The 72,089-nt window shown below is 46.7% G+C and overlaps 1 protein-coding gene and 1 long non-coding RNA gene across 2 annotated transcripts in view; both read right to left on the reverse strand.

The window, feature by feature from the left end:
- Window positions 1-7,275: 7,275 nt before the first annotated feature.
- On the reverse strand, window positions 7,276-34,731 carry LOC146202818 (kelch-like protein 10). Its single transcript, XM_084602154.1, has 5 exons — window positions 34,487-34,731; window positions 27,183-27,399; window positions 18,422-18,571; window positions 17,118-17,320; window positions 7,276-7,420 (listed from the first exon to the last, which is right to left on the reverse strand). The coding sequence occupies exons 1-5, from the start codon at window positions 34,729-34,731 to the stop codon at window positions 7,276-7,278; spliced, it is 960 nt and encodes a 319-aa protein (XP_084458280.1).
- Window positions 34,732-69,972: 35,241 nt separating this feature from the next.
- The window catches only part of LOC146202819 (uncharacterized), an 8,526-nt gene continuing 6,409 nt past the window's right edge, over window positions 69,973-72,089 (reverse strand). The window contains exon 4 of the long non-coding RNA XR_014702317.1: window positions 69,973-70,050. This is a non-coding gene — a long non-coding RNA (uncharacterized LOC146202819). The remainder of the gene's footprint in view (window positions 70,051-72,089) is intronic.

Genomic DNA, 72,089 nt, shown 5'->3' on the forward strand with positions numbered 1-72,089 from the left:
CCGCGCCATGCCGGCGTCGAGTGGGCTAACTCTACGCATGGCCATATTTGGTATCGTGGCACGAAAACATGACCTTATCTGGACAGCCACCGACTACTTCCTGGGGACGGGATCTGCGAAAGGGCGAAAGCCGCGGGGGAGTTAACAAAGGCAGCCGGCAGCCGCGGAGATCGGTCAACCCGCATGGCGGGGAAAAGGAGGCTTAGCAATGGACCGGATGGCTTAAAGGAGAAAGCGAACGGGAGAGCAGGAGAAAGCAATCGCAGGCAGCGGACGAGACGCTCAAACAGAAGACGAGCAGGGCAGGAGACTGGGGCTGCGCCACGACCTGGGAGCCCGGGGTCTAGCCGCCGTTCATGTTCGGCCCCTGTCATCCATCCTGCCTCCACGCCTAGCAGCTCATCCCACCGCCAGCTGGAAATGAAGACAGCAGCGGCAGCACTCGGCGTTCCACCACCCGGCCATGACGATTACCCAGCCCTTCGGAGCCAGTGCCGTACCAGCCGACCCAGCAACGCAGCCCAGTGACGGCGAGCCGTAAGCGACATTGAGCCAGGTGTTTTAAATAAATATGTTCAAAATTATAACCCGAGTCAGTGCCCCAATCTCTTCATGCCCAGTGTGAACCGAGGACCACTTCAGGTAACTCGAGTCATCACAAAACTAACCAATACTACTAGAAGAAGTTCTGTTCTCTTCATAGAAGCGAGCGGCAATACGACGTCAATGTATAGAAGTATTGATTTGACTAAGGACTAAGTTCACGTCTTTTTAGCATGTATACTGACTGCTGGACGGACGGAGCTCCATTTAGCCGCCGTTCTACCTCCGTTCTTTCTAGCATCATGGTTCCCGATAATATCAACATAGCTGGCTTCAGTGGGGGCTAAGCACACCCACTGATTACACTGATAACTTTTAACACTCTGCCTTTTATGTACCCTCGTGCGCATATGCAGGCGCGTCGATTATGAATGCGTATACACCGTCGTATCCACCTATAGCATGGCAGGTTGTTCAGTGAATCGAACCATCCTGAAGTCCAGCTGCTCCACTGGTAAAAAAAAAATATACCTGAAGAGACAAGATATTTATTTGCATTTGCTAACTGCCTTGGCATGATGGTGGCGACCAGTACAGAGTTCTGCAACATTATCAGAGCCCTTCTGTTAACTAGTAAGTTTGACCATAGTGAACATCTGGTTTAAGCGCGCATGGTGAAAAACGAGAGCCCTCTGCGACAAGGTTGAGGAGCAAATGACGTAAACGCCGAATTTCCGGCTAAATGACGTTGTGGCGCCATCTGGCGTCGCTATAAGAAAGCGCCGCGGTTATAAAATCTACACGGAAGCGTGACGCGTTTTAGTATGATGCGAGATGACGCCACCGCTGCCGTTCGCCGGAAAATTGGCGTTTGCGTTTTTCGTTTCTTCAATCTCGCCACTAATGATTCTGGTTTCTCATTCTGCGGGGCCGAACCAAGTCATCACCACTGTAAGACGTACTACTACTAAAACGGTCAACAATGCCCAAGCTTTCTGCATAATTTCACCGCAAACATGCCTCTGGTTAAGACGGCATAGTTTTTCAAAACGGTTCCGATAACGTTACAGGTTGGTATAGAAGGTAAGGGGCAGTTTACGGGCCCCACGAAGCCTTGCGGAAGGAAGAAGTAGAGAAATGTTAAATGCAAGTGTATACGACACCATTCAGATGTCTGTCGATCTCGCAGTCACTGATATGTCTAAACCCAGTTACATCACTCGTGACATGCTAGGTTTCTCTTTCTCGCTGTTCTTCTATCACGCGGTATGCCAGGTTTATGTACATAGATTGTACTGATGGATATTGACGGATAAACTACCATGCATGAAGCGCACAATAAAGAGCAAGTCATTAAGTGTTAAAGAGAATAACAAAAATAAAAAAAATGGTTCTGCATTTCGAAGTACGTTCCTTAGCGCTGTTGACGTGGATTGTGCGTTTAATTTTCATATATCTTAGTGAGGTACCTGTATCGTCATTCTCTCATTTACACAATTGCTTAAACGATTTATTGAGTTGCATCATCGCATAGTGCTTAACACAGTATTTCAGTTTCCGTTACGTCGTTACAGTATTGCAGCCGTGATGAACACGTATTTTTCTTTCATCCCATCTGACTTTGCGATCTTAAGAAATCAGGTCAGATTCATTCCAACGGGGAATATATGTGCCGTAAAAGAGATGCGACCTTACTTGCTTTTAGACGCATAACGCCGTTGTTACCACCAATCAGGTAGATGCTGTCCTTCTGCGCGATGACCCGGAGGCCGCAACGCGGTGTGGATATCCTCAATAGTCTGGTCCATACATCCGTAGAGGGGTCGTAAAACTCGATTGTATCGAGTATTTCCCATCTTGTAAATCCACCGAGTCTGAGCCGGGAATAAAGGGATGAAGAAGAAATCTTTTATTGCAAGTGCGCATTTTAAGCAGCACACGCAATTGCCATGAACGTGAGAATCCGCTCTCGAGAAATAATTCCGGAACCGAAAACCGGACGTGTACTTAGCTCCATCTCGGCTGTGGGCTGCACTCACACGGATATAGCCGGCCGACCCAGCAACGCAGCCCAGTGACGGCCAGCCGTAAGCGACATTGAGACATTGTTCAAAATTATATCCCGAGTCAGTGCCCCCATCTCTTCATCTCACTTTTATAGCTAATTAGTCATGTTCTAAACCAACTCTGGTTGGTTTAGAACATGACAGGACATGACAGGTTTAGACTTTGACAGGAGTCCCTGCATTCTGCTCCTTCGTGTATACCATTTTCCACGCTAGAAATACTTTTGCATCCCAGCTGACCATTATATGTTCATATTAGATTGCATTGGTTGGACACTGCACACTTAACGCTTAGATGTCCTGAATCGCGTACTCCGGGTATTTTCTGTAACGCTTAACCCTATTAACTCTTACTCGCATCCAGCCCCACAGTGATGTCCAGAAAGGCGGAACTATTACGCACCGTCTCCTCGAGTGATATCCGGGAGCGATTACTCTTGCACTAGGAATACCAGTCCAAATCACCCTGTCCATTCTGATCACACCGTAACTGTCTTCCTGTCGTGCTACGGAGCTACGGTTACTACATGGCCTAGAGAGATGTACTTCCATCACATTCAGAACACCTAAATCCCATTCGTAAGTTGTGGCTCCTTACAGGACCATCACTACTGCTTTATTCGTAGTAGTAGTAGTAAGCTTTGTTGCTTTGCTGGTTCTGAGAAAGGTTCAAGTGCCCGTTAACTCCCGGAGGGGCACTTAGTCCAAGGCTAATGTGGCTTTGGCTGTAGAACTGGTTCGACGATGTACGTCGTATAGGTTTTCAGTTCTGCCGTTGCGTTTTGTGTCTACGGCACCATGCATAAGTTGCAGTTTCTACGCTAAAATGCTTCGCAAGGTAATTAAATCAGCAAATCGGAAGGAGCAAAGCGGTTGCTTCGTTCTATTTTACGGCACACAAGCGACTAAGGATTTAAAGCTCCAGGCATGAAAAGGGAATTCTGTAATCTGTAATCTGTATTTATGTATGCCTTCAACTATTCCCAACACATTTCGCTGAATATTGCCTGCCAGCATGGATTGGATAGCAGCGGATATATGTGTCATTTTTCCTCGACTGAAATTGTTACCGCTGTTCGATCAGAAAGGCCTGGCCTTGGACTAGGTCTAGTATAACATCGTATAGCCTTGCGTTGACATTTGGAAAGAAGCAGAAAGCCAGCCATGCAGGAAGGTGTAGAAAAAGCATTCAGATAATATTATGTCCGACGTATTTAAAATTGCATTTCGCATGCCATGGCTGCTGGAACGCCTTTTTCAGACCTAATTCCTTTGAACGCCCATATAATAACGCGGGTCACTATGATTGTGAACTATCAGTTTCTTTGCGAAGGACTCTTGCAGTGAAAATATGCACAGTACTATTCGCAGATTTCTACAAAAGGCTAAATGTTCAAACCACTAGCTCTCAAAATGTCTTAAATTCTACACGCCCACACCAGCTTCAAAATCATGTGTACACACAGCTAGCCTCGACTAATTATCATATTGACATTTTCGGCACTCCCTTCTAAAATTGTAACTATGACCGGGTCGGAATGCCGAATTCACAACACGCTGTCGTTTGAGTACAAAACTGAATTATGAAACCGATGTACACTGGTATCGACGCTTACGTCCAAAACATGGGAGCTAACCAACCGCTTGAAATTAGATCGTGGGCAGTGTGGCAATATATAATAGCAAGTGACGACAAGAAAACGGAGTGAACTAGAGCAGCAACGCATATTGATGATGTGCGTGTGCGGGTAAACGAATGGGTTTAAAGGAACACTAAAAAAAATGTGTATTTGGCCTGTATCAATAAAATACCAGCCCCTAATCACACGCCGCTCTCATTGAAAACAATGCTGTTCATGATAAAAAGAGCGGGAAAGGAAATGTAGTTACTGCCGCCCCGGCCTAGCCTCGCCTGTGGAAGTTACACGACGTGCAGGGGATCCCGGAGTCTGTCTAATGCGCATCTAATTACATGTCTGAATTGTTTGTTTCCAAAAGTGTGTACTTTTATCACGCAAATTAGACGGCCAAAAAGAGGCCCCAAATGCTGGGAGCCAAAGAAAACCTGAGCTGACGGCAACACAGGCGGCCAGTTTCCGTGTATAGGTTCCGACTCTTCGCAATCACAGCGGTGCACTTTGCATACCTAGGTCATTTCGTTTTTGAGGGGCCTTGGCTTGAAAGCACGAAGCAGCATCGGAAATACAAGTTCGAGGACGAATCCCCTCCCAGACTGGAGGTGGTTGTAATCAGGTGTGGGTAGTGAGATAGCGAAGTTTAATCAACCGCGGGACTGCGACGCTTCACCGGCCGCCATCATACCCTTCTCCCCCTCACTTGGGTTTCTTCCTCGGAATGATTGCCTATACTTAACTCCTGCAAACGTTGAACGCTTTCCCCAGATATAAGCAAGTTCCCTTGACGCAAGGCTGTCAGCATGAGTGGCCTGGGTGCATGGACACACAAGGAGAGCAAAACGTATGGGAGCCTATGGCTACTTGTCTGATGCATTAGTCGGAACTGCAGCCTCAAGAATATTTTTTTTCATGACGCATTGTTCTGCTTGAACTCGGCCAGAAATCTGTCACATTGGAGTGCAGTTTTTGCAGCGGATATTTGCATTAAAAAAAAAAAAAGCAGAAGAAGAAGCAGTGCGCATACCGGCGTGGTGTGAACTGGTTGACGATAAGGCGCCATGTACAAGTGCGGGAATTGAAGGTGTGCAACTTGTTGGTCACACCCGCCGTACAACCTCCAAACAAGAACAAGATGTGATTGGGGGTGCGTAGTTTAAGCCACAACTTGGCCGACAGGTCCACTCCAGCACACTCGCCAAGCGTTGTCGACTGGTGAGGCAGTGACTGCGTGGAGAATATGAAAAATGCCGGGAACAACATTCATTTTCATCAACTCTACTCCGCCAGTGAGATAATATAAGGCCTTACATATTGCGCATACTAGTGCACACATATACTTACCGTAAATAGTGTATTATCCTCAACATCACAGCCAGCAATAATCACTTCAATTGCATCTTTAATGGAGCAAAAGGGAAGAACTCCGAGCAGTGTGTTCCTGCAGCTGCTGCCGCCATATCATGAAAAATCTCTTACTTTCATATCTTCAGATATGCCTGACTTAAATCCGCTCTTTCACCAATAAAAGAAAATTTATCATATGAGAGGGAAACGTAGCCCTTTCATTTGTCGGTTTTCAAGCGTCGGGGTTTTCAAGCTATATTTAAAGTGTTGTCATATGGAGAGGACCTAGTGATTTTAATGCCCAAGACCTAGAGGAATATGAGCCTCGGTGCAAACCGGTGGGTGGACGAATGATAAGAGCCTGCCTTTTGATGCGTTGTGGGGAAAGAGGGGTGGTAACTGGCACCAGCAGGGTCACTACTTTGATTGCGTGCATTTTCCCAAATGTTATAGTCTTAAAACTTCAAATTTACTTGGATTTTGTTTTCCTCTGTACCGCGTTTCAGTCCTAAATTTCTACGTTTAGGTCATTGTCCTGCTTTTAATCGCTAGTCCTCCATCCAACACCTACCGCAGATACATTCTGCAGGTATAGCTTGCCAGAGACGTACTCAAGTAGGCGTATACCGGTTTGCCGGACCCCTCCTGCGCATGCGCATATACAAGAGTGAGTGAATCGCGGCCACTGCGCCTGAGTGGAAGGGGTACGGTAAACCGGTATACGTCTACGTCAGTACGTCTCCGGAAATCTAAATGTAAACTGTCGAGGCTCCAGTATACTAACTGTGCCCGATTCGGCAACAGGGTTATTACTACTACATTCTAGCAAAATGTGCTCAATTGTTTCTGTCTATCCACAAGACACAAGATTCTGCACACAAGTCGCCATCTGTGACTTTTTTTTTTTTTTGTCTAGCCGTCTCTCTCTTCTGAGGCCAGTTGTCATGCGAATTATGCGTGCTCGGGAGGGCACATGCTGAGAAAGCGTACATGCTGAATGCACTGCTTAGACTTATATTCTATGCCAATGAGGACGATAACGGAAAATAATGTTTCAAAAGTAGCTGATATAGAATGGAGCCAATAGCCACCAAGACAAAAGAAAGAAATGGAGATTTTTGTTTGTGCGTGTATTGGCCATTGTGAAGTAATAATTAATCGTCGCGGTCAGTGAGAAAAAGTTTCAAAGGTAGAATACTTACCCACCACCTACGAAATCTGCCTCCGGTGCTCTACCACTGAGTTAGGACGACGGCTGTTCTTTTACTTATGTATTTATGTATTATTTACGAGTTATGTATTGTATTTGTGTTGCATGTAATCTAGCCTTGGGAATGCTCACTAATATCATCCTGCTCTATAGTTTGGGGACATGTGTAATCTGAAGGGAAGAATACAGGATCCCTGTGATAAATTCCTCACGCTATGACTTGTGAGATTTCAGGCCCTCATTAGGTTAATCAGCAAATAAATGCAGGGAATTTATGGATTTCGTCATAAGATCCATAAGGAAGAAGCCAACAGCTTCTGACACAAAGGAAAGCATTACGGACGCGCAACCTTCACTATTAAACATTACTTCCTTTGCTCAACAAGCAAAAAAATCCTTTTGCTTTCCTTTGTGTCTGAGGCTGTTATCTCATAAGGAAGTCCCTGATTTCCCCTGCATGTTTTGTTTTTGCTGATTACATTAAAGAGGCCTTCCACAGGTAGCGTACAAAGGTCATCACGCAGCTCCCACCTTTCCCGTCAGTCCGCGTTCTACGTGACACTCGCGGTACAGGACGCTCCAGGTCAGCGCCATAGATGAGGTCGGCGTTTGCGAACACTCTGAAGAACAGGTTACACGCAACACAAATACCCAAGAGTTAGTACTATGTTAAACAGCCGTCGCCGTAACTCAATGGCGAAGCACCGACCTCGAAATCCTGAGGTCGTAGGTATTTCACCGGGGACACGTGGTTGGTTTTTCTTTAGTTTGTAGCCAGTTTGTGGTCTCCGCGATTAATTATTATTTCACATTCATCAACGCACCTGAAAAATTTTCCTCGCTTTCTTTTTGTGAGTGGTTGTTGAGTCCCTTCTTATGTATGCCACAACGAAGTCCCTTATTTCCACAGCATTTGTTTGCGGGCGGCAGACACGAAAAACCCCTACGTGGTCAGACCGCGGTTATGTCATCTCAATGCACAAAACCAACCAACCTGGTAAATAGCCTTGAGGACCATGATGCTGTTTCCGTCTGTGTGCACTTGAGGATGGCTGACAATCCGGTCGAAGTAACTGTTTTGGAGAAAAAATATTCCTCCCTGTATTGACCAATATATGTCAGGCGCATTTGCAATGCTTCTTGCGCAAACACGCTGCCACTTATTTTCCTGATTACCAGATGGTGCACACGTTGCAGGGCTAACCAAAAACAATTTTTTCATGCACCTGAAACACCGGGCGTCACCAGTGCCAATTAAAGTGCATTCCCTACCGAATGCAAATTGAAGCGCTAGTAATCTGCCGAGGTAATCTTCGTCGGTTGGACCTAGAGCCGATCATCGAGACCCCCTAGCCTAAAAAAGAAACCCAGAAAATATGTACAGGCTCTTCTCGTTTGCACGGCTGCCATCACGCGTTGCAAGGCACTGAACGTCAGTATTACATCGGGAGATTTGTACACTTTTCACACTAAACTAGTTCCAACGCTAAAAACGGCTTGGTACAAACGCAGCTAGGAAGTACGTTATGAGCAATAATCGGCAGCTCGTCGTAAAAGTAGACAACCAGTGTCACCATCTTCGCATGCCCACTGACTCAACTATTTTTGTTTCTCGTAATTACAAATTAAAGTTTTGTAACAGATGATGCTAGCGACGGCCAAGGTGAGCGAAATGTCTCAACCACGCGGATTTTGTGCCTCTGAGCTTTGTTTCTCGTGCGCCGTACGGGTTCTCTGTGTCTGGGTGACCGTAGTTAGTTCGTCTTCCGCACGTCGGGCTATGTAACAATATTAATACTCAGCTACACGGTGGTCGCTGCTGACGGCCGACCAGTCAGCGATAGTTGGGACTATTCCAGAGAGCTGGGGGTGCGAAGAAAACACCTTTAACAAATTTTCAGTTATGGAGAATAACAAGAATAGAATAGCTTTTATAGGTAAAAATTAGAAAGTGTGATCTCCAGCCGCCAACCGTTTTCATTTAGTGCTGGCAACCATTTCCATCACTTCCGCCTTCAATTCTAGGCTGTATTTCGGACAGTGCGCTGCCATTTATTTTGGGTATTTGAAAGTCCGGAATATATTAGGTCGTGTGCTTGTTCTCTTCCTGGACTAAAACAAGAAAGCGGAAGAATATTCTTGGGGGCATTCTTTTACGAGCACTTGTTAAAGTCTCAGCAGATATCACAGCACAGTTTTAACTTACTATGCGTAGCTGGAACTTCTATAGCAACACTCAGCTAACCTCTATTCGACTCATCGTGACCCGTCGCAATGCCCCGAAATGCCTTAACGAAAGTCATTTGCGACAAAATAAGTGGTCAGGAGCGAACGCATCTTCCTTGATATTTTTCTTTCTAGCCCTGCGTAAGAAACACCTCGCCTCGGAAGCGATGCAAAGAATTAATAAATTGTCGTTAATTTGCGTCAAGCCATTTACATCACAGCCGCGGATAGCTTGTTACTGTTGAAGTCAAGTATAGACCAACACCGATCTGTTATGTAATCAAGATATTGGAACTCGTTCAGGTTAACCGTAGACGTCTTAGAAGAGATTGTGGAAGTACGAAATCTCCTTACAGAGACTGAGCATTTTTAAAACGCCAGGAAAAGTCAGGAAACAGCCGGGAGCGCAAGTCATGAAAACACATGCAATAAAAACTTAACCAAGCAATTTGCTTCTTCTGCAGAGCACCAACAAATGCGAACGGTGGTTAATGATAAAACATGCGTCATTTTGAAGTGAATTTATATTTAAAATGTACCGGCAAATGATAATTATAGCTCTATATCCCCCAGGTGCTTCTTGCGACGGCGAGTCCTCGTGTAATTCGACATGTTGCCGCTCAGGTTACTTTCCCTCTTAAATACAGCAACTCAAACGACGTAAACAGCTAAGCGAAAGACCGATATCTCTCAGCCCGAACCGCATGCAGCAGCGGACGATAAAAAACGCCGGCTGAAGAGTCTTTTCTAGCACGCACCAAGCGCAGACGTGTTTGTTGGCAGCTCCGGCGCTTCTCGCTGCGAACCTCGATCCGTCGCCCCGCACGAGGCTCCAGATCCCCGAAAAAGATCTGGCTAACCTACCGTCACCGCGGCTGTTTCCTCTACCCGGCAGGTTACGCAGGCTCAGAGCCCGCATCCCGTGGATTCCTCTGCATGGAACTGAAGTGGTGCCACACCGACCCCCTGGATTCGCTGCCCGGAGGCCGAAGTAGGGATAGACCTTTGAGTCCACGCGTGACCATGGATTTAAGGAAGCAACAGCAACACCACCCCAAACGTCAACTACGTTGCTTAACCAACCTATGGGTGACCAGGATCAGCACGTCGTCATGGACACGGAGGATAGCGACAGAGTATCCGACTCAGACGACGAAAGCGACGAACGTGTCGACAGTGATTAGTTCGCTGCCAAAACCGAGCGCCAACGGCGCGCATATATATGGGTCTGCTGGGGCGACAGCAGTAATCCCAAGCAACCAGCGAAGTGGAAAAACTTCATAAGCTACAGCAACGCTGAGTTGGGCAACAAAAGCCACCACCTCTCTCAATCGACGATCTCAAAATTGTAATCAGGCCCCATACGGACTAAGTAATGTGAACAACGTATCAAATTGCCCTAGCCATCAGTGCTGCAGCACAGCTTCCAGCAGAAATCCGGCGTGAACTAATAATCAGAGTACGACCAGAACAAAACCTGGAGATCTTCAGCACCCTGCGTGAAGAGCTACTCACCGATTACGCGGCATAACCTCGCTAGACCTTGGCAGCAAGTGGTATGAAGTCGTCTCATGCGTGGCAACCCCTGAAGCCTCTTGCAAAGGGGTACTTACGGTTTTAGAAGAAGGAAATTGCACAGACGCCCTCATGGTGGAACTGAGAGCCAGAATGATGGGCAAATTGGCCACCGCTCTGATCCCATTCGAAGGCTTTCACGTCCCCTACTATGTTAAATACGGCACCTCCGAGTACCGATGTCGGCCACACAAGCCCGGACACCAAGTGTACAGCGTATACCTCGGCGTGGGACACAGGGCAGACGCGCGTCCCAACCCAGACAAAACAAGATGTGGCAAATGTGGTGCAGATGACCGCAATGATGGGAACCAGTGCCAAACTTGCTCCATCAACAATTGCGGCGGAGAACACCCAGCCACGAACCCTCGCTGCCCAAGCCGACAACGCAGACCCTTCAACAAGATGTTTGTGATCGAACACCAATAACAGAAATAATCCCAATTACAAAAGAGCCCCGGATGGACTGCCGGCACAACACTCAAACCATGCAAACCTCCACCAGTCGCGCAGCAACTCCCATAATGTGGGGACTGCGGTGATGAAGACGACGACGGCAGGCTCACACCTGGAGGAAAGCAACCGAACTAGTTCTAGGAACTGCAAACAACACCACGGAATACTTTAGGAAAAGATAGGCCCGGAGACGGATTCTACTCTGCCACCACCACAACAGTCTAAAGCCGGTCAAGGTACCTGCTGAGAAAGCCAGACACGGCAGCCCCCATCCAAAACCAGGGCCATGACAACCGAAGCCATCCGAAGGTAAGCTTGACAAAGCAATTCCCTCCACTCCCCAAACCCATCTCTCCCATTTCGCCCGCCACAGACAAATAGCGCAAGCCGCCCAAAAACACCACTAAAGGTTTTACACCACCTCATCACAACCTAACACCAAACCCCCTACTCGATTAATTAGTGAACAGCCAACGCCATTTACTCCTCCCTCCCCAGATACCTCTATTGAAAAGATCCAAGCAGTGACAGACCAGTCTATGTAGGCCGTGACCGCTACTTTTCGAACTGACGCAAAAAAAAAAACGATGGTAGATAGCTGCCATGAGAAGGTCAGGAAGGAAAAGAAAGAGATATTCGACCGGCTGCTCCAACATATTGACCAGCGAATGTAGCAACAAAAGCAACAGCAGACGGAGCTGTTGCGCCAGCTAGTCACGACAAATGGAAGACAGCTCTCTACACCCTCCCCTCCGGCCACGCCTCCTGCACAGTGCTCGTCCGAGATAACTACCCGGTAGACACACAAGACGAGCGCGACCACCGGAAAGCGCGTCGCCTGCCACCATATGCGCGACCGCTTTCCACCACATCGGCCCGACCGATGGCAGCCGACGCTGGTGCCGCTGACACTGCGATAACTTCAGCGCAGGCACCATTCACGCCATATCTGTCACCCCAACCCCACCATCAACAACAACGTGGACAGCAGGCCTGAACGAAAAACTAAAGCAAAAATACGAGAAGACCGTCCACCCATCCGGCTATAGGGAGTATCCATGTGACGTAGTAGCGACGTCTCTGCCCACCCGCCGCCATTTTGATGTTCGTCGGGATCGGTCGCATAGCACAGTTGACCGCACGTACGTACGTATCTCGCGTATTTTTGTTGTCCGCGAACGCTCACTGTTCCGCTGCAGATGGAAGCTAGAAAACCTGCCTCCATCCCCTCATCCGCCTATTCGGCAAGTTTGTGCGATGCAGACACGGAGAGGTATGCTGCCAAAATTGAGGCTTGCGGCGTGGATGCGTTTTCGCTCGACATTCGGGACTGAACTGTGGACGTCGATCTGTGGCCGCGGATCAGCATGTGTGACATTCACAACTACCTTGTTTGATTACAAGTTTTGTTTCTCGTAAACAATCGAAAGTCTACAAGTCGCTGTAAGCCCATAAGTACGTGACCACTGTCTGGGTGAAGCAACCATGGCTGAAGAAAGTTGACCAGGGCACTGTCGTCGTTTTAACGCAGGTAAGCGTTCAGCTTTTTAGTTACGATTCTGTTAATCATTGCATTTGCTCGCTTTACTACCTGCACAGGTCAATCATTCTCAAAGCCTATCAACCCCTTTCGTGAAAGCACGGATTTTCGCGGACAATGACGGAGAATTCCTGGCGGCAAGTTGTGTGTGCATGGCAGGCAACGGGGAAAAATGTTAGCATGTTGCAGCTCTGCTCTTCTACATCGAACACGGCCAGCGGGTACGGGACCGTCTATATCTTAAAGAAACCTAGGCCCTTCTTGTTGCTTTTCAGCTTCTGCTCCTTGGTCTGACTCCGGTTATTGCAGCCGACAATAATGCAGTGTACCATAGATGGTGACGAAACGCAGAATGGCAGCGCAACAACTGACAGCTTCACCCGCTCGGCTCGAACTGAAAATGGCGCATTGCCCCACAATGCACCGCGCTCGACGCGTCAGTGATTATTTCCTCTAGTGGAACTGTCGAGCAAACCAAAGAACCCCTCTGGCGCTCCACGAGTGATCTTATGCCTCCGTGTGCGGTATCCCTCCCCCGCGGTTTCACCGGTGCAGAGGAGGTTGCGTTTAGTAGGATCCGGGTCGGGGTTGTCTTCACACAAGCTGTACCTCGGACGTGGTCTAACTTCCGATACTTATATCCCCGCCCAGGGTGCCCAATATGTAAAGACCGAAATGATGAAGCCGACATTCACCACTTGCTGTGGGTCTACCCGCTCTGAAACCGACACGAATCCGGCACTTGACGATAGCTGGCCTTTCAGCAAGCAATCCTGCCTCGTATCTCGCTTGGATGCGGGTACCACATCATCGCTCGCTCTCTCTTGGACTTCATAAAAATAAGCCAGCCTTTTTCCATTCATTCAATAATTTCCTCATTCTTTATCTCATACCCTACTGATGCCTTGAGGCAATAAATATCGTTAAAAACATACCAAAGAAAGAAGGAACTCCTTACACAGTATCTTGCAAATCTACCCCCCCCCCCCCCCCCCCCTATGTAATAGCAATGCAAGAAGTAAGCTGCTAACCCACCCTCACAGTCTTCACGGCACACACCAATAAGCCGACGACAGGGCGCGGCGACGAAGGAACAGATAGGACGCTACAAAAAAACAAAAGCTCCGTTGTATCCAAACACCTCACCGTCATGGAACACACTATCGAGAACATACAAATCGCGCACGTTCTGCTCGAGGTGGTTCCCGTCAGACGCGTGTGTCCTTGTTCGTACTCAACTTGTACGGTTTGCGTAAAGGAGGGAAACGGGACCCATCCGACGAAATATTGAAGCGACCCTAAAATTAACCACGAAGAGAAATCAAGATCTGTGGAGCTACGAGTCGGAGACCCCGAAAGGTCGCATGCTTTCCCTAGAAATCAATTCACCTTTTGAACGGAACCGGACAAACTCATCCGCATGGGAAACAGCGTTAACTGGGGCACGTGTCCTGTCCTTACATTGGCCGGAAAAAACACCACAAGCACGTGGTCGAACTTAGGACAGGAGCTGGGTAGCGATCATTATATATAATAACCGCCGTGTGCCACAGTGGGCCGTTCTCTTCCGTCGCCTTGCTATGACGTTTGATGCTTTCGAATAAATTTTTTCCTAGGCTGCATTGCTTTAACGACTGTATTTATCTGCAAATTTAGTGGACGAAGTAGCATATCAAGCTAAAGGAGAAGCTTTTGAGACTTGGAAGAAGCACCCAGCGTACAGTGAGTCGGTTGCTTTAAAAACAGATTGTCTTCAGACTGGTATAATAAGGTCACATATTTCTTCAAAGAGCTCGACAACATTTTACCACCGGCAGCCTATATTGGTCCACTCCGAAACTAGAAAAATATTACGGTAAGTTTTGCTCACATGCATTTTGAGGATTCGAACTCTGGACTCGTACAATCATGCGTTTCGCGGTGCTTTAATAATACTCCTGCACAAAAACTTGTTTTACACATGTTTCAGGCTTCATACAGTATGTTGACTGCTGCTACGCCTCAAATGACGACGTCAATTGTGCCAGGTGAAATTAGGAAACTGATTTGAAAACATTCGCTTCCATGTATTCTAATGAACGCTAAGCCAACTTTTCACCCCCCATCAGGTTCGACGTCCGCGAATGCCCCCTTTGTTTATAGACCAACACCGTGTTTACAAACAAAGAGGGCGCTCGCGGCGTTGCAGCCGACTGGGCGTGAAAAATAGGGTTAGCGCCCATAGGAATACATGGAACCGAAATATTTCTAAGCAGTTTTTTTGTTTTTTTTTCAATTTCACGAGACACCTATGATGGCCTTATCGGTGCAGAGTAACCGTGAACATTCTAGAACAGATCGTAAAAGTATGAAATTTCATGACCGAAAATAAGTATTTTTAAAACACCGCGAATCGTATGGGGGTGCGAGTTGGAAGGGCGACCCATAAAAACACAAGTTACCGCAACTTACCGCAACATTTTTCTCGTTTCGCAGAGCACCAGAAGTGGTGGCCGGTCGTTAAACATTGGCCAGCGCTTTGAAGAAGTATGCTGCGTCATTGCGGAGGTGGTCTACTTTTAAAACTCCCCGAATAATCTATGTTATGAATCTAGATATCGCCGAAATGTTCATGCAGCGAATCACGTAGTTTTGTTTACAGTCTGATATGCTGCCGTATGGAGTAAATTAGCTTGATAACACTGTCTCTCAAGTGATAAATCCTAGACAGAATTACACTTAAAAGGCAGTTGTCAAACACCGTACGACAATACGGACCGAAAGAGATTCGTGCATTCCAGCAGACGACAGTGCAGCTGGCGATACCCACCACGGCCGCCTCCAGCTCCGGAGCGTCTGCTAGCGGCAGCGCCGGTGGTGCATTGCCGTCTGCAACTGTGCGCGGTCAGTTTATCATGCTATGAACGGTCCCGCAAGTCGTCAGACTTGCAGTACTTGCAAGGGAATGTAGTGTGCCATACAGCAGGATATCGGGACGTGATAAAAGACGTTCACCAAAAAATGAGAAGGGTTCAACGCTGCTGAACCGAGTAAAATGTTGCGGTAAATTGTGTTTACACGTGTTTCTATGGGTCGTCCTCCCGACTCGCACCCGCATACGTTTCACGGTATTTTAAAAATACTTTGCCTCGTTAATGAGATTTCATACTTTCGTGATCTGTTCTAGGATGTTCATGGTTGTTCTGTACAGAATAACGAGATCATAGGTGCGCCGTGAAATTAGAAAATTGCTTTGAAATTTTGTGGTCCATGTATTCCTATGGGCGCTAAGCCTAGTTTTCACCCCCAACCATAGAGTTCCTTACACTAACTAGAGGGAAAGCTGAGGGCGCTGCACTTCAGCCACCATGGGCGCGCTAAGAATCATGGGCCGGTGTGCTACTTGTTGCGGGACAGTCGGTTTTTCTCAGGTACGTGGAGTGGCGTTACTTCGATGTTTCTTTTTCGTCATCATCATCTTTTGAAGATGCGTACGTAGACCGCGAAAGCCATAGTAGCGAAAGCTCAAAAGCAGACGTCGCCAATAAATGGTTTTTGTTGCCCAAAATGCCACTAAAAACTTTCTTAAGTGATTGCACAACCATAAATATTTTCATAACGTTTTTTATTCCAAAGTTTGCCTATTAAGTGCGAAATATTGGTATTTGTGCTGCTCAAAACTAAGCCAATAGGAGAAAGAGCCATCGCTTATATTGGTTAAATATCACACTGACATGCTGTTTCTCTCTCTCTTTACAATTTATAGTCACAATATTCAATCTTAGGACATTATTTACGGTAGAACAACGTTTATCTTTGCATTAGTTTTGGCCAAAAGTTGTAGTTCTGCACTCGGTAGCTCACCGGCCCATGATGCTTTGAGCGCCCATGGTGGCTGAACTGGCCGTTTGGAAACTCCATGTAAACGCCCATAGACGGCAGCACAGCTTTCCCTCTAGGTAAGAGTAAGAAACTCTATGCCCCCAACCGGCCCAGCCTGGCGACAGAAGCTCCGCCGCATCGTGCTTACGTCACAAATCGGTGTTGGTCTATAAACAAGGTGTCGGTCTATACCCATACCCATTAAGGTGACAGGGCCAAGACACAATCGGTGATTGCAGGAGAGACTGTTGGCTTGCTGAAACGAAAATGTTCGCGACGGAAGAAAAAGACGATTTAATGATAATTTGTCTGGCGTAGGCAAATTTAACGTCACGAGACATATTTTCTACTCGCGATTTATTGCAAATAAATATCAGAAATTGAAACTCTGTATGTCTACTCCTTCAACCAAAATAAAAACTCATCCATGCGCTATAAATGTACATATGGCATGATATAGGCTTGCAAAACTCGGGGAAAACCCTCCGTTACCTTTATTTGTGAAAATTATATCTGCGTATATTGCTCGTTAATATTTGAGGTTTCGTTCTCACTAATAGGCCAGCCCGACTAAGATCGCCAAAACCCAGTAGTGTCCGGCATGTTCTTTACACGTAACTGCGCAGTAATGTTTTCGGCTTCGACAGCGCTCAACTCACCTCGCTGTGCAGTGCAAGAATCGCACCAGAGGCAGGAATGCGGCGAGATATTTCTCTCGTTGAGTGGGGCTCGAAGAGATCCATTTTAGGATGGCACGGAAGGTGTGCTTCACCTCGTTCGGCGCTTGAAGCCGATTCTCGATCAGGATGGCTCGGAGTTCCTCAGGGGAAAGAGACTGCAACTCTTCATTGGCGTTCCAAATCTGGAAACAGCGATAACGCATTCGAGTGAACGGCACAGTTCGCCGAATGTTAATGCCCCATTCTGCACATAGGGCGCCTAACGTTGCTCGGAGCCAACGCTTGACTCCATTACGGGTCTACGTTGGGCCCTTGCAAGCAGACTAGAGAGATTTCCTTTGATTTTCTGCTCAACCTTCGCGAAGAATTTGCATATGCGTATTCATTTTACAGTGCCGAAGAGGAGACCAGCTCTGACAGAGAAGCCAAAGCAGCAGGTAAGCTCTATACGCACATGCTGAAATTCAGCTATATTTGTTTGTCATTCGCACCAAAATTCTTCTCTTTAAGCAAATTCACCAATTTATTTCAGGAAAAGGGGTTAGTACGCCATACTGCCATTTTTGATTTCCTGCCTCTACAGCCACGCAATTCAAAACAGGCACTCAATGAACAGAACCGGAAAAACAGGAAGGCGAAATTCATGTGGAATCCTCCTTGTTTTTATTATAATGAGAAAAGGACATCAAATATATTATGACAGTGCCATTTCGTGCAGATGTGAAATGAAAGCATTAGATGTGAGGTTAACCAATTGATAACAATCGTGGCCGTCCGCTTTGCAGTCGATGATATAGCTGTTGGGCTAGCTGTTACGAAGAAAGAAGAAAGTGATGGGTAATCTAAGCCTCCCTTGATGCAAGACTGGTTATAAACAATGGCTTGGGTGGAAAGAGAACAGCGTCAGAAAGGGAAAAAAAGATATTTGGGCATGTTCCCAAAATTCTAACGCATTGATCAAATTAAACTTGCAGAAATTCATTTAGCCATGTTCATAGCAAAATATTCCAGTTGTGCCAATTTTCATCTTTCTTGCGAAGTCACAGAAAGCAGTGTGACTCATTTCTAGAACTATGAATGGCAGCGTTCTTGGCAAAAGACCCTCGTTCGCTGAAGGTTCTATCAAAGGATGCAATCTCGGGAGCAATCAACAAACCTTCTATACGCAAGGCTTACAGAGAATGCTGCTTCTAGCATGAAATCTGCCTTACTGCACCCTAAAAGAACAATCCGGGTCTGTATAGCTTGCCTCTCCCTGTCGCATTCCGCCCTGAACTTCTCACCAAGCCAAGATGTCGGGCCAGGTAGCGAAAGGCCTCTGCAGCGAGATTGCTGTATCGTCGTGTGGTGGCCAGACGGTAGACTTTGACGCAACTGTCTTGGTCAAGGTTCTGCTTGAGCATGTTGATGCAGTGGTCGCAAATCTTGCTTACCTGCGCCGTTAGAATGAAACGAATAAAATTAAAATTTCATGAGTTTAAATGCCCATTCCATAAAATAAACAGCTAGAAAAAATCACAGAAACAGCACCAAGGGTTGCCCATGGAGAGCTAAGGATTTTTGTTTACTCTGGCAAGCAGTGTTTATCGATAAAGGCCTTATGTCTTATGTAATTTGTATGATGTGGATACTAGCGATCAGTATTGCGAGCTACGTTCTTCTGCATCCCAACTCTATACTACTCCTTTCGTCGGACGCGAAAACTGCAGGCTTTTACTCCCCGTACGGAATCATTTAATTCAGGTTACGTGTTTTCAATTTTCGTGTCGGCTACCCATTTCCAGGCATGATTCGCAGCATAAGCGCTCAAAAGACACCGTGAGAACTGCAGGTTTGTACTCCCCGTACTGATGCGTTATTTCAGGTTACGTGTTTTCAATTTCCGCATAAACACGATGTCCGTGGATTTGTCTCCCTGCCTATAAACTGCTTGGGGCAGCAAAGGGCTGTTCGGGCTCAGCCTGTGTGGCGCAGTGGTTAAGGCTTTCGACAACTGTTCCCAAGGATGCCAGATCGAATCCCGGCCGCGGCGGCTGCTTTTCGATGCAGGCGAAAAGCAAGCCACCCGTGTGCTGTGAGATGTCAGTGCCCGTTAAAGAACCCCGGGTTGCGAAATTTGTGGAGTCCTCAACTACGGCGTCTCTCATAGCCGGAGTCGCTTTGGGACATTAAAACCCATAAACCAAACCAAACCAAAAAGCCGGTCGGACACGGTTACTAGAGTAAAAAGTCTGCTTCCAGAAACCTCCTTGTGTATGGTGTGCATCGGAGCCTGTAAATGGTATGTGATGTGTGCGTTCTCCTTTGTGCTTGGGAACCTCAGCACTTAGTTCCTTCATCAGACTCCACGAGTTGAAAGGCAGTTCCACCACTAAACTGAGAAGGAATGTGTTCTACGCAGAGTCGAGAAATAAGATAGCTACTACCTATCTCCCGCTGCCTTGATGTCACGGGAATTTTGCTATTTTATGGCTAACAAGCCTTTCCACCAAACCTTTTCACTTGCAAGCATTTCCATCGAAATAAAAAAAAAAAATAAAAGAAATGTTTATTCAGCACATATTTCCAGCCTGGAACCAGGGATCATGTGGCCTGCAAAAGAAATAAAAGCGGCAGTACTAGGGAAATCTACAATAATGGGTGGATGATTAGTCACCACTTGAGCAAGTTTGGTGCAGATACACCTTCTTACAAAGGGACAGGCTTTTCAAAGGGCCCTGATAAGAAATATATCTAAGGGCAACAATTCTTGCAACTTCCTGCAAAGGGGGAGGGGGGGGGGGTATATACAAAGAAAAAGAATAATAACCACACAGTGAACCCCAACTGACATGCAAAAAAAAAAAAAGTTCGACGGAGAAATCAAATAACAAGTGATAGGGAGGAAATGTGTTTGGAGAAGCATGTGTAGGTTATGCTATTGGAGAGGATAATGGAATGTACAAGTGCTGTGAATAAACTGTACAATTGACGCTATGTGGGATTATTTTCCCGAATAGTTATGGTGCAGGGGGAATATACTTAAGGGATTCTAACGTTCCTCTAGAGATATTTATTCCTGCTGGTTACAATGTTCTAAATTTACGAAACAGATATGCCTCTCTGTATTTTCTGTCCCTTGCAGATGGTCTTTCGTATTGAAATGCTGGGAAACTGCTTTCGGGATGTTTTTGTCTGTGTCTGCACCGATGGTCATTAAGCCTTATGTTCATTGGTTCTCCTGTCTCTCCGATGTACTGTTTATTGCAGAAGGAGCATTCTAGAAGGTAGACAACGTTTGAAGATGTGCGGTTAAAATGCGAAAAGTTAAATCGCATGGATTACTTTTAGCTGTAGTGTCTTTTTGTATATGATTGTACGTCTGAAATCCAGGTCGAGAGCAAGGATGTGGCGGTGTTGGATGCTTGTTGTCGAGTTTAGAATGTGCTAGAATATATCTGATGTTTTCGTTACGTTTCTATGTTACCCTTGCTGCCCACGGAAATATTTTCTTCAGGCGTTCGTAACACGTTGGCATGGAGTGGTATTTCTGCAGAATATTGTTTATGTTTGGATGGGCATTGGAGTATTTAGTTACAAACGAAGGGTCGCATTCAGTATTGGCGTTTGGTCGTTTCGTGAGCACATCGTTGCGGTTTAAAGTGCTTGCTTTTTGGAGGGCCATATTAAGGGAGTTACCGGGATAGTTCGTCTGGAGTAGTGTTGCGTTCAATGAATGTAGTTCGTTTAGGCAGTCATTATCATCGCTACATATTCTTCTAAGCCGTGTTGCCTGTCGTAAAAATATTTCTTGCTTACAATGTCTCGGATTATGACTTAAAATCTGAGTCATAATTCGAGACATTGTAAGCAAGAAATACTTTTAGGACAGGCGACACGGCTTAGAAGAATATGTAGCGATGATAATTACTGCGTTATCCGTTATCCATTAGCTTTCTGTCCAAGGAAGTTATAAGTTTTCCATTTTTCACTGACACCGTGGTGCCGAGAAATTAGACATTATTATTAAGCTGCGAGACGAATGACTGGAGTTATTCAGGTGCATGCTGCTATATCATGAATACAGCGAAGGTATATAAGTGGCTTTTCCGAAAATGAATTTAGTATATTGGATTCTAGAACTCCAATGAATATATTCGCGTAAGTTGGCGCGAATCGAGTATCCATGCTGGTTCCAAATATCAGCAAATGTTAGGATGAATCAAACTCGAAATAATTTAAAGTTAGGACTAGTTGAAGGAGCGAGAGATAAACTTCAGAGGCATGCGGATAGCAGTTGATTAATACTTGAGAGAGGGCGCCGATCGCTTCATCGATAGAAATGTTTGAGGGCCGCAACGTCAAGTGTAACAAGTGTACAATCATCTGCAAAATTGGTGGTTTTATTAATACGCTCAATAATTCCAAGAAAGTGAAGTGTGTCCTGCATTAACGAAGGAAGCTGGGTCGGGAGGTCTGCTAGGTGGGGATTTGATAATATCGAGATGGGACTGGGCTATTTGGAACATCTCACAAATGCTGCGCAGCTTAGTTGGACACGAAAAAGGAATTTGACAAACGCTGAGAAACAATTTGTCTTCTTGGCACGGCTGCGGTAAACAATGCTTCTGAGGAAATCTTGTGAATCTCGGGCAGTAGGAAAAATCGACCAGCTTTGTTTATAATCAATTTATAGTCAATATAGTCAATATCGGTAATTAGTTCCCTGGCGAATAGATATTCGGGATGGCTTCATTGAACTGTTCGGATCGGCATTTAATCTTTCAACAGTGGCAATAATTGTTAAGCAGTCTATATGCCCCTTTTTTGTAATTTTCAACTTGGAGAATCACTATGCTACCACCATTGTCTGCAGGCTTGATAACTAAGTCAGTTCCAGAAGCTAGGTCGCCAAGAGTTGCTCTTTCAGTTATAGAGAGGCTTTTGGGCTTTCGAGCAAGCTTCGTCTTTTCAATGATTTCTTTTGAGACGGATTTAATATATAGGTCCTGTTCAGGGATGCACTCTGCATCAGGAAACCATGTGCTGGGGGCTCCAAGTAGGCTAGAGGATTCCGGTACATTATTTAGATTTTCGGCGAAGACTTCCTTAATACGCATTCTTCTCGCGAATTCAGTTATATCTCAGTGACGTTCATATTCATTAAAGCTGTTATTCGCTTGGCAGAAGGTAAGGCCGCGCCATAGAATTTGTTTATCCCTATTGCTTACAGATTTATAAATGTCAATGACGTTGCTGTCATCTGTGTCCTGTGTCGTAGGTGATACTCATCGTTGTTGTGAAACTGCAGGAAGTATTCATCGCTGCCAAGGTGCGTCATTATCTACCGACAGCTTATCTCTTATGAATTTACGCGGATTATTAGCCTGAAGTTTTTCTTTCTTTTTCACGAATTCTTTTTGTACTTGATGCTCGTCCGCGGTTAGTTTTACTTTGTCCATTTGGTCGTTAAGATCATCTACTTTTTCCTAAGAGTGTTGTTTTAAAATGGCTATCAAAACTAATGGTGCGTCATCTAAAATTGTTTTCCAGCGAATGAATAGATAACGGCGAAGCATGCCGAGAGCGCACTTAACATTCATCCTAAGTCTTTTCGGTATCATTGCTTTCGTTAAATAATGTTTGTCAGTATCCACATGCGATGTGCAGTTACTGTGCTTTGCGGCTAATTTCCTAGCAACAAGAAAAGGGCGACATTTATGCTGGGGGATTTCGGCTCTAGGAGTCCGACATTTTGTTCCGAGTGGACTTCCTGATAGGCGTTATGTGTTTGTGGGTGGCTGACTTAGGGCTGGTGTTCGTGGTGAAGTCCACTTCGGTGTCCGCCTGGCAGCTGGTGTCTTTCCTAGAATGTGTGGGTGCCGGTGTGAAGGTACTATGGTATGTCTTCGGGTCTGTGCGCGCGTGTTGTTCTGCTGGTGTTAGTTTCATGGCCTCCGTTTGTGTGCACATGTCGCTGGTACTGACAATGGGAGGTCGTGGGCGTACCGATTCTTTGTCAATTTTGTGTGTTCACTTGATCCGTGCTGGCCAGACAGGTGCTTGTGGTAGGTTCACATGGCTACGTCTACTTAAATAGGTTCCTAATTCTATACTTGATCACGTTTGAAATTAGTCGGACGCCTCGTTAAATACCGACACAATAGAACAGTTCAGTAAAGTCATCCTGAATAAAATAGGAGATCTATTCGCCAGAGAACTAATTACCTATATTTACTATAAATGTCTTAAGCCATCATACAAACAAGCAGGTCGATTTTATCTACTGCCCAAGATCCACAAGGTTTCCGCCGAAGCATTTTTTACCACAGACATATCTGGAAGACCAATCGTTTCTAACAATAATACGCACACAGAAAACCTCTCAATATTCCTTTATCACCACCTGGCAGACCTCCCGACCCAGGTTCCTTCCTTTGTGCAGGACATAGCTCACTTTCTTCACTATTTCCGAATTATTGAGCGTACTACTAACACCACCAATCTTGCAGATGATTGTATGCTTGTCACCCTTGACGTTCCGGCACTCTACACTAATATTCCTATCGATGAAGGTATCGACGCCCTCTCTCAAGTATTAATAAACAACCACCACCCGCATGCCTCTGAAGTTTATCTCTCGCTCCTCATATAGTCCTAACTTTGAATTATTTCGAGTTCGATTCATCATATAATCTGCAGATATTTGAAACCAGCATGGGTACTCCATTCGCGCCGACTTACGCGAATATATTCATGGGAGTCCTATAATCCAAAATACTAAATTAATTTCCGGAAAAGCCACTCATATACCTTCGCTATATTGGCGATATTTTCACGTTATGGCAGTATGAATCGGAATCACTCCATTTGTTCGTCTCGCACCTTAATAATCATCACATTAGCATTAAATTCAGGTGTCAGCCGTCGCAATTAAACGTCGACTCTCTCGACACCACGATGTGAGTGCAAAATGGGAAACATAACTTCCTTGTACAGACAGCCAATGGATAAGCAACAATACCTAGATTTGAAGAGCCATCATCCGAGACATTGCAAGCAAGGAATATTTGTAGGACAGGCGACACGGCTTAGAAGAATATGTAGCGATGATAATGACTACCTAAACGAACTACATTCATTGAAGGCAACACTAATCCAGAGGAACTATCCCAGTAACTCCTTTAATATGGCCCTCCGAAAAGCAAGCACTTTAAACCGCAACGATGTGCTCACGAAACGACTAAACGCCAATACTGAACGCGAGCCTTCATTTGTAACTAAATACTCCAATGCCCATCCAAGCATAAACAATATTCTGCGGAAATACCACTCCATGCTAACGTGTAACGAACGCCTGAAGAAAATATTTCCGGAGGCACCAAGGGTAACATAGAAACGTAACGCAAATCTCAGATATATCCTACTATATACTAAACTCGACAACAAGCATCCAACACAGCCACATCCTTGCTCTCGACCTGGATTTAAGACGTACAATCATATACAAAAAGACACTACAGGTAAAAGTAATGCAAGCGATTTAACTTTTCACATAAAATCATCTTCAAGCGCTATCTACCTTCAAGAATGCTCTTTCTGTCATAAGCAGTACATCGGAGAGACAGGGCAACCAATGAACATAAAGCTTAATGGCCATCGGTGCAGACGCAGGCAAAAACCTCCCGAAAGCAGTTTCCCAGCATTTCAACTAGAAAGACCGTAAGTTCGTAGAAATTAAATTATATATTCTCCAGCCAGGCCTTACACCTGAAAGGGAATGAAAATAGAGAGAGGCATAGCTAATTCAGAAATTGAGAACATTGGAACGAGCATGAATAAATATCTCTAAAGAAACGTTAGACTCCCTTAAGTATATTCCCTCTGCCCCATAACTATTCGAGAAAACAATTCCACATAGCGTCAATTGTACAGCTTATTCACAGCACACGTACTCTCCATTCCCCTCCCCAATAGCATAAGCTGCACATGTTTCTCCAAACACATTTCCTCCTTATCACTTGCTACTTGAGCTTGCCCTCGAACTTTTTTGTTTTGCATGTCAGTTGTGGTTCACGGTGCGGTAATTATTTTTTTTGTCCTCCCCTCCCCCCTCTTTGCATAAAGTTGTATTAATTGTTCCCCTTAGATATATACCTTATCAGGGCCCTTTGCAAAGCATGTCCCTTTGTAAGAAGGTGTATCTGTACCAAACTTGCTTAAGTGATTAATCATCCACCCATATTGTAGATTTCCTTAGTACTGCCGCTTTTATTTCTTTTGCAGGCCGCGGGATCTTTGGTTCCAGGCTGAGAAATACATACTGAAAAAACATTTTTATATTTTTTTTTTATTTTTCCCTTTAAGATGACTCTCTTCTCACCCAGTTTTTCCCTCCCCAGCTTTTCTTGTTCGGAAGCAAAATCGTATTTAAACCCCTGCCAGTGATTGCTTGGCCGAGACGAAGACAAGTCCACTTGTCAAATAGTTGGCTCGACCTGTGAACTGAGGCGTACCCCCTATTACACTTGTTGAGTGCTCCTTCACACCGTGTAAACCACCTTCTTCCTCTCGTTCTACCTAGAGGACAAACTGCGACACAACGTGGTGCGCTCTGTGTCACTTTGCTGGAATCTACTGCTGCACTGGAGCAGTTACTTGAGGCATATACTATGTTCTAAACTGGTCCGTTCCAACCTGTGCGCCTGAACCCCGTCTCTGCGCGGTGCAGCCATGAGACCACCAGTAACAACGCCGCACTCGTGTCACCTGCCGCTCATCAACACCAATAGACCTGTCTTTGTATCCATGATCCTGGCTCCCTTCCTACCTCGTGCGGATAATATTGCGGGCTTATTTTTATCACCGCACGGCCGCTCTAAATAATACGTTGCAATCTGAGCCATCTGTGCATGTGAAATATTTCACTCACTTATAGAGACTTTCAGCAGCTAAGTTCTCCGAGTTTCGCTTGACAGGAACATGAGAAACGTCGTAAAGAACCGAAGCCAAATCAACAGCTTCAAGAACAGGTGAGCATCATTTCATGACCGCCGGAACAGTCCGCCATAACATTCTCACTGCTCGATGCAAGTTTGTTCTCAGAACCAATAATTTTTAGCGTCATATGATCAGGCACCAAGCGCTCAGCTCAGCCCTAATCACAGTTCCTTTCTTCTAGTGTCATCCTTGTGCGCTGTCTTATTTATCTTAATTACCCTCGTTGTTACAGCGTCTGAGCAATTATAACCACCCATTCACAATCATGCTACCTCGTTCGTTTGCTCAATCTGTTATTCTATTGCTAATATAACTTTAGAAAATAGGAGAGAGCCTGCCATGTCGCGACCGTTGTGGTTATTGCCTCCGCACCTCACTTTTATTCTAGGGCACGCTAATTTATAGCAAAGACTGCGTTGCTCTTTTTGGTTTCACTAATAATTCTTCTGTCACCGTACATCCAATGCAGTATTTGAAGCCACACTTGCTCGCTTGATATACTCTGGGGTCAAAATCAGCGCTACTCGGCTACAACTGAAGAGAAAAGCTAAATGGCGCTCAGAGGAGGCCCTGCATCGAGTGACATCAATGTATCTAATTATGAGATTGCGATCAACCGCCTTGCACCTTTCATCACGAACCTACCAGCAACCGTGACAAAAAAAAAAAAAAAAAAACATCAGTTAGCTGCAATGGAATTGGAATTTGTCTGCACATAGGATGTTTCTCAAAGCCGACCGCGGCTCTCATTTCATATTCTGTGCGCCTGCACCCGTCTTACTGCATATGTCGCATCTACCACGTTTAGGCACAGCAGGAGGGCAGTGTTAGCTTTACTGGCATACCGTTCACCATCTGTCCTCTGCTTTCTTCGTCCCAAAAAGCAGCGTTAATCGCAACTGAATTCGGAAATGTGTGTCGCTTGTGTATTCATATAAGCCAGTATCTGGCAATCTTCCGAAGTCTGCATCCACCCACTGTTGTTCCTCATATGTTCATCAGCTGGTGCCGTTTCGGTGGTAGTGCATTGTGAGCGGCTTGGCTCTGTCTTAATCTCAAACTCACGTTGTACGTTTCTGCCATGTCCAGCACTTGGTCGACGTTGTGCAACCCGACGCGTCCGTTGAGGGGCGCATGGTAGGCGAAGTCTACAAGCAGCTCAAGCATTTCGCTGCTTATGTCCCTCACCACCACGCAGATGGGTGGCATCCACTCCTGCTGCTCCTGATCATGCTTTCTGGTCATCTTGGCTTCGTTGAAGACATTATTGCAGCCCAAGAACCTGTAGTGGGATGGGGCGGCAAAAGACGCGTTGAAAATTCAACACTTCTTCAGTGAACTCAAGATGCATACTAACTTGATTGAGCGGTATGTATACCGCCATAGAAATTGAAGCATACCACGGACGCGTCAAGGCTCAATAATTTGTGGTGCAGATGTACTACAGGATCCCGAAGCAACACATTTCAGTTGACTACGGAGGTCTACCCCATAAACGCGAACATGGGATAACAATGCTCTTCAAAACAACTCTTCTATTATGAGCTCTATTCTTCCTCTATGACTCGGCGCCTCACTCAGCCTGATAATCTGGCTTCTGGTTATAGTCCCCAGCTTACGCCCTGCATGGATGCACTACGAAACAAATTGCTATATATTACACTTAGCTCTGAGAAGCGATTTGATAGTCCATATACGTGATGCGTATGTCACTCCAAAAGCCGTGAACTGGACTTGTATCCAGTGTATGGACAAATGTATCCATTGACCTTATATCGCATTTAAATAGGCTAGTTAACAATAAGCGTTCCCGGGTTCAGTGCCTGGGGGAAGTTAAATGCGTCAGAACTCATGAGCAGTCATTCCGTAAATTTTAAGGCAATGTGGTTGCTATTCTATTGCCTCCTCTAAGTAAGGAACTTATGGAATCTGTGAACATTTGCAGCGGCATGAAACCATTCGTTCTTACATTTAAATACAGTTGTCTTAAGGCGTAACAATGCGGCTCAAAAGGGAGCCATGCCACCTGAACCGAGGCTGTACTGTCCTTTGTTACACATTCATCGGTTCGAAAGAGCACAAAAACATTCTAGTGAGATAAAATTATAAAGGAGACAGGCGCATATATGGTGGCAAACAGCGATTAGGCGATGTGAGGCAATACAACCGGTATACAGTATTCAATCGGGCGATCTGACATAGAAAATAAATATACCGCACTCTGTGGAAAGAAAACAAGCAGCGAATGAAACGCTGCTAAAAAATACCGTGTCCAGAATATGGCGTTCAATCCAAACATGGAGTCGTCTAGTGCTGTCGCACTAATCGCCTTGTGAAGACTCTTCTGAAGCATGCCGCTTAAGAGCGCCATCAGGAAACAGGACCCCGGACCAGTCAAACGTATATTGAACCAAAGATTTTATTTCCCTGCCTCCGAGTATCAACCTCACATGCGGCCATTGTTCCTTCCTTTTCCGCCAATCTCATCGTCCACAGAGAGAGCTACCACGTGCCCCCCTCCACCCCAAAGCGCAGAGTGGAGCGACGAGTGATTAGCGTGTCGTGGTGTCACTCAACACGGAGAAGGGGCGAGACAGTAGTAGACGAGCGGAGGTGGAAGAAGAGGCGTCGCCACGGAAATAATAAGCAGGATTCAGCTGCTCAAAGAATTCAGTATGGACCGAACCGTCAATATTTATGTCATATGAGGTGGGTCGTCGGTCCAGAACACAAAACGGGCCTAAGTAGGGCGACTTAAGAGGGCGGCGGTGCGAATCTTGTCGCACAAAATCATGGGTAGCTTTCTTGAGGTCCGATGATGTGCAAATTTGACGAGCTGGTGGAGGGCGAGGCGGTTGTAGTCGATGGTTGCAGAACACTACAAGAAGAAACTGTATGCGGTCGTTCGGGCAAGAAGGGGCGGGTAAAGGGTAGAACAAGCCAGTAGGCGGGTGTAAGGAGGCTCCATAAACAAGCTCGGCCGAGGAACAGTTGAGGTCTTGTTTGAAAGCAAAGCATACACCCAATAAGATGATAGGCAAGCACCGAACCCACTGCGTGGCCGACTCACGGGCGGTGAGTGCCTGCCTGAGGTGGCAGTGGAACCGTTCGACCACTCCATTGGTCTAGGAGGGGTATGAAGTGGTGTGCATGCTAGTCGTGCCGAGAAGGTGAGTGAGTTCGGCGAAGAGATACGACTAGAACTGGCGTCCGTGGTTCGTGATAACGCCAGATGGACAGCCAAGGCAGGCCACCCAAGTGGACAGGAAAGCATATGCGACGATGGAGACCGACATATCTGGAAGTGGCGTAGCTTCTGGCCAAGGAGTGCACCGGTCAACACAGGTAAGTAAGTAGCGGTGACCTTGACAAGGTGGAATAGGTCCTACCAGATCAATATGAACCGTGTCAAAGCGGGCGTGGCTGGCGCACAGTGATGGCACCCACACAGTGGAAGGCATTAGCAGGAATGTTGACGGTTAAAGTGATATCTCGGATGTCGGAAGTATATTCCGACATCTAGGCAAGCTGACGAACTTCCCGCGGTGTATAAGGGCTGGAGGAATGGTGAAGCGTATCTTGTGATCGGTAACGATGGGGAAGAAACGTCCTTGAAGAAGGTGAAAGTGGTGGCCAGCAAGGTACATGGCGAGTAATTCCTGTGCAAACACAGTATAACGGGTCTCAGTAGGAGTCATCGACTTAGAAAACAAGTGCGAGGCTTCCACGCGCCATGCATGGGCTGTTGGAGGACAGCATTGCTGGAGGCGTCCGTTCTAAGTATGTGAGGACTGTCAAGTGCCCAGTATGCGAGCAGTGCTGATTTGACCAGGGTTTCTTTGACGACGAGAAACGCTGTGTTGGCATCTTCGTCCCAGTTTAATGGATGGGTGTTGTGCTCCGCCATGAGCAGATGATCAAAGGGCTCGACCAGTGTGGCACAGGTGCGAATAAACCGGCGCTAGTAGTTTACCATGCCGGGAAACTGACGTAGCGAAGTAACAGAAGTTCGTTGAGGAAATTTTGGGATCGGTTGCACATGGGGGGAAGAGGCCGAACGCCACTTGAGTCGACGTGATGGCCAAGGAAATCGAGACAAGGTACACCGATCTCACTCTAAGCAGCATTGAGGACGATGCCATGGTCAGACAGACATATGGACTGGCGTAAATGGTGCTGGTGCTCATTTATAGAGTGGCTGGCGACAAGAAGATCAGCCACGTAAGCAAAAAACAAAAAGCAGACCTCGAAGAACAGTCCATAAAACTTTGCAATGTCTGCGCAGCATGTTGTAGTTCGAATGGCATCCGCAACAATTCGAAGAGACCGATGGTGGCTGTGATGGCGGTTTGTGACGCGATACGTGATCACTCTTAAAGCTCAGCTACTTTGGTCATCTGATTAAAAGTGAGGAGTCGCTGGAGAAAGATTTGATGTTGGGAAAGGTTGAGGGTCGCCGGAGAAGGGGTAGGCAGCGAACGCGATGGTTAGATGGCATCCTCGAGGCGCTGCAGATAAAGTTATGTGATGTTATGAAGATAGTGAGAGACCGGAAAGCGTGGCGTGACATGGTCCATAGGGTCACGAGGAGTCGGACACGACTGAACGACTGAACTGAACGTGATCACTCGCGCTATTCCAACCAGCCGCGCAACTGAGGTTGCCGACTTCCTTTTTTACGGCGTCATAATCCGTGATGGCCCTCCCCATCAACTATTTACCGACCGTGGACTCTGCGTCCTTTCCAAGGTTGACGAAGTACTCACAAATTCACCACGGCCTATCACCCTCAAAGGAACGGGCTTACGCACACTCCCCGATAAGCTCGTCATGTATGTATCCGACGGTCAGCGCAACTGGACATTAGCCTGCCATTTGTCACCTTCGCATACAACTCTTCGCGCCATGATACTGCTGGGTACCCTCCAAGACACCCCTTACTGCCCTTTCCCACCCTGCTTCCCGAAGCTGGCCCCGTCACTACTTATGCCCGCGATACCATTGCCCGAGCCAGTTCCACTGGCCAGATAGTTTGTCACAAGCTGTCTGCCTCCCAAGCAGCCCAAAAACGCCGCTACGACGATCACCACTGTGATTTTCACTATCCTGCCGGGTCTCTGGTATTGCTCTGGCTCCCGTCTCGACGTGTGGGGTTGTGTGAAAACCTTCTACCGCACTACACAGGTCCTCATCATATATTACGCTCAGTGACCGACGTAGTCCTATGAGATTAAACTGCTCCGCCCAAAGTCACTGTCTGCTACACCCACTTCCGAAATAGTGCATGTGGCCCGCCTCCAGCCTTATAATTCCCGATTTACACGGCCCGCCTAATACGCAGCGGGACGTTGCCTTTTGCCGAGGAGCATAGTGTTACCGGGGAACGCATGACCAACGAAGTGGTGTGCTCGCCAACGATGACGACAGAGGAACGCGCGAACGATGAAGTGTCGTGCTAAAAAACGACGCAGACAGTGTGGATGCTAGACGGCTCCTGGAGTCTATGCGCCGAATTCCGCCCATCGCAGTGCAAGCCTCAAGACATACTCCCCGTAACAATACACTCCTCGGACATAGGAATTTGGTGGTAGGACGAGATCGGTCCCGGGAAAGATGATCATGACATAAAGGGCTACGGTGAAGTCATGTATATGGGGAAGGGTAGCGATTTGATATGTTATGGGCGCTGAGAGAGCGGTAGTCGCCACATGCAAAACAATTCGCAGATTTTGGGGGGATCATGTGACATGGAGAGGCCCAAGTGCTTGAAGCCGAATGATGGCGAGCTCTAGCATGTGCTCAAGTTCGGCACGAGAGATCTTGAGCTTGTCCGGGGTGAATCGGCTTAGACGGGGAAAGATAAGTGGTCCAGTTGTGATCAGATGATGACGCATCTCATGGCGAAAAGGCAGAGTCAAATCTGGTGGGCGGTGAGAGTCAGATATTTGCCGAATAAAGGGCTGAACGGAGGATCGGCAAATGCAGCACAGATTGAAGCGATATTATGAGTTGCCCGCGTTGCAAGACCCTAGACCGAGAGGCGAGTGGTCGAATAAGTCAGCGATGAGATTTGACTTCGACAAAGAGACCATACTGCGCGAGAAATTCGGCGCCGACTTTAGCCGCAGAGGTGCGGACTTCAGCCACTGCGAAAATCTATCAAAACATCCGATGCAGACACATGTTCAATGTTAAAGAGCGCTGCTTGTAGACTGGATTGCGCGTGCCATTTACAACACAACAAGCATATGGGTGAGCGGTTTCAAAGTGCTCATGGTGCGTGGCGGATATGACACTGGCTTGGGCTTCGGTACAAATTAGTAATCTGGTGCCGGTGATCTTGCCATCAGTCACGTAGAAAAGGCAACCGGGTTCGAAGTTTCGACTGCTTGTCACTGCCAGCGGTCGGCCGGCTGGTTTACCGGAGCATAGGAATTGGCAGCGGCGGGCGTTGGCATCGAATGGGCGGTGGTAATAACAGACTGTCGGCCGTGATGGTGAGTCCCATCTGTGCTCTTAGGAACCCGAACGAGATTGCGTGCGCCATCGCTAGTGCAGTCGGGGTCCTCTGCAGGCACGGAAGCGATCAGCTGCTCGAGGCGGTAGCAAAGCTAAGCCACAGATGCTGACGTGGTCGTCTACTCCTGACAGGGAAACTGGGGGGCAGAGGGGGAGTGGTCGAGATGCCGGTTAGCTGACTGTGGCAAACGGGGAGAGTTGTTGCAAATCTCCAGGATTGTGTCGGCTAAGTAGGCGTGTTGGGGAAAGTCCATAGTAGAGGGAGAGGCCAGGATCTTCTGGACATTCACTGGCAGTCTGTGGAGGAAGAGCTCACGCAGGAGAGTGTCGTATCTTGTTTGAGCTTGAGCAGCAGAAGCTGGCCCTTGCGACGGACCAGTTGACCGGGGCGACGATCGCCCTCCCCTAAGCGGACAGAAGCTCTTGAGTGCGCATACGCGCCGACGCTGCAGTGCGCACGAGGAGTGCAGCCTTAACCTGGTCGTATGGATACGCCGGTGGGTTCAAGCGGAACCGGGCCAGGAGATCGGCGACCTCTTCAGCCACGGTCGGAGGTATTAAGGAGACGAGATGTAAATACCGTGTTACCTGAATCGTGCGGCGGGCTAGGTCAAAGTGGGCTTCGACCTGGGAAAGCCGAAGCACTGAGTTGCTCTCACAGCCGGTCGGCAGACAGACAGCAACAGCAGTACCCATCGTAATGGGCACCGAACTGCGTTCCGCGTTCTTCGCAGGGAGCAGGCCCTGGTGCACCTCAACGGCTCTACCTCGTCTCAGCAAGAGCCAAAGGATTACGTCCGGGAGTCACCAGCTGTAGAGCGCCGTCAGGAAACAGGACCCGGACCAGTCAAATGTAGACCGAACCAAAGGTTTTATTTTTCTGCCTCCGAGTACCAACCCCGGAGACCAAGCGTTCCCGGCACACGACCCTTGTCCCTTCTTTTTCCGCCACTCTCATCGAGAGAGGGTGCTGCTACATCCCGAAGATGAGAGGGTTCATGACAAAAATACTTTGTCATCAAAAACAAAGGACAAGCTTCAAAGCTAGAGGCATTGGCATCATCATTCGCTCCCCATTTCATGTAACATGTAATAATATTCATGTAACACTATAACGGCTGGCTACTGTTTTACTTTGTTACGTTTATATCGTCGCTATAGATTGAGCGTAACAAAATAACACAGTAGCCAGCCTTGTCGCAGTTTTTTGCGTTAGTGTGTTACATGAAATATTCCCACTACAAAATGCTAAGTGTCTGAGCTCCACGTGATGCTTACTCAGTGACAAATGAACTGTATGAAGGAAGGGCAATGACTGCATGCACAACAAAATTTAAAAGGCAGTGCTAAGGAACACTAAATGCATTAGCCAAGGAGACCAAAGTATCTAACTACGGGCACATGTTCTGTCCGTTAGTAAACGCATAATCTAGACCTCTGACTAAAGGACAATGAAACTGTAAAAAAAACTAGCACAGGACGCATCACTTAATGATTGTAAAGTAGACAGGTTATGTGCCATTAATGGGCACAGAATAAGTCACTGAATGGACAATATGTCAAATTGGCTGCCGCTGCGTTTTTTGAATGATGTACTAGGAACGTTTCCGTTATATGTTGCTCCAAGCATACCGTGTGTGCTTGCTGACGTGCTCACAATTTTCATTAATCAATTCGTTACAGTCACAGGGTACCTAAAGGGCGTTGAGCTAATAATAAGGTAAGAATGCAACCGTTATAGAACACGCAACGCAACTCTCAACTGTTGAATAACGGCCACAGCCTGTGTCACTTAAATGGTATATAACGGCGTGAGAGGAAATTCTAGAAAGCAAATAGCGGTATCTCACTTGGATGCCATGACAAATTGGTGCCCCCACACCTCTGCGCCATCGGCAGTCCGGAACACGACGTCGCAAAACTGACCGGCCTTCCTCTGCTCCCTCAGGCCGGGCATGGCCCGAGAGGCCGCTCCCGGCGCGAACGCCGGCGCGCGACCTTCGCCACTGAAGAGCAGCTTGGCCTCACATGTCATGAAGATGAGGTTGTCCAGGTCGGCGTTGGCGCCATCGCTAGCTGTGGCAAGGAAGCTCATCCCGGATCGCCGTCCGCGCCAGCAGGTCAGAGACGCGGGTACCCTGCAGTTCCAAAACGATGATCGGTTTCAAGGTATACGTCCCGGTCAGCAGCTAAAAAACAAGCAGGTCAGAAGCAGCAAGCCTTTAGAAGCAGGTCAGAGAGCAAGCGAGGGAGTGCCTTACCACCAGCCCCGTCGGATGAAGCGGCCAAACTGACCAGGCGGTTTTAAAGCCGCGCTTTTATACCTGTGAAAGGGCGCCAACGTACATTTGCGCGCGCTGCGTGGCGTGTTAGCCGTTTGCACCGCTGACAATGGTGATGCTGCTGATGCCAGTTGTCACTTGCACTCGATGTTGCTAGGACTTTCTGTATTTTCCTACGTAGCGATCACATGTCGCGACTGTCACTTTTTCTATTGAGAAACGTAAACCATATTTAGCTCTATAAGCCACTTTGGGTGGGTTATAACGCAAAACGAGATTACAATAATCTCATTAATAAAATCTCCTACATGAAATTCAGTGAATGCAGTACTTTCTCGACTGCAGTCAGTGTGCTGAAGATTACTGTGGCGGTAGTAATCAATACCCAGGCCTGATAGTCTGAAACTGGTCGGCAAAGTAAGTGTCCTTACTTTCTAGAATAACGTTGTGACTTTTCGAGTGTCATCTTTAAATATGCATGAGCAAAAAAAGAAGGAAGTGTGTTCTGTGCGCTGGTAGAAACACCCCCAAATTTTGACCGACCCCCATGGGACATGTGCCACTAGTAAAGTGGTAAATAATGACTGCAATATGGCCAAAAGATTTTTAATGCTATAGGTCAGGTTAACGTAAATCATATTCAGTTCTTTCGATCGAAATGCTGTCGGCGTCTTAGTAGCAGTAGTTGTCGGCACCAGCTTGTCGGAAATATTTGTGTGAAGAAATTCTGATTGGTCGACAGGGTTATGACGTCACAATTACATGGGCTCGTTCGAGAATTTCAGACACATTCAAAATAAAGGTATGAATATATTCATTGGATTAAATCTGTCACCAAAGGGGTTTGCACCCAGATCCTCAGCATGCCACACGGGCTCGCAACGCATAGGCGGCGGTTGTTCCTTGGTACCAAGCGTGACAGAGGGGCACATCATGAACGCGTTTTGGTAGATATGACATCCTAATGTATATCCTGATGTTACAGTAATAATAATTTAAAATGGATATGTTTCAAACACGAAAAAAAAAAACCAATCGCACAATGAAAAGGCGGTGTCAAAGGCGCCTCGCGTCGATTCTTGAAGTGAAGCTTAAGCGTCCTTCTAATTGTTTCGACTTTCTATATAAAAATTGAAACAACGGCATTCCATACATTTTCAGAAATTATGGATGAAAAAGTTACATTGATGCAAGATCGATGGTTGGTAATAAGCCTGCCTCTTTTGTACGCTGCTAGGTGGTTGCACTGGCGGAAGATATCGTTTTATCAATAAACGGTTCAGCAAAAGGCGAGTATATAATAACGCCTTCCGAGCATGATTTGCTGTTCTTTTGATTACTATCTTTATTTTGCTGAAATCGGATTTAAATTATTTTGAACTTCAATCTCGTTTTGTTTAGCCTTATGCAAGGTTCAATCAATCTACACCTGAAATTTAGATTCATACTTTCTTTCAATATTCGTCCTTCCCCCTTCATCGCATGACCTTCATGACTGACCTTTCAATATATTGTTACATGGTGACAAGCAAAGAGAACAGCACAAAATGGCGATAGGGCGAAGGATGATTTAATGGTTGGCCTAGCGCGAGGGCTCCTCTCGCGCCACTGCCCATCTTCTTCGTAAAACTTCCCGGGATCACCGAGCGATCGTCCGGATCGCTTCGCTTGAAGTTGGTGGTGACGTGACGGTGAGAATGTTCAAAAGAAAGACAGGAGTGAATGACTTGCTTGCCACCACGATGTCTGATGCGTGGGTGATCCGTCTCCCCTAGAGCTCTTCAACTATGCGCCATCAAAGCATACATGGGACCAATGCCTCAAGGTAGCGTCGGGCGGCTTGAGCGGGGGTTGCGTGTTCGTGTCCATCGGTTCCTTCGAGTCATTCGGGTCTTTCGGGTCCTTCGTCTCAGTTCTGGTTGGTCTGTTTGCTCTCCTTGTCTACAAATCCGGGCTGGGAGCTGGGCGGCGGTAATAGGACGGGTCCTGGGCTGGAAGGGCTGGGGCGAAGCTGCTCGGCGATGTCCTTGGGCCCTCGGTCGATGGTCCCGGCTTACAGATGGCGTCGATGCTCCAAGGCGAGGATGGGGATGACATACCCCGCAAACCGAAATGTTACGTGGTGAAAAGAAAAGAGGACAGCACAGCATGGCGATAGGGTGAAGGATGATTTAATGGTTGGCCTAGCGCGAGGGCTCCTCTCGCGTCACCGACGATGTTCTTCTTCGTGACAATATATATATATATATATATATATATATATATATATATATATATATATATATATATATATATATATATATATATATATATGTGAAGGAAAGAAGCCAACAGTCGGCGAGGCCAAGGAAAGCATTGGGGATTATGTTTTATGTCTTTTTTTTTTTATTTTTACTTGGATAATCGCAGAAATGAGTAATGTACTCTGCTTAGGGGAAAGATAATTAAACACAAAGTAGAAGAAAAAACAACGAACAGAGGCGTAATGTGCGGACTTATTCTCCATTCTCAATTCTACCTTGAAGAAGGACGGTCCACCGTCCGAAACTGTTGGAATAAAATAGATAATCGGGAAAGTTGTGTGACATCCTGTTTGAATTTAACTCTGGCCCATTAGTAACAAGCAATCCATGTCTATATATATATATATATATATATATATATATATATATATATATATATATATATATATATATATATATATATTCACACTACCGACACTCGACACCGTATGACCCGCAGTCCAACGGTCTCACCGAGCGCACCAACTGCACCTTGACAACCATGCTGTCCATGTACGTCTCGTCTGACCATCGCAACAGGGATGCAGTGCTGCCATATGTTACGTACGCTTATAACACTGCAAATCATGAAGTTACCGGCTTTTCTCCTTTCTATTTACTCTATGCAAGAACTCCCCACGTTTTCGTAGACACCATTTTCCCATTTTCTCCCAACGACGATGCGTCTGTTTCCCAGATACTATGCCGCACCGAAGACGCCCGTCGTATAGCCCGCTTACGCACACTGGCTTCCCAAAGCCGCTCGAAAGAACACTACGATCTGCATCGTCGTGCAGTTGCTTACTCCCCTGGAGACTACGTCTGGCTTTGGACGCCCATTTGCAAGCGAGGATTATATGAGAAGTTTCTCTGCAAGTATGGTGGCCCCTTCGTCGTGTTGGACCAACTGAATAATGACGTGAATTACGTCATCGCCGAAGTCACGACGGATAACCGCCGATGCCACAAGACACAAGTTGTTCACGTGGATCGCTTGAAGCGCTGCCATCTTCGATCTGCCTAATTTTCTCGAGGACGAGAATAGTTCGCCCGGGGGGGAATTGTTACGCCGCTAGCGGCGCACTGAGAAGCAGCAACAGAAGAAGAAGAAGAAGAAGAGAAAGCGAGGCGCGCGCAGACTGATCCGGGTTTCTGAGCCGTGTGCGTCCGTCCTTCATACGACATTCGACTGTATTATAACCATTTCATCCGTTACATTATATATATATATATATATATATATATATATATATATATATATATATATATATATATATATATATATATATATATATTGTCAGCGTCAAACAGCCGGAGCAGCAACGTAGTTTAGAAGGTAGTTTTAATCACAGTGACGCGGCACTGGGACACGGCAAGGCTGCCGGGAGCTCGAGAGACGAAGACGAAGAACGCCGGGGTCACTAGCCTGGCTAAGGCCAGCTAAAACGTCTGGTAATGCAGTCCAGACGCATGACGGTGCCACAAGAGTGATTAGGAAAGCGGCATTACTTCCCCTCTTTGAAAGGTGGTGTCCTCGGTGCTAACCGTTTACGATCCGAGCAACAATTAAAGAACATCGGTAGTGTCGGGTGGCTGAGGCGAACGAGCGGCTAACGGGCGTGGTAGGGCTTCATTCGTGCAACGTTGCGTGTACCGCTTCAGATGTTGGCCGTCGACAGGAACGAACAGTTCCCTGGGGAAGACCTTCATAGTTCACTTCGCTGAGTTGGCGGACTACCTCATACGTGCTAAAGTATCGACGAAGCAGCTTTTCAGACCGCCCTCTCACACGGATTGCGCTCCATATCCGAACTGGTTCTCTGGGCTCGTAACTCGCATTTCTGTAGCGTATATTACTATACTGGTGAGCGTCTTTTGCTTGCTGCGCCGGATATGATGTCGAGCAATTTGGCGGGTGGCTTCGGCATGCAGAACGGTTTCATCAGCATTCATGACGTCGGGATTAACACGATAAGGAAGCAGCATTGCGTCCAGCATAGTCATGACTTTGTGGCCGTGGACTAAACGAAACGTAGTGAAATGCGTCGTTTCTTGCTGAGCAGTATTATACGCGAAGTGGACATGGGAAGTATTGCGTCCCAGTTTCGATGATCCTCATCGACATACATTGAAATCATGTTCACGATTGTCTTATTAAGCCATCCGGTGAGTACATTTGTTTGCGGGTGATAATTGGTTGTTCTTTGGTGGCTCGTGCCACTGAGCCGCATAACCTCCTGTTCAAGCGCCGAGATAAAAGCCGTTCCCCTGTCACTTATAATGACTGCGGGTGCACTGCGACGAAGTACAATGCTCTGAATAAAAAAGGTCGCAATTTCAGCAGCGGTTCCACAGGGAAGAACTTTAACTTCACAGTATCGGCTGAAACTCGTCGAAGCGATCGTCATGCCCTTGTTGAGATGCCGTTATTCTCCTTTGAAGTTCATCACCAGCACCTGAGCTTGTCCTCCTCGGATATAAGCGATACCTCTTGCGATGCCGAACCTCCTTTTCAAGAGCAACTGGGGGTGTCTTTTGATGACGCCTTCGGTGATTTCGATGTCTGAACTGTCCATGCAGATGACGACGCTTGATGGGAACGGCATGGTTAAATCTTCGTCCAGGACGTTTAGAACCATGTAATGCGAAACATGAAGGCCAACACCTCCTCCAGATATCACGTGGCGGCGGTGACGATACCGAAGACAGCAAACGGAGAGACTTATTGCACCGAAATAAACTCTTTATTGGGCTGACTTGCACCCTAAAAAGAATTAAGCAACATAGCGGCGTCGATAGCAGGAAACGCACTCGTCAATCGTCAAATTCTTGTCGGCGCTCAATTTAAATTCTGCGAAGTACCTAGATAAGCACGAAAAAGATGACCACAGCAACCTGGAACAATGCGGAAAAGATTCCTTCTAGACACATCTCTGCGCATCTTGCGCAACAAAAAGAATGATAAAGCCAAGTCTCGTAACAACAACCATGAACAAACAAAGAGCAAAAAAAAAAATAATAATAATTCGCCGTGCTAAAATCACAAGGCCGCATGCTTGCAGCTGTTGAAAAACAACAAATAAAGATTTGAGTGGTTCGCAGCAATATCCCAGTCTCCCAATATAACAAGATGTCTCATAAAGCTGGACTTTCTTCGGTTGCATTAGGTAAGAGTGACACAGGCTCCAAAACTGAGTGAGTCCCGGAATGCACAACGAACTATATTAATGTGTATCTTCAAAAGAAGTTAGAAGTACCGGTGTCATCCAGGATTTCGTAGCTATCATTTTCGCGCAGATTTGTAGCACAATTAGTCTGCATTAACATGGAGAAAGTTTGTCTTAGAATAATAAACCTGTGTCATCACTGTTAGTAACTACCAATATTCGTGTGCACCGCTTTGTCATGTTGTTTAAGTCGGTATTAAAAGAAATCTGGTGATTTGGGAGCTTTGCATCCTTAAACAAAATATACAGATACGCGAACAGACTACTTTGCACACCAGGACATCAAGAATCAAGAATATCAACACGCGTAAAACAATACCCTGTGGTGTCCCAGCAGTTAAACGATGAGTGAAAAAGGGTTACTTTTTATTAATTTTAACATACTGAATCTCTTATATGAAATACTCAATTATCCACTTCGTTAATACCTCTTTATGTTAACGAAAAAAGGTTTTCGCCTTGTGTCTGTTATTTCTTATTAGCGTCAGGTAGGTAAATTACTTTGAACAACAGTTTTAATATTACATAAGCTTCGAGGATAAGGGCACAAGGAATCACAGGTACTTGCTGTTTTATTGTTCCTGAATGCCTGTTGTAATACTTCATCACAATCTTCTGAACAAGAAGAGCACGTTCATTCAGATTTTTTGATAATTAGATAATTGATAATTTTGTTATAATAAGTGATCTCCAATATTAAACACAGAAACGACCTACATCATTCTTCACTCATCTAGTGACATGCATCCTTAAGAGATTAGAGTGCAAAATATCGCAACAGAATTGAAAATATCGTTTGAAGAAATGTGAGAACACTTTCAGGATATCGCATGAGACGTGTGCTTGGAACCTCCTAATAAGCATACGAGCATTTTCCTCCGTAATTTCAGCAGCATCTTCACACCAGCTGAACAACACACACACACACACACACACACACACACACACACACACACACACACACACACACACACACACACACACACACACACACACACACACACACACACACACACACACACACACACACACACACACACACACACACACACACACACACACACACACACACACACACACACACACACACACACACACACACACACACACACACACACACACACACACACACACACACACACACACACACACACACACACACACACACACACACACACACACACACACACACACACACACACGCACACGCACACGCACACGCACACACGCACGCACGCACGCACGCACGCACACATACACACATACACACACACGCGCGCGCACGCACACACACGTACGCACACACGCACACGCACACGCACACACACGCACGCACACACACGCACACACACACACACGCGCGCGCGCGCACGCACGAACGCACACAAAGAAACAGAGCTCTGCCCGCCGTATTCACTCGAACTTCTGCTCCTAGCGACCCTCGAAGCCTATTTTCCGCTTCAGGAACCAACCTCCACTCGAATCGCTCCTCCAGTGGGGAGAAAACTGGAGTTATTAGCGTCGAGTTTTCTCGAGAATCTCGAGTCAGCAACGACGATAGATTGGGCGCTGCTCAACCGCCACTCCACTTACAAACATGGCGGACGACGCATTGTTCGCTGGCTGTGTGCGCTTCGTTCGAGTGAATGCAGCGAGGATGCAGAGAAACTTTCTCTAAAGCATCGGCTGAATGACAGTGATCTGGAACTTGTGGCACGTTCTTGCTTAACGGGTGAGGCCATGGCTAGCCTCCGGCCGTCCCTACCGCTGACGCCGACCATAGATAACAGTGATCAGCCGCTGGCATCCGTGTTGTGCGCGCGGGCACATTTCAAGTCGTCACCTCGTATCTGAACAACATTTTAGAGTATAAGGAGTGGTGAGTTGAGGAGCGCGTTTGACGGCGAATGGTGCGCTTTCCCGGCGCGGTGATTTACGCAGATATTGGCGAATTGGTGGAGAACGGCATGTTGCATACATTATGCTGGAAGAGGGGGCGGGGGAAGGGGGAGAGGGGTCACTCTGCGCTGACGTTGACACAACCAGAGGTTGCGGTGTATGACATTACCAATAAACGGTTGTTTGCCACACGTGGCAACCTACCACACATACGGTGTTTAGCGGTGCCGTCCGGATCGCTTGCTTGTGCAGACGACGCGTGATTCTGCGTTCGAAAATTGATTTGAACAATAACTGGCATGAACCTGCCTACGTGCCAGTGGTAGGCGTTTAAACCGATAAAACAGGCAAATTACAATGTTGCATTATTTTATTGCTGACAGGGACCAAGGCTTGCTGCTGCCCTGTAGGAACGCCAGCAGAATAGGCGGCAAACACAGCCCCATCAGCACATGTTGCGGCGCAGATTAGCACCAGCTATCGCGCCGTAGCATAGGCGCCCAGACGGAACAATGTTTTTCTATCATCGTGGCCTTGAATGCGACGGTCGGCACCCTTTGATCCCGGCACCTATGAACAATCCCGGATATTAAGGAGGATGTGGTACAGAGAGAGTTCACTTGCACCGAACAGTTCACTGCACGCACTCCCGAACATTTCACTATGTGCTCCATCATTCGGCGTTTATCGATAAATGGTGTATTACACTCCTTCTCTTTGCCCCGCGCGCGGATGTCTTTATTGCGCAGTTAGCGTTATTTTTTGCATGGCATACATGGATCACTTTCTTCAGCTACTTAGGATAACGGTTGTTTTCACTTGGGTCTAAATTTACCGGCGTAAAGAGGGACGAGACGAAAGGCAAGGTCTTCTGATTATTTTTTTTTTCTTTTACTGTCCTTTTATACCTTCGTTTGGAGTAAAAGTCAGCAAGGAAAGGCAGCATAAGCACTTATCTTTCACTAATAGCCGCGGTTGAAAGCAGCATCGTAAGCTTGTACCCGCAATTACGGCATCACCACGTAAAGTGAAGAAACCAGTCATTTTAGGCACTGCACGCGCGTACCTTCCGTCAGTTTCCATTTTTTATTTATTTTTATTTTTTTACTAGAGGGCGAACGTGTTCTCCACAAAAGCCAAATATACTCGCAGGAAAATATTCGAATTCGTAGAACACGCCGGGCTCGCATAGCAATTCAGCGCTGACAAGAACCGGACGCAGAGGACTAAGATGAACAAAAGTCTCACGAGGTATTTTTTTGCCTGGCCATTTATACCGCCGCCTTCATGTGGTCACGAAGTAAGCGAAGTAAGATAATAAAGCGGCACCATCAAACGCCCTCTCTTCTGTAGCCACTAAGCAGCCTAAATATGGGCATATGGGCGCGGCATTCGCCCTTGTGTCGTGGTAGAAAGGACATCCCCACAAGGCAGCAGAACACGCACGGCTCTGTGGAACGGTTTGTGTGGTGCTTGCGCACTGTTTATCAAGCATACCTATTTAGATTTTTTCTTTCCGACAAAGCTGATGCCCCACTACAGCACGTTTTCTGACCAGGCCATTTTATAACGCTCCATCTTTTTTAGTAATGTGCCTTAATGGACCCATTCGAAAGTTTTTAGTTTCAGTTTTTTTTTTCTTTTAATCCGTTCATTTGCTCTAGAATAACATTGTTCTTGGCTAGGTGCTTTGACGGGTGTTACTTACTCTGTGTTTTGAAATTTTGCTGACTGATAGGAAGTATGTGGGCCGGTAATTATTTAGGTCATTACGGTCAAGCCCCTTTGTGAATGGCAGTGACAAGAGCCAATTGGTGCTGTCGAAATTATATGAGGCAATATTAGAGAAAATGGTTAATTTCATTGCCCCCACATCATGCGTCACTTATGGGTATATGCAGACTAATTGCTATTACGCAAATTACACAGTGCCAAAATACTTTTGGTCATTGCATTCAAATAAATTAAAAATATTCGACTAAGCCAGCTTCCGTTTACTTTTCACGATACCTATGTCTTTATTGAACATAAGCTTGAGTATATAAGCTAGTGGTAAAGCCGTAATATCAGACATCACTGTTTTTTTTCGGCACTAAATGAATGTTATAAAAACCTGGAGCCCTGTTAGTCCGCAGCGAATGTATATTGCAAATTATTTCAGATTCAGCGCGAACTGAAAAAGCAATCATGCAGTTTGTTTGCTGGTCATGTAAACTGTGGTGTGCTCGTGAAAACATTCAGTACATTTACATAGAAAGAGAGATAAGAAATGTGCAATAAATTGATTATCAAAGTCAGCATGCACCACCATAGTTCTGACAATGAATGTGTAAAGTGACACCAGCATATATTTGTTTCCTTTTTCCCTAGGAGATCATGGAGAATACTCCAAGTTCCCTTGAAGTCATGAAGAATACTCCAAGTTTCCTTGAAGTCATGAAGAATACTCCAAGTTCCCTTGAAGTCATGAAGAATACTCCAAGTTTCCTTGAAGTCATGAGACATAGAAATTTTTCAGTATATAATATTCAGTTCTTTATTTCTTAAAGTCAGCGCGTAACGTTTCCGGGTTTTTTTTTTATTGATAAAGGAAGTCAGTCTTATTAAGTTTTTACAAAACGCAAACAGAGAAGGCCTTTCCTGTATGCTTTCGTGTAGTTGTTTTGAAATACACAGTTTTCTTGCTTTCCTGGGAACTGTGTAAAAAGGACTGTCGAAATACTGTCGAAACTGTTGCTACAAAACTAATAGATAATATTAGCATGGCCACGCAAAATACTTCTACTATCTCCACTCAACCGCAGGCAAACCGTCTTGCGTTCCACCCCGACGCCACGTGCATCATATCTAATAAACATTTCTTCGCCCAATGCACCAGTTGCGAGAACGAGGATGGCTGCTCCGAGAGGCCAGTGAAGTCTGCGAATCAGAAGTGGATTTTCTTCTATTTGCACAGAATATGTGCTCTAATAAATAAAAGGCCGGTGCGCTGCATACACTGAGAATAATTTCGAAGCCCCTAGCCTTTCTGTCAGGACTACAGCGGCGAAGAAACATTTCTGAAAGGAAGCTGGGCATTTCTCTTTTTAGTGTTACATACGCTATGCTCCCAGGCATTCATGTATGCAATTTGTGGAAGGTGGACAGGGCTGTCGTCATGCAGATGACAATGTTCATTCGGATCATGAAAACTTCATTTAATGTGGTTGGTTCATTAAAGAAGTACATGGAGCCCAAAACGAACCCCCAGAGTGGGCAAGCATTCGCATGATGAACCGGCACATCAGAAAATTTTTAAATATTCGTGTACTATTCGTGACGATGAAGCAATATACATACTAATCTGTGTTTGTGTGGTGCTGCCTGCGCAAGCAGCAAAGAAAAATAAAGCTTAAGGTAATTGTATGGCCGTTAATGCATGTTGGAAAATTACAGCCAATACGTTCCAGAACCACATAGTCTTTCTGTATGCGCTGCCCCACGGCTCCCGCATTAAAGCTAGCGGGATGCCCGCGGCATCTGGTGATGAAAGATCAAAATGTGCCACTCTCGGTAGCCGAGTCTACCGAGCACGAGTTATCTGTATTCAGTCGCTCTGTCGGTAGATGGCAGCGGCGGCAGAATCTTGAAAGTAAGTCATGGCTTACTTTCGGAAATGCGGTTTTGTGCCTGAAAGCAGAGGTACAGTCGACATTAGAAATAGATCGCACAGTCATCGTACGATTAGCACTAGGTGCCCACGGCAAAATCACAAATGAATCTGTACAGGGAGAAATGGACTGGGCATCTTTCGAACTACGGGAAGCTCAGAGTAAAATATTATATGAGGAACGCCTGAGGAAATTGGACCGTAGCAGGTGGGCAGCTAGAGTATTTAAATACCTATATCTAAAAAACGTTGACTCAGAATGGAGGAAAAGAACTAGGAAACTAACCAGTAAGTGTGCTGGTCACAAGGACGAAGAAATACAGAGCGTTAGGCAACAGGTGAAAAACACAGAAGGTAAAAATTGGATGAATTCGATGGAAAAGAAACAGCGTGTGGAACTATACCAAAGGTGGAAAAGGCAGATAAGGAAGGAAGCTTTCATTGATAACTCAAGAGGAAGTGCCCTACTTTTTGAAGTTAGATCAGGGTGCCTTAGAACACGCAGCTAGAAAAAGAAATTTAACAACGAAGATGACGCATATGTGCAGTATGTGGTAACTCCACTGAAAAAATTTACCATATTCTACCCGAATGTAATGGTATCCATTCGCAAATCAATACAGGCGCAGTCACTCTTCCTGATGCCCTTGGGTTTAGAGATACCATGTGGCCGGGTGAATGAACCTGCAGTAGAAGCTAGCAAAAAACGATTGAAAGATTTTTGGCTTAAAAGCAGAAAAGGGGCATAATGTTAGTAATGTAGATACAAAAATTCAATAAACAAAATGATGGTGCAGGTAACCAATCTAAAGCCTTAATTACGATATAGATAAAAAACGAGCATGATAGCAACTGCTACCACCCCGTTCCAAAGGGGACGCTACTATATTCCACCCATCCATGCATGATAAGAGGAACCCCTCACATGGAGGCACTTGAGGTGTTGTCCCCATTGTGGTCGGATCTCTCAGTCTAGGACTTCGTTGGCCATCGCCATCCGGCCGGAACACTCGATGTGCCTTGCCTGGTGAATCGCAAGATAGCCATAACGCTAGTATCACAGTTTTGCAGAAAGTTTGAGTATGTGCGTGCCAGGCAATAAGCATTAAAATGCTACAGCAAATATTTTCTTCCTCTAATACCCTTGTGCCGAACAGCATATAGGGTTATTTGGCTCTACCTACCTCTAGCGCTGCCTTTAGACCCTATAAGCTAGTGCCACGGCCGGATCGGGGAAAGCGGATTATGTAGGCATCACCGCCAGTACCAACGTCAGACTAATCCAGAGAGCGCTCCAAAGGAATCGGCGTTCTTTCGAGCGGATATGATACTGAAAACGTGAAACCAAATTGCAATGCGTATTTCGCAAAAACGGGAAATTTTAACGAAATAGCCTTGAGGACCCCATTATCGAGAAAATCTGGCGTCTGCGTTTGCCAGCTTCAGCATTCAAATCATGGGCATGCTTATGATAAGTACTGTTGTATCATGCACCATCCACAGTTATCGCAACGATTAACTCTATTGACATGTTTTTCACACAGCTGAAGTAGTGTACAGTTGGTACCAAAAGTGAATGTAAGGCAGTGTTAGCGAAAAATATTGATGGTGTCACCCTCATTCCATAAATTTATGAATGGACTTATGAAGCATGACTCATTGATTGAGCGAACTACATAAATAACCTCTTAATTCTGACCGTTAAGCATTGGATGCAAAAAAATTATTTTTTCCTTCAGAGTCTACGTCCATTTTCTTCTGATGGCAAATCTTTTCTCATGTTTCGCAAATCCGATCAGAACACACTTCAGGGAGAGAGGGAAAAAAATAACTTTATTCGCACCAGCGAGAGAATTTGACTGAGTCAGGCATATCAAAATCCCGATTATTCCCCCTAACTATCGGCAGGGGCCTCTTGGATCACGACGGCAGCAATAATGAGGCCGGCGACTTCACGCTGGTCTTTTTCTTCCCGGTTGGGCAGCATTGCTTCCCAGTAAAATCTCTATTTCTGTTCGGCTATCCAAAGCTAGGGCAAATCCGGATCATGTTGACCAAGCCCGCGATTTCATCGCGTTTCTTGTAACTAGGGTTAAACACCTTCGGAAAAGCTCCAGTCTGCAGTTTCCTCCAAGCTAAAAAATTCAGAATGGTGAACGGGGGAACCCAACGGGGGTACTATTGCATTTCACCGCACGGCTAGCAATTTTCCTGAAGCAGCAAGCGCTGAAAACAATGCACGCTAAAGTTTATTGTACGTGACACAAAGAAGTTCGTTAATAGACTTGATTTTGAATATTCTTGATTGCTGGAAGCAGACACTGGTGTGAACAGGCTGTATTTCTCTGCTATATCAAGTTCTTATACAAAATGGATACTACTTGCCTGAAAACTGGTATTCTTTTATCCTCACAGGAGAGACAGGGAGTGCACCAGAACAGATATCATTCTTCGCTTCTTTGCTTTCCGAACTACTTAGTCTCATACAACACGCTGCTGCTTTCTGTCGGAGTGAACTAAGCCTATAATGTGAAATCGCTCCGTCACTTAGCTCTTTGCGAAGAAAGGCGCGCAGAAATAGCCAGACAGGTGTTCTTAAAATAAGCATTGGATACTCATTCTTTGCGAACAACCCATGAGAACTTTGACTAGACGTTTCAGAAGCTGTGCTAACGTGATGTTAAAATATCGCAGAAGAATGCTTTACAAGACATTTTAAGAACATCTTTAGATGAGTTCTACTTTACTCTGACATTACAGCAGAAGGCGACGGACTGAGCGGACGCTTTTATTTTGACTTTGTTGTACGGAAAATGAACCGCGTCTTCAGACAGGAAGACCGACGAGATGAAGGTATACCGTTCGTCCCGTCCTCATCTCATCTTTCGTCCTGTCTGAAGTCGCGTTTCCTTTCGCACGTAACATATGTCGGACACACTGAGCAAAACTTTCCCCTGGTGAACAATATTTCGACTTGTTCACAGGCGCACCCGGTCAGTCTTCATCTTTATCCAGAGCGTAGAAACCGATAATTTGCTGCAAGCTTGTCAACGAAGGCAGCCACGCAAACTGGATGGAGCAAGTTCAATGTAGAACTACGTGATCCGTTTCCCTAACACCTTGAAAATTACGACGCCAGCGAATTAGCCCTTACTTGGCAGCGAAGGCGACGGGCAAGCTGATCCTTATCGAACTTGTTCACAGTAGGAACAATTGTAATCCGGTTGTTATTACTATTGTTTGTTTAGCCGTTCATTTAGATGATAACCCTACTACACAGCATAACCAACGCAGTTACCTTTGCCACGTGAATTGAACTGGCTAACAACGCTCACGAGATACGCAAAGAAATCCAGTTTAGCCCAAATGAAGCAAGATGTTGACGATTTTCGAAAAGAATGTGTTGACTTCAAGAAAAAAGAAAACGCGACTCTCAAAGCAATAAATTATTGAAATGGCAGACGAGCTTTGGCAGCTGCAAAAAAAGAAAAAAAAGAAAAACTCGCAGCCAGAAACTCCGGCTGGGATGGGCCAGGGCTGTTTGCAGATACAGTCATGGGCAAGGAGTGGAGTATTTAGATAATTTTTTGTCGTAAGTGCTATGCTATTAGCACTTGCTCTTAGTGTCTTGCAAGTCTGCGGCTAGGAAAACGAAATATCCTAGCGACGACTATTTATTGCAAATGAGATTAACATTATACAGCCTTTTATTCTTGATAAACGTCAACACTTGGTCAGTTCATTTTTTTCTTTTTTAGATATGGCCCATTGCTACAAGAAAAAAAAAGACATGAGGCAGATAACAAAGAACAAAGAAGCTCAGCGGAGCACGCGTGAGGCGCAGCAGCTATCGAATTCAGACGCGTGCCCACACGCCTTTCTCGGCTGATCATCCAGCACAGTACTTTAAGGGATCCAAGCCGGCGCGCTTGCAGGTGAGTGGAAGCCTTTTCTTTACTGACATAAGTGTCGTCTTTCGAAGTTACCTAAATTGCTCAGACGTTTTCTCGCTCCTGACGATCCTCGGCACCACTTCTTACGCTCACTGGAATCCCCAGCTCCTCATTATATTAAGAACGCCTGCTTGATCCCTTGGCCACAAGTTACAGAGCTGGTCTATCATCGTCGCAGGTAACCGGGATGTCTGGGCGACCGCATTGCGCCAACCGTCACGATACCGTTCAAAGCTCAGCGCCGATGGTTTCCAACGACTTCCCCCGTTCGCCTCTGGAGGTTTCAATCAAGCGCTCTCTGTACAAGCCCCTGGGCGGCTGTGGACACCTTTCTGATGTTGGCCGGTGGTGTCTTCTGCCTGACTTTCCAGTTCTCCGACGGGGTTTGTAAGCGTGCCTGCAACCCTCTGCTGATGTGCTTAGACTGATTCCTGATAGCTTCTGTCATTGTTCTACAGACTGGCCATGGTCGTTGGGAAAATGCCATCTGCTAGCGATCAGTGGAGCAAGGGCAAAACGGAAGCCACTGGTGCATAGGGGCACGGCCGGCTGCAGCCCCACTCCGCCTCAGCACTCCGCATCTAGCTGCTGCACCTCACCTACGTGCGCCTTTTGCGGACCAAGCGACTGGGAAGTGACCTGAACTTCTGGAGTGGCCCTGCCACCTCAGCAGCTCCATTTGTGACATTGCAGACGTGGGTGTAGTAGTGCAGTCCGCGGCTCTTCCTGGATCCCGAGCGGAGCCTACAGCGGCCGCCTGAGTGTCAGTGCCGGGAATACCGGCCCCACCAAACCACTCAGGCGAACACTTCTTTGTTGCGCTTGTTAGTGTCATATATGAACGTTTTATTATTTTTTTCCACGCATCTGTTTTCGATCCTTTCTTTTCTTTATTTCGCCGCTTCCCCTTTAAGTTAAATTTTATCTGTTTTTCTGTTTTGCACAGCCTACGATGCTGCTTAATAAAAAATGCGTCTCCGAAGTGTCCGTCTCTCTCGCTCTGTTCTAACGAACGGAAACAAAGAGTCGCTGGCAAATGTGGCATGTGCATGTGCTCTTTAGAACACATCTTTGACCCCTAACTTTGTTTTGCTCTCTCGTGCACATTTAAGTTGAGATGTGGAATACATTAAAAGTGGGCCCCTTCAGAGGAATGAAATAAAGTGGCTCGAGATAGTTATGCTCACGTGTAGGCATTGGCCATCAGATGCAGATCTTCAGGCTGCTAAGCATTTTGGAGACAACCTCACATGCGCTCTCACAGACTGTTTCGGCTCACGATACAACGGGAAACGTCCGTTGGTATCCTTTAACATGAGGGAAAATAAATGCCCGCGGACAAAAAAAAATGCGATGAAATGGCGTTTCGGCTCTCGCGCGGGAGCCTTGTTCTTACACATGGAATCGCTTCTGCTGCCACCGGAAACGAAAGGCTGGAATTGACGCCATAACCAGGTATTCAACACGTATCAGGAGTGTGGCGTTGGTGAACATTCTCAAGGGTATGTAACTGGCAATGTCAATACCCAAGCAAGAAAGAAGGTTTTAGGCGTCGTTGTAGCTGTGTTGTTAAGATCACCGAACGAGACATTCGTAGGTCGTGGTTTCGGCTACCATCATCGGCGCGTTGTTCTTCCCTCAACTTTGAATATATTTATCTTTCACCGTAAACTGATTACAGCACTAATTTAGGTGCATAGAAAACTTGAAAATAAAAAAAAAACAATTATAACCGGCGCTTTCAGAGCCCTCGCCGACTGCTGTTCTTAATTCCTTCCTTCATTTAAAGACGTCTCATGTGGGACATGGAAAATTCGACCAGCTGCGAAGACGGCGCATGTGTGAAAGAATTGCACGATATAGCCGGAAAGAGCCAATGATTTTATTTGTGCTGACACGAAAAATTGAATAGAGTTGTATCCAGTTCTGCCCGGATTGTCCCAGCCTGTGTGCTGCCTTCTTTTAAAAAAAATTTGCTCTTTTATTCATTATGCTATTCGCCTCCCATCCCCCATTCGAAAATGCGCTCCTGACACGTGTAAATTACGACGCAGCTTTATGTGGGTTTGTGCTCGGTAAATGTCAGGAAGAATCCAGTCCTAGAGTTTTGCGTGTATTCGACAGCGCTTCTGTAGGTCCCAGTATCAGCACTCAGCGAGGGCAAGGCGCAAACCGCTCTCCAGAAGGGAGGAGCCATGTTGTCGTTGCTCTCGGTTTCGTACCAGCATCGGAGGTAAGTGGCTCTGCTCCATCGCATGGAGCACTTGAATGTCGCCGTTGCAGTCCAACAAACACGCCACCGAGCACCCGAACACAGTTATCTCGGAACGTTATTTCATCTAAATTTTAGGAACAATACAGGTGACGAATGTCGCGCGATAAAAGAAAACAACAAAGTCGCGGGTGCATTGAAGTTGTGTTACGCGTATACCCTTTCAAAGTTTTTTTTTTTTTTAATTTGCTTCTTTAGTCTGTTTTGCGCAACGTATGCAAAGCATTTATTGGTCCGCATAGCGTCGCAAGTGTTACATTGCAGCTACACTGAAGTGAAAGGTGGTGAATTTTTCTTTCAGTTCTACATTCGATTGGTCGATCAAATACACTGTAGATATGTGGACAGGAATACAGGCGCTTTTATTGTAGATATCAAGCAAGGAACTGAGTTTTGTTAGTCCCTTTGTAGCGTGGTTGTAGTGCTGGTGATGCCTTCTTTAGTACCGTGGCTCAATTATTTCTAGACATTATCCTCTTGGGGGAATAATTACATGCTTCTGCACTCGTATTTTGATAATCTGGACGTACACCTGTCTATGTATGTTCATAGACGAAACATAGCGACCTGGGTCAGTTCTCTGTGGCCCAACTTCTTGCAAGTAAAGATGATCTTTTCCTCTCCCGAGGAGAATCCCTTTCCGAAAACCAAGACATGTATTTTGCAACTAAAATAGAAGAGCCACGCATACGCCGAAATGCATATTTTCTGGGGAAGTTGTGAAGGCTTAGATCAAATAAATTATTTTTTGGGCATCTAATTAATATCATTGTTTAGCAGAACAGGCTTTTGCCATTTTTGAAGTAGTTCCCACTAACCGAATCGACGCATGACGAAATCGAACAAGGTTACCTTTCGATTTCTGGGAATTCATAGCTGTTGACCACTTTCCAAATTGTATATACCAGCGGTGGAAGATTGATCAGGGCTTTATCTGGGCTTTATGTTGAGCCCTAGAAGCTTTGTTGGTAATTAGACGGACGCTTAAGCTTCGTCTTAAGAGTAAACGCGATATAGCACTTTTCATTCCGCGAATTTTTGATATTGAGAAGGCCTGCGTGGCACAGGGTTAGTCAAAGTGTTCAGAGTCATTTGGTTTGGCATTTGGGAAAGGAAGGCGCAGAAACTGTCTCGATCACTTCTAGGCAGACACCTACGCTCAAATACAATATCATCCAACTGGAATCGAGGTAAACATATCACATCGGTTCGAATCTCTATTGCAAACTATCCTCCGATTAGCTTGCAGGTAGATGCTCAATCAATAGGATCAGAACTGTTATCACATCAGCATGAACGCCTTAGAACTAAAGGTTGCGTCATAGTTCTGACAAGAAATCACCAGTGTTTTTGTGTTTTTTTTGGAGGGGGGGGGGGGTGAGTGGGGGCAAGTGTTTCTCAATTCTGGATATGGATACGGCGCTGCCTTCACGACCGAACGAGCTTTATACGTTGTCCCGTCAACCATACATATTTTCAGCGAAAGCTGATGTGCTTTCCGTAGACACACGATTATACCCTAAAAACGTAATCGGGACGAAAAGAGGGCAGTCGTGCGGATATAGGGTGGCCAGAACCGTTGCGCTGCGTTGTGTCATTGATAATACTTGTTATCTCTAATGTGGATATGACACTTCGTACTTTGTAATCGCCGTTCCCTAAGAAAAAGCGTCCCATCCGAATAATGCAGGTGTCCCTACAGTCTGTATATCTTCATAGAGACATATATCCGTTAGGTATGTCGGCACATGGTTGTTTTCACGATTCTCTTTGTTCCCAACCGTGTCGGCTGTCTGTCCTCTAATTATGCACCGTATCTGCGGAAACCAAATCTCATTCAAATAGTCCTCAGGAGGCGGAATGATGATGATGATGTCCTGAGTCGTAACGATAGCAACCAACAAAGAGTAACTGGCCAGGGCCGGTTGCGGATACAAACACATTCATGGCCAAGAAGCGGAGTATTTGGTAATTTGTTGTTGTACCCTCAAATTGGGTAATTTGGGCCTCATTCGCTGTGCTATTAGCACTTCCCCCCCTTCTGTTGCAAGTTCACAGCCAAGAAAAGGACATCGTGTTGTTTATTACTACGAGCGAATAGGGACGGCTAATTATTGCAAATGACATTAAACTCTTACCAAATTTATTTGTTGTTAAAGGCCAACACTCGATCCGTTTATTCGTCTTTTTTCTTTTGAGTACGACCCAATGCTGCAAGGAAAAAACGAGTTGAGACACTGAACAAAGGAACGCTGAGGAGCGTACGCGTGGCGGAACAGCCACCGAATCGAGATGCCTACACAGAAGCCTTTCTCAGCCCAGCTCAGACTTGAAGGCACCCATGACGACTTACTTGCAGTTGAGGGCTCGCCGTTTCTTTACCGAAAAACGTACATGCCGTCTTTTGAAGATGCTTAACTCGCCTAAACGTTGTCTCGCTCCTCACGGTCCTCGGCACTACTTCTGATGCGCTCTGGAATCCCTAGCTCTTCAAGGTATTGAGCACGCGTGTTCGATCCCTTGGCCACATGTAGAAGAGGTATCTATCGTCATCGCAGTTAACAGGTTTAGCTGGGGGAATATTATGCAGTCAGCAGCTCCACAACCCGCAAGAGATCGTGAAAAGCTGAACGCAAATGATTTCCAATGACTTTCCCCGTTCAACTTCTTTAGTTTTGGGGCATTGTTCACCAGGGTCACGACACTGCATTCAAGGAGGCCGTATACAACGCAGACACACCCGATCTCCTCTTTATCATCAGCTCATCCATAGGGGCCGTCTGCCTGACACGACCAGTCGTGACTGCGCCACCGATGTGGACGGCATTGTTTGGTTTATTGCGCTGCACATTCAAGCGCTCACTGTATCAGGTCCTGGATGGCCGGCTGGACACCCTCCGCGACACATCTACAGAAATTGGCCGTTGATGTCTTCGGCCTGGCTTTCAAGGTTTCTCCACGGGGTTAGTGGCGGCCTGCAACAATGCTGCTGCGCTTAGATTGGCCCCTGGTAGCCTGCTCGTTCGTGTCATTGTTTTACAGGTGTGCCATGGCCGCTGAGAACAAGCATTGTGCCAGCGATGAGTGGAGCAAGGGCAGAAAGGAAGGCACCAATGCAAAGCACTGGAGCTGCTGAAATGTGCAGGCTGCAGCACCACTCCGGCTCAGCAGTTGGTTACATCTGCCTGCCCTGCACCTGATGTTCGTGCGCCTGCTTTGCACCAAGCGAATGGGAAGCCACCTGGACCTCTGGAGTCACCCTGACATGTCAGTAACGCACTCTGTGCCATTGCTGAGCTGGATGGAGGAGCGCAGCCCGCGCCTTTTCCTGGCTCCCACGCTATAGTACTATACCCGAGCGAAGCCTAGAAGAGCCTCCAAAATGACAATGCAGGGAATCCGGGCTCTACCGACCCACTGCGGCGAGCGCTTGCCAATTTCTCTCGTTCGCATTTGATACGAACGTTTTGTTTGTTTAACGCATCTGTTTCTCATTATTTACTTTCCTTGTTTACGCCACTCCCCGTTTTATACCGGTTTTCATTAGGCGAACAGGAGCATTTTTAGCTGCACTAAAAGTGCTCCCGCGAGTTTCAGCGCCTACCAGTGGTCGAACAGGAGCAGTAGCGTTATGTTCTATTGGCAGAGGATGCGCGCTTTGGGGTCCCGGGGGCAGCCGACAGCAGTCCTCGGTGCTCCGTCGCCAGCGGCGGAGTACAGGGGTACAGGGAGAACGGAGGAAGTCATGTGACCTTTTTTATGTCACGTCTGGCACGGCCGGTCTCGAGGAAGACCGCGCGCTCTCTCTCCCTCGAGACCGGCCGTGCTTCTGGTTATTCGCCCGAAGCCCGGGCAGGACGGCCGAGAAAAAGGGCGAAAGACGGCAGTGGTGGCGTTCGGCCGGCAGATACGGGCAACGCAAGCGCGGGAAAAGTGATCACATGATGCCTGACGTCACGCGCTCCGCCTCGGTATGCTGCTCTCCGAGCAGCTTGAATGTCCGTTGGGGAGACGAGAACGCGCGTCCCCAGTGCTCTCGTGCGCTGCTCTGGCTGCTCGTTGCTCTTGCTCCTGTTCGCCCGATGGAAACCAGTATTAGTTTTTTCTCCTTTTTTTCTGCTTTGCACTGCTGGTGATGCTGCTCAATAAAGTATTGGTCTTCCAAGCGTCTCTCTCGCTCGCCCTGTTCTAACAAACAGGAATAATTAATTGATACTCGTTGGCAAATTACGCATGTGCGCCTGATCTATAGAACGTATCTTGGCCCGCAACTCTGTTTTAGCTCTCATGAAGATTTATATTGGTATGCAGAATACCTTAGAGGTGTGCCGCTTCAGAGGAATAAATAAAAGTGGCGACAAGTAACGTTGTTCCCCCATGCAGGCATGGCCACCAGGTGCAGATCGTCAGGCTGTTAAGCATACTGGCGACAACCTCTCATGTGCTCTCACAGACTGTCACGGCTCACGACCACAGTAAGCATCCACTGCTATTCCGACATAAGGAAAATTAAAAGACACCGCGTAAAAAAAAGTAATGAAATTTCGTTCGGCTCCCATGCGGGAGCCTTATTCTTTCACACTGGCCATCACTTCTCCTGCCATCGGAAACGAAAGGCGAAAATTGATATGTTGACCTAGCTATGCAACAAGTATGAGCATTTAAACATGTGTCAAGGGGGACGGGGAAACTTCGACCAGCCGAGGGAGCAGTGTGACAGAATGTTTTAGGTGCCTCGATACAGCGCCGACATCGTGGATCGCTAGACTTTTTCAATAGAGCCCGATAAGACCCCGTATTACTGATAAATGGAACTAGCTGTCTTTTGATGTGATTTTTTCCATTGATTCTATCGAACAATGTTTGGCCTCTTGCCCAAAGTCATGTTTAGAATTTGTGTATATTATCTTATTAAAGTTGACTGTATCGTTTTAATATACTTGTTAGCTATGTTTTGTATTTTTGTTGCGAGGAAATGACGTTACACAATAATGTATTCCTTCCGCCCAACCTGCAAGGGGCCACTCAGGGCATGCAGTATTTGTTAAATAAATATATTAAATGGAAGAGCCAGAGACTTTTCTTGTGCTGTGAGGAAAAATTGAATTGATTTGTAATCAGTGACTCTTCGGCCCTGCCCGTATTTCCCCAGTGTGTGCGCTTTCTTCTTTTCAAAACATTTGCTTTTAATTTATTATACAATTCGCTTACCGATTCTTGTGCGATCCCGCATGCGAATATGCGGCCGTAACTCGTGGAAATTTACGAGGCAGCTTTCAGTGGGTTCGCGCTCTGTAAACTCCGAGGAAAATCGAATCCTAGAGGTTTTTGTGTACTCGGCGTCGCACGCTTCTTTCGATCCCAGTATAAGCACAAACACACGCGATAACCGCTCAACTATACGCGGACCACTCGCCAGAAGAGGAGCCATGTGGTTGTGACCGTCAGTTTCATCGGAAGATAGAGCATCACTGCTTCATGACATGGCAAACTTTAAAATCGCTGTTACTGAGCGTAGCACAGATAAGATAATCTTGGAACGTCATTTCTTCCCCATTCTGGCCACAATGCAGGTGGTGTCCAATCTCGCGCGACAAACGAAAAAATAAAGTTGGAAAGGCATTGGCGTTCAGTTAAGCAGACACCCTTCCAACTTTCTCTTTTTTTTTTTTTTAGTTTGCATAACGCGGTGCGTCAGGCAAAAGTTTGTTTTGTGCAACGTATGCAAAACATTCGTTCATCCGCATAACGTCGCAGGTATTACAGTTAAGCTGCGCCGAGGGGAAAGGTGGTGAATTTTTGTGCCAGTTCTGTATGCGATTTCTCGATCGAATGTACTACTATATGGACAGGAAAGCAGGCGCTTCTATTGTTGATTTTTAGCAGGTACCTTAGTTCTGCAAGCCCTTTGCTTTGTGATGGGAGCGCTGGTGGTGGCTTGACTAGTACCCAGACTCATTTATTTCTAGTCATAATCATCTTGGGGGGACAAAATTCATGTTTCTGCACTCGTATTTCGCATAACTTCGACGTAAACCTGCCTACATACGCAATTGTTGTGCTTTTTGATGTGCGGCGTTGTGGCCTTAATAATACCGATTATTTTTGATGTGGATATGTGGCTCGCCTTTCTAACGGGCGGTGCTTATGAAAAAACGTCCATAGCAAATTACACAGGTGTCCCTATAGGCGATTGTGTCTTCACGGAGACAGCTTTCCAAAACCTAAGCCATCGCTTTTTTTTTTTTTTTTGAAGGTTCTCTTCCGCATACCCAACCATGTCTGCTGTCTCTAAAATCACACCGCAATCAGTCGTCGAGGCTAAATAATGAGGATGATGTCCTCAGTCGTAATGGCACATACCCCCCTGCTGGGAATACCCTGCTGCGAAGCGCGGACCCTGCGATCCATCTACGCACCGTCCATCTTGAGGAAGAGGCCGCAAAAAGCCAACGGCTACCTGATAGCCTCTAATGCGCGGGCGGATGACTCCTTGCCATTTCCGGTGGAAATAAAAGTTGTCCAATCAACCAAGCCCGGCTGGGATGGGCCAGGGCTGTTTGCTGATACAGTTATGGACAAGGAGTGGAGTATTTAGATAATTTTGTGTCGCAAGTGCTGTGCTATAAGCACTTCCTCTTCGTGCCTTGCACGTCTGCGGCTAAGAGAAGGAAAGCGCTTAGCGACGACTATTATGGCCAATGACATTAACATTATCCAGCCTTTTATTATTAACAAACGTCAACACTTGGTCAGTTTAAGTTTTTTTTAATATGCCACATTGCTACGAGGGAAAAAAGACATGAGGCAGATAACAAAGAACAAAGAAGCTCAGCGGAGCACGCGCGAGGCGCAGCAGCCATCGAATGCAGACTCGTGCCCACACGCCTTTCTCGGCTGATCACCCCGCACAGGACTTGAAGGGATCCAAACCGGTACGCTTGCAGGTGAGGGCAAGCCTTTTCTTTACTGACATAAGTGTCGTCTTTCGAAGCTGCCTAAATTGATTAGGAGTTTTCTTGCTCCTCACGATCCTCGGCACCACTTCTTACGCGCACTGGAATCCCTAGCTCCGGACGATATTCAGCACGCGTTTGTTTGATCCCTTGGCCACCAGTAAAATAGGTGTCTATCAACTTCGCAGGTCAGCGTTATGCCTGGGCGACCGCAGTGCAGCCACCGGCTGCACAACCTGCAGGAGAGCGTTCAAAGCTCAGCGCCGATGGTTGCCAACGACTTCCCCCGTTCGCGCCTTCTGAGTTTCCATTCAAGCGCTCTCTGTACAAGCCCCTGGACGGCTGTGGTTACCCTACTGATGTTCGCCGGTGGTGTCTTATGCCTGGCTTTCCAGTTTTCCCACAGGGTTTGTGAGCTTGCCTGCTACCCTCTGCTGCTGCGCTTACACTGGTTCCTGATAGCCCGATCGCTTGTGTCATTTCTGTGCAGGCTGGTCATGGTCGCTGGGAAAAAGCTATCTGCCAGCGATCATTGGAGCAAGGGCAAAAAGGAAGGCACCGGTGCAGGATGATCAATGTCGGCTGCAGCCCCACTTCTGCTCAGCAGGGGCGCTACATCTGGCTGCTGCACCTGACCTACGTGCGCCTTTTGCGGACCAAGCGATTGGGAAGGCACCTGAACCTCTGGAGTGGCCCTGCCATCTCAGCAGCGTTATTTGCGCCATTGCGGAGCTGGGTGGAGTAGCCCGGTTCGCGCCTTTTCCTGGCTCCCGAGCGGAGCCTACAACGGCCTCCTGAGTGTCAGTGCCAGGAATCCTGGTCCCACCGAACCACAGCGGCCTACACTTCTGTGTGGCGCTCGTTAGCGCCAGATATGAACGTCATATTAATTTTTTAAACGCATCTGTTTTCGATTCTTTCTAGTCGTCGTTTCGCCGCTTCGTGCTTTAGTTATTTTTTCTTTTTTTTTTTCTCTTTCCCACTGCTTACGATCCTGCTTAATAAAGTATGCGTCTCCGAAGTGTTCGTCTCTCTCGCTCTGTTCTAACAGAAACAAATAGTCGCTGGCAAATGTGACGTGTGCATGTGCTGTTTAGAACATATCTTCGACCCATAACTTTGTTTTCGCTCTCTCGTGCACGTTTAAGTTGGAATGTAGGATACATTAGATGTGTGCCACCTAAAGGAATGAAAAAAAGGTCGCGCGATGTAAAGTTGGGCTCACGTGTAGGCATTGGCTACCAGATGCAGATCGTCAGGCTGCTAAGCATTCTGGAGACAACCTCACATGCGCTCCCACAGACAGTCACGGCTCACGATACAACGGGAAACATCCATGCGTATCCTATAACATGAGGGAAAATAAACGCCACCGGACAAAAAAATGCCATGAAATGGGGTTTCGGCTCTCGCGCGGGAGCCTTGTTCTTACACATGGAATCGCTTCTGCTGCCACCGGAAACAAAGGAATTGACGCCATAACGAGGTATTCAACACGTATCAAGAGTGTGCCGCTGGTGAACATTCTCAAGGATATCTAACTGGCAACGTTAATACCTAAACAAGCAGAAGATTGTAGGCGTCGATGTAGCTCGGTTGTCAAGAGTACCGGATCCGATATTCATAGGTCGTGGGTTCGGCTCCCACCATCGGGGCGTTGTTTTTTCCTCAACTTTAAATGTATATATATTTCACCCTAAACTGAGTACAGCGCCAATTTAGGTGAATAGCAAAACTTAAAAATTAAAAAATAATAACCGACGCTTTCGTAGACCTCACCGACTGTTGGCTTCCTTCCTTCATTTAAACATGTCTCATGTTGGACAGGGAAAATTCGATAAGCTGCGAGGAGGGCGCATGTGGGAGAGGATTGTACTATATAGGCGGTAGGAGCCAAGGATTTCGCTTGTACTGAAAAGAAAAATTGAATAAAGTTGTATGCAGTACCGCACGGATTGTCTCAGCTTGTGCGCTGCCTTAGTTTTAAAACTTTTTGCTCTTTTATTCGTTATGCCATTTGCTTCCCGATTCTTACTCGATCCCGTATGCGAAAATGCGCACCTGACACGTTTAAATTTCGACTCAGCCTTATGTGGGTTCGTGCTCCGTAAATGTCCGAAAAAATCTAATCCTAGAGTTTTGCGTGTATTTGACAGCGCTTCTCTAGGTCCCAGTATCAGCAGTCAGAGATATGGGAGAACCCTACGACAAGGCGCAAACTGCTCTACGGAAGAGGAGCCATGCAGTCGCTGCCGTCGGTTTCGTGCCATCATCGGACGAAAGAGGCTCTGCTCCATCGCATGACGCTTTTAAATGTCGCCGTTACAGTCCAACAAACACGCGTCCGAGCGCCAGAACACAGATAGTTTTGAACGTCATTTCATCCACATTCTTGGCACAATACGGGGGAGGCAAATGTCACGTGACAAAAGGAAAATGAGAGAGTCGAAAGTGCATTGAAGTTATGCTACGCGTATACCCTTTCAACGTGTTCTTTTAGGTTACTTGCTTGGTGCGTCGGGCCCAAGTCTGTTTTGCTCAACATATGCAAATCATTCTTTGGTCCGCATAGCGTCGCAAGTGTTACAGTAGTGCAGCACTGATGTGCAAGGTGGTGAATTTTTCTGCCAGTTCTATATGCGATTCGTCGATCAAATGTACTATAGCTTTGTGGCTATAGCATTGTAGGGGTTCTTACCAGGCCGTCGAGCCTCCTCTGCGGTCTAGGCCGTAAACTCCGGGTTCCCGCGATCGCACACAACGGGCAGCCGTTCTTACAGCTGCAAAGTGGTCAAGCGAAGTACCATATAACACAGAACAGGACGTTTGCCCGGGATGAGATATTTTTTTAGTCTTCTCAATACCGCTGGCGATGATCTCGTTGACGACCCTACCCGTTTGGATGACTGGGATAGTTCACGGGGTAAGATGTCGACAACAAATCAGTAAAGCAGTAAGGTGGTTACCTTGCGTCCTCTCATTGTCGCGGCTCGCAGTCATCTCTCTTCAGCGGTCACCGTTGTCCGCCGACTTCGGCGCATCATCTCGTTGTCTTTTTTCAGCCAATGAGCATCGCTTCTGCGAAGTCTAGCAGTGCGCTCCTGCGCGCGGCGAGGGGAGAGGAAAGCAGAGCTATGGAGCAGCCCTTTTTCGTTACTCACCCACGGAGGAGAAGGTATACATCTGTCTGCTTCGTCCTGGGCGGCGCGAGCTGTTTCGAGGGATGCGCGCTTCTCCACGATCGCCAGCTACACTCCTCGTCCCCAAAGACCGAACGTCACCTAACTCAATCGATGGTAGGCCGTCAACGGCTTCCCTGCCGCCCTATTGCTGCTGAAGAAGCCGGAGAGGGAGTAAGGACTCGCCCCCTTTTAGGTCCCCCAGCAGGCCAATTCCTAGGGTGATCGGTTCGTCACCAATGCCCAGTCGATCGCCCGCGTGCTCGAGGCAAGGCAGGAAGGGCTCCAGGCTCTGGCGGCTGGAGCGTCCACCTGGAGGATCAGGGCGACGAATTCCGGGTCGCGAACCATTCTAGCCCGTACCGCCTCCGTCTCCTGCCTCGTGCAGCAGCGCTCAAGGCGTCCCGGTGGATGGCGGGAGTTTTGTGGACCACCTCTTGTACCACCATTCCGTCGCAGATGCCGCATTAGATGGCTTCTAGACCGGGAGCCATCACCGAAGCTGGGGCGCCTTCAGTGCCTCCCGAACTCTGCGGCCGCGAAAATCGCAGCAGCCTGTCCATGGCTAGATCCGCCCGCCACCTGCAGCTGGTCAGGCCACGCCGACATAAGGTTGTGGCGGCTCTGTGCCTCCTGATTCGTCCAGGTGGCCCCGAACCTGAGCCGCTGTCGCCGCGGTTCGGCTGCCGTTGCCGGAACCCGTCGCGGTAACTATAGCCGCTCCTATTGCGGTTCAGGCCACTGCTACAGCATCTCCCGCTGCTGTGGCCATGCTGCTGCGGCCCCCGTTGCTGCGGCCACTGATACTGAAGCCTTGGCTGCTGGGACCTCTGCTTTTGCGCCAAACGGGCCCTGACTGACGACGTCCTGGTGGCTGACGGAGATGCAGCGGCTGTTGCTACTACGACGAGCACTGTTGCCCCGAACTGGCCCCTCTGTCAGCCTCGACTGGGAGGACTCCGTCGGGTCTCGGCTGCTGGCCCGAGCGGTGTCGATCTTCTTCGCGAGACATTTTGGAAATGACTGTGGCGAGACGGCTGAGTGACTCCCTCCAAATGACTCCAGTCCGCCCTGCCCCGCCATCTGGGAAACCAATATGGAATTCCGATTGGTTTTCCCTCGGCGCCTCTAACCAATAGTTACCTGCCATTTGCCAGGACCGAAGCGAATTAAGAGGCGGTCAACATTGTAGCGTCTTTGCTACCCTCCGCTTTACCCTTCCTCACCCCCTCCCTTGTTTGGGTCGAGAGGACGTGCCAACATTACTGCTAGATATCACCCTCCTGTAGCCAGGTCCCATCCTCACAAATGGTTGCTTACGTACCCGCTCTTCTCATCGAGCGACGCGTTGTTGCGAAGCCTATCACCCCTTTATGGTCGTCTTCACCAAGAGCTGGTGTTGTACGAGCGTGCCTTGGAGATAGGTGGGGGCACTGAACATTTCTCGCAACTTCGCGGAATCGGAGCCGCCGTTCAGGCATCCTTCCCGTTGAAAGTATTGTTTTTGTTCCCCGATGTGGATCAGCTTGCCGAGTCGATCAATGTTCGTATCTCTAAGCTTGTACTTCAGCTACGAGAGCTTCTCAGCAACTATGAACGTCCAAATCCATTTAGGAGCCACGCCAGCTGCGAACACCGTACTCGCATCGCTCTGTACATGGTTCCGCTTTATAACGAAGTATCCCAACTGGTATTCCACGTTCCGATGCGCCCGATCATAGGCATCTTCTGACTTGCCCTGGCTTCAGCGCAATTTTAGCTGGTCTCGCTTACTGCATTTTGCAAACGATCACGCCTGCGCCGCGCATTGTCGGCTATCTTTCGCCTGACGAAGCATCCTGCCTCTCGGTCAAAATGGCTTCAGTTGGCGTATTTAGTTCCATCCCGAACATCAGGAAGGCAGGCGTGCCTGCCTGAGGAGGGATTCTCGCATGTTCGCCGTGCAAAGATGATCGCATCGAGGTGCTCATCCCAGTCCTTGTGCATCAGGGCGTATGCCACGAGTAGTGGCTTCACATCGCGTTTGTGGCATTCGGTCACATTTGACTGCGGATGATAGCACATCGTTCTTTACTGCAGTACGCCCATGGCAGCACAAGTATCACGAAAATCTTCCGCTGTGAAGTACGAGGCGTTGCCAGTCTCTCCAGGCATCTCCAGAAACCCGTAGCGGAAGAACAATCCCGAAAGCCTTGTCAGGATCTCTTTCGTTGTGGTGTTTCGCAGCGGACAGAGTTCAGCGATTCCGCTCAAGTGGCACGTCGCCACTAACACAAATTTGTGCCCTTTTTTACTGCGCGGCAGCGGCCCGATCAGATCGCACGCCACAGTTTCCCAATGGCTTTGTGCTCACGATCGGTTGGAGGCTGGAGCAGGCCAGGTTTCCACCCCGCGGCTTCCTTTCTTGGCAGATGTGGCAGGTCGGTACGTATTTACACATATCACCCTTCATTCCTGGCCAAGTAACGAACCGACATCATCATCATCGTCCGACTGACTATACCCACTGCAGCGCAAAGGCCTCTCCCATTTCCTTCCAATCAATCCCGTCCTGTGCTAGCTACATCCACTTAATTGACCCTTGCGAACTTCTTAAAGTCATCACCCACCTAACTTTCTGCCTCCCCCTGCTTCGCTTTCCTTCCCTTGGAATCCAGTTTGTTACCCTAAGCGACCATCGGGTTTCCTCTGCCGCACTACATGACCTGCCCATGCCCATTTCCACTAGAATGTCAGTAACTTGAGTTATTTCTCTGACCCTCTCTGCACGCTTCCTATCTTAAATATTACCCCTACCATTTCTCGTTTCGTAGCTCTCTGCATTTTCCTCAACTTAAGTAAAACCCTCTTCGTTAGCCTCCACGTTTAAGCCCCATATATGAGTACAGGTAGGATGCAACTGTTGTATACTTTCCTCTTGAGCGATACCGGTAAGCTGCCAGTCATAACCTGTGAGTGCTTGCCAAATGCACTCCATCTCAATCTTATTCTTCTTATTTTCCTTTCATGGACCGAGTCTGCGGTTACCACCTGTCCTAAGTAGACATGTTCGCCTATTATTTCCAGTGCTTCGCTACCTAACGTAAACTGCTGTTTCTTCCCGAGGCTGTTGAACATTACTTTAGTCTTCTGCATTTTAATTTTTAAGCCTACCTTTCTACTTTTCCTGTCTAGGTCATCAAGCATTCTTTACAGCTCATCCCCTGAGTTACTTGAAAGGTAATGTCATCAGCAAATAGCAGATTACTGAGGTATTCTCCATCAACCCTTATCCCTCACTGCTCTCATTGCAAGTCTCTGAATACTTCCTCTATGCAAGCTGTGAATAGTACTGGGGAGATCGTGTCTCCTTTCCAAACATCTTACTTTGTAGGAATTTTGTTACTTTCGTTATGCAGATTTATGGTTGCTGTGCAGCCACTATATATATCGTCTAGGAGCGAACCGACACAGTTTCTTCCATGTCTTTGGTGCACTTCCCTGACCGTCTGCGTCGTGGTAGTGCTGCAAAGCGGCATATCTCAATTGGCTGGGGATGACGGCTTTGAAGCGCTCGTTTCAGTCTTCTTTGCCAGGCATGTATTTCAGCAAAGCTCCATCGGCGTCAAACACGAAGCTCTCCAGCTCACTCGAAGCAATATCAGCTACACTAGAGCTCGCGCCTACCGCGGTCTTCGCGGATTATAGGCGCTCTTCGACAAGAGCCGTCGTTTGGTCCGTCTATTCACGGAGACTGGTGATCACCGCACGACAATGCAAGTCTCCCTACTGAGCTTTGAAAAGCTCTTCCCTGCTGAATGCAATCTCGATCAGCGTTTTCGCTGTCACGGGATGCGCGTGCTCGGGAGGCAGGCATTTCTCTTTTCGGCCCTCCTTTCCCGATGAGCGCGGAAGTTGCCGCGCCTCCTCTCGCGCAGCTTGGGACGGGTCATTCACCGGCGCGCGTGACGGCGCGTCTGCAAGGTGGCTTCGCTGCAACCACGTTTGCGGCTCCTTTTCGGTAGCGCACCTCAAAATACAAGCGCCGTAGCGTCAGTGCCCAGCACGCGAGCCTCCCGGTCGGCTCGCGTAAGCCGGTCAGCCATGTCAAGGCCACGTTATCGGTTTCAACCGTGAACCTTGTTCCTTCCACATACATCTCGAACTTTCGGAGTGCGAAGATGATAGCGAGGAGCAGTTGTGCTCTGCCGGCGACAGTGCGCGGCTGGAAAACGCCGCGGGGCACAGTTTCTCGTCCTCCATTTGGGGAAGCACTGCGCCCGCTCCGAAATCCCGGGCATCTGTCTGGATCACAAAGGGCCTATTTAGGTCGGGTAGTTTCGGTGATTCGGTGTCTGCAATGGCTTGCGAGAGCTGACGAAATCTCGACTGCTTTTTCTCTTCCCATTTCCACGGGGCTGCCTTCCTTATTAATTTTGTTACAGTTTTTGCAGGCGTATGCATTTGGGAATGAACTGGCGATAGTAGCCCACCATGGTGACAATACAGCGCACGGCCTTTACATCGTTCTGCACCGGAAATTCCAGGATAGCGCGAAGTATGTCAGAATCTAGGGCCACTTATCCTCTGTGAACACGGTACCTGAGCGAAGGGACTTCAGCTCTGCACATCTGTGCCTTAGCGGGGTTCAGTGTGAGGCCTGCTGTTCTCACTTTTCCCAGAACGTCTCGGAGATAAACGAGGTGTCCCTCGATTGTACGGGAGTAGATTACGATGTCCCCCAGGTAGGCGAGTGCGTGATGCCATTTGGCGTCTCTCAGTACGCAGTTGATCCGCCGCTAAAAGATACTCGGGCTTCCGGACAGACCCAAGGACATCCTTAGGAATTCGTAGACACTCCACAGTAAAATATTTTACACCCTTAACGGTGCTAAAAGGGTGCTCCTGCAAAATACATTCACTGAAGCACTCTTCTATCACCCTAAGTTTTATATATACACCCTTCATTTCTGTCCAAAAGAGTGCTTGTGCTCTAAGCACCCATGATTTTATGTAGCCTCTAGCAAAGGTGCTGAAAGGGTGCTAAAAGCCTGCTCAGCAATAAGTACAGATTGTATTTCAGTACTTACATATACCTTATACAAAAATAAACGAGCCCGGAATCACGGTTAAAGAACCGCCAGTGAGGTGCAGTTTTCCCAAAGCGCACCTCTAAAGAGTAATTTGTCTAAATTGCATGCTGGAATACTATCTTCGCAGCATAAGCTTTCCAAGTTTGTTCGCCATAATGAGCATTCCGAACGCGCCATCTTACAGCATTATTGACATGGAACAAGCTATGCCAATAATCATTAACTTTATTAACTCTTCTTTCTAGCGCGATATTCGCCGTGTATATATTCATGTAAGTTGCAGTTATTCTTCCATCAATATAAGAATGGATATAATCTTTTTGACTGTGGCCTTTGCATTTAAAGAGGTTGTAGTACTTGATTAAATTTATATTTCAATTCAGCTAAACAATCAGGCGCAAAGGAATGCCTTTCAACAATCACTATTTTATTCATATGTAGTGACATATGAATAACATGGAAATAAGAGAGAAGGTGCCTGAGGAGGCACCCCGGCTAAAATATCTGATAGCCACATCCACGATCACGAAACTAATGTGAAAATCTTGCATATGCAAGGAAAAAGGGCCATATTTAATTAGCAGTGCTTTCATACTGCCCCTCATGGGATCACGCTGTAGGATGTTCAAAATATTTCAAAAAATAGTCGAGAAGAAAAAAAAATACGCCATCAAAGTTATTATCTATCCTCATCTCCCCCATTTGCGCAAGTTGAAGCCGGCGAACCTGCTCGCCCACTGCTCGTCCACCTGTCACAGGATCCTGTGACAGGTGAACGCCGGTTTGCGCTCCTCGCCTGGTCGCATCTCTACTTGAAGATAGCCTGTGATTGCGTCCAGAGTAGAAAAGTACCGCCCTTCACCGTTGTTCGAAACAATGTCGTCCCCGCTCGGGAAGGGGTATGTATCCTGTTGTGTGACCGCATTCAGTCGCCTATAGTCCACCCACAGTCATGAGCTACCGTCCTTTTTGGAGACAAACACACCTGGGAATCCCCAGGCGCTTGATGAGCGGCAAAGAGTGCCCGCCTAGCTCTGTCGGTAGTCTATGAGACTCTTAATCTCAGGGTCGTGGGTTTGGGTCCCACTGTGGGCGCCAGTTGCAGGGGTTTGTACTAGGCCACCAAGCGTCTCTGAGCTCTAGGCACCAAACTTCGAGATCCCGCGATCTCACACCTCGGGAGCAGTTCTCACACCTGCAAAGTGGTCATGAGATGTACGACACAACACAGAACAGGACTTTTGCCCGGGACCAGATGTTTGCTTGGTCTTCCCAAAATCACTGCTGATGACCTCGTGGACGACCGTATACCCGTTTAGATGGGTCTGATAGTCGACGGGACAAGACGGCGACAACAAAGAAGTAAAGCGTGGAGATGGCTACCCTGCATCCTCTCGTTGTCGCGGCTCCCTGTCATCTTTCTTCGGCGGTCACCGGTGCCCGTCAAATTTGGCGCATCTTTTCCGTCCTTTTTCGGCAAGAGCGTCGCAGAACCGGTACGCTCCTACGCCAGGCGAGGGGAGAGGGAAACACGGCGCATTGGAGCAGCCCTTTTGAGTTACTCACCCTCGGAGAAGAAGGTATATGTCGGTCCCCTCGCGGTTCCCCGCGATCGCTGCTGTATCAAGCAAGGAGCTGAGTTCTGCTATCCTTTTGCGGTGTGGTTGAAGGGCTGTTGATGCGTTCTCTAGTCCCATGGCCTAGGTGTTTCTACACTGTAAAAAAAAAAATTGGTCAAAATGACGGAAAATTCTTGGCAGCTCTATTTCCATGCATTATCCGTCATTTCAATTGATGGTGCTTTTAGTCATTTTGATGTTTACTTGTCAAACTGGAATACATTTAAGCCGTCAATATGACAGTTGACCATCATTTCTAAATGACGGTGCATTTCCTCATTTCGATAAAATGTACTTAAGTTGTAAATATGAAAGTTGATTGTCATTCTCAAATGACGGTTCATTTCATTACTTGGTATAATACAATTAGGCCGTCAGTATGACGGCTGGCTGTCATTTCCCCATGATGGTGTTGTTAATCATTTTGATGTACTGCTTGTGAACCAGGAATACAACGGAGTCATCATTGTACCATTGTACAATGTGCCGTCATATTGACGGTTGTTGTGTAAGTTTGAAATACATTTAAAGCGTCAATACGACAACTTGGCATGTTTACATTTCACGGTCCAATGACATTAAGTACTTTTTTCTTCAGTACAGCATCAGTTAAACGTTTTTTATCATTCAACATAAGGCATATTTAAGCCATCAATATAATGCTATAAGAATCCATCAATATCATTTCAGCTATTTGAATCTGAAACACATTTATTTAGAATTTCCTACAGCATCGGTTATAAGATGCTGAGCAAAATTTAAGTTTGTGCCGCTCTGAAATCGAGCCTCAAAGCTAAGTTCAACTGCTTCTCTTTGTCATTTGGATGTGTTCCTTTTTATTTTTAATCAAGGACTTCCACTGCTGCTGCTGTCAAGCTGCAGACTGACTCGCAGAATATCTTTAAAGAAGTCACAAAAATTAGCACTTTCAAAAAAACTTTATTGTTATAAATGCACTAAAATGTAAGGTAAAAATACACTTCAAACTTGCAGCAGATCCTTCCCAAAATCATGCACGGTGTATCTAGAAAACAGAATATGACGTATACTCATATTAGATACATGATCATATTAAGGGTAAATAGAACAATATGGGGTCATAAGAAAACATCCAACATACGCTGAAACTAAATTCGGATGTAAAAAATACAAACATTCAAAACGTGGGCAACTTCTGTTACCATCATTGCATACCAGTAATTTCTATAAAATGAGACAACAGAAATCTGTCCAACTCGTATTTATGAACTTTGAGTAATTTTGTCCAGCCTCTTCCCTGACTCTGCAGAGATAGTGATTTTATCAAGCTAGCCTGACATTCCAGTTTCCAAGTCCACTTATCCCAGCTGTTATTTCCCAAAGCCTTAGAAAATAAACAATTTGAACAGAGATGAACCACAAAAGTTGAGATGACAGTCAAATTCTTTATAGTATCGTAGTTCAGGTAAAAATTTTACACTGTCGGAAGGAATGGCTTCATTTTCTCACTTCATTACCATTTGATCTCTAAACCATTGAGATTATATTCATGCAATTACTTTTATGTTTCCCATGTGAAGGGAACTATATTGGTCAATTTTCTTACTTTGTCTGATTTTTTCAGTTAAAGAACACAAACGCTTAAAGTCATCTTTAATCCTAATAATAATAATTCCTCAAGGTCAAATTTTATCTTATGGGGCACCTCATATGCTGCAATTTAGGCACAGTTTTAGTTGAATGCATCAGTACCATCTCACTCAACTGGCCAGCTTCGAGAAACAAATTGTCCCTCCCGCAAGGCACATTTGCAACCGCCACAAGACCGACAACCAACTTTTCAGATTCACTAGGGCTGCAGGAAGGTTAGAAAAATCAAATTTTGTACAAAAACATGACTTTAAATAAACTTCCAATTGCCAACATGGTGGAGCAAGAGATTCGCAGTTTTGTTTCCGTTCTGATGCTTGACTGTCTCAGCACATTGTTTACATAGACGACAAACAGTATTCGATGACAATGGCTGTAGTGGTTCTGCAAGCCTAAGGCAAACATGGGCTTAGACGAAGTTTAGACTCAAAATAAACCTGCCACTGTGAGTTCACTTAAGGGTAGATGCTTGGGCTTGTTGGTTCATGGTATAAAAGGAAAGAAGCATAGCAGAAAAAGACATGGACACACGGTCAAGACACACAGTGCGAACTTCCAACACATGTTTATTTTAGTAAAGAAAGGTTTTTATACCTTCATATTACACTGGATCATCAGGCATGCACTAGCAAAGCATATCTGACAGATACACAAGTTCCCTTGACAAAGTGCGACCAAAGGGCTGCTTGCATAATTTTCTTTGAAAAGGGACAATCACTGGGCTTCAATTATTTTACGTGTTAACCTGTTTTTATGCACTTTTAAAACCACAGGCTTTCTGAGACGGGAAATGCATTCACACACATGGCAGTGAGTCGACAAACTTTTCCCGCACATGCTCTTCTACGTCCAGCCCATGGTCCCGAAGCTTATCATTCAGGCACCTGCCCATTTCTCCTACATATTGTTTGCCACATGGGAGAGGAATTTAGTAGGGAACATCCTCAGAGCAATAAACAAATTTTTCCCCAAGCTTCCTTGTGCAGCAGCCAACCGCCTTATTGAGCTCTCAAACATTTTTGTGCACAGACGACTCAACTTGTTAGGAGCCGAAAAACCCGCTCTGCTGCTAGATCACTGCGCTATTTTCTTTTGAGCCCAGCAACCCAGTGGCAGAGTTATATTTTTCGGCTCCTTATAAGTTGAGTCATCTGTGCACGAAAACGTTTTCAAAACTCAATAAGGCAGTTAGCTGCACAATGAAGCTTGAAGAAAAATTCATTTATTGCACTGAAAATGTTGTCTATCCAATTTATCTCTCCTATGGGCTATGGCAAACAATATGTAGCACAAGTGGGCAGATGCTTGAGTGATAAGCTTTGGGACCATGGGCTGGGCGTCAAGCGCATGTGCGGGAAAGGTTTATCGACCCAATTCCATGTGTGTGAATGCATTCCCCATCTCAGAAAACGTGTGATTTTAAAAGTGCATAAA

This window comes from Amblyomma maculatum, chromosome 1 (assembly GCF_055883805.1).
Source record: "Amblyomma maculatum isolate TAMU_Amacu chromosome 1, ASM5588380v1, whole genome shotgun sequence".
NCBI lineage: Eukaryota > Metazoa > Arthropoda > Arachnida > Ixodida > Ixodidae > Amblyomma > Amblyomma maculatum.

What these genes read in the sequence shown, in the direction of transcription:
- LOC146202818 (XM_084602154.1), bottom strand. Translation starts at nt 34,731, where the DNA reads ATGAGCTTCCTTGCCACAGCTAGCGATGGCGCCAACGCCGACCTGGAC. An exon ending in CAATTTGTCATGGCATCCAA is followed by an intron (nt 27,400 to 34,486) that starts GTGAGATACCGC and finishes ATCCCACTACAG; the next exon opens with GTTCTTGGGCTGCAATAATG. An exon ending in TTCTTGCACTGCACAGCGAG is followed by an intron (nt 7,421 to 17,117) that starts GTGAGTTGAGCG and finishes CCTGTTCTTCAG; the next exon opens with AGTGTTCGCAAACGCCGACC.